This window comes from Lactuca sativa, chromosome 3 (assembly GCF_002870075.4).
Source record: "Lactuca sativa cultivar Salinas chromosome 3, Lsat_Salinas_v11, whole genome shotgun sequence".
Classification (NCBI taxonomy): domain Eukaryota; kingdom Viridiplantae; phylum Streptophyta; class Magnoliopsida; order Asterales; family Asteraceae; genus Lactuca; species Lactuca sativa.
This window is the reverse complement of record NC_056625.2, coordinates 218,919,177-218,991,265: the sequence shown is the minus strand read 5'-3', so window position 1 is coordinate 218,991,265 and position 72,089 is coordinate 218,919,177. Positions and strand designations below refer to the sequence as shown.

The 72,089-nt window shown below is 41.3% G+C and overlaps 1 pseudogene; it reads left to right on the top strand.

Moving 5' to 3' along the window:
• The first annotated feature begins 15,081 nt into the window (after positions 1-15,081).
• LOC111888636 (uncharacterized) lies at positions 15,082-60,755 on the top strand (annotated as a pseudogene).
• Positions 60,756-72,089: the final 11,334 nt, after the last annotated feature.

Here is a 72,089-nt window from a genome sequence, read left to right as displayed (position 1 = left end):
AAGGCATTCCAAACGCTGAAACAGGCCTTGTGCACCGCACCGATACTATCCCTCCCCGAAGGTATAGAAGATTTCGTAGTGTATTGCGATGCATCAAAACAAGGACTTGGTTGCGTTCTTATGTAGAGAGGGAAGGTTATTTCTTATGCCTCCCGACAACTTAAGACACACGAAGTGAACTATACGACCCACGATCTTGAGTTAGGAGCAGTGGTATTTGCTCTGAAGATCTGGAGACACTACTTATACGGAACAAAGAGTACTATTTTCACCGATCACAAGAGCCTTCAACACATTTTTGATCAGAAGGAACTCAACATGCGACAACGATGATGGGCCGAGTTACTCAATGACTACGAATGTGAAATTCGTTATAATCCCGGCAAGGCCAACGTGGTAGCTGACGCCCTCAGCCGAAAAGAATACACTGGACGGAGAGTCAAATCTCTGACTATGACTATCCATTCCCACTTATACACGCAAATTAATGAGGCTCAACTGGAAGCTTTGCAACCTGAAAATGTGGTGAGTGAATCCCTGAGAGGAATGGACAAGAATCTAGAAATCAAGGGTGGCGGGGCATATTATCTCATGGACCGAATCTGGACGCCGAAACATGGTGGTTTCAGAGACGTAGTCATGACCGAAGCACACAACACGAGATATTCCGTTCACCCAGGTTCAGATAAAATGTATCTGGATCTTAAGAAACTGTACTGGTGGCCTAACATGAAAGCAGAAATTGCTACCTTCGTAAGTAAATGCCTTACTTGCGCTAAAGTTAAGGTCGAGTATCAGAAACCGTCAGGATTACTACAACAACCGGAGATACCAGAATGGAAATGGGAGCGGATTACTATGGACTTCATAACCAAGTTGCCCAAGACGACGGGTGGACTCGATACCATATGGGTCATCGTCGACAGATTGACCAAATCCGCGCATTTCCTACCAAAGTTCCCTGGGGACTAGGCTAGACATGAGTACAACCTACCACCCACAAACAGACGGGCAAAGTGAGAGAATGATACAAACTTTGGAAGATATGTTGAGAGCCTGTGTGATTGACTTTGGAAAGGCATGGGATATCCATTTACCCCTTGTCGAATTTTCATACAACAATAGTTATCATACAAGCATAAAGGTTGCTCCGTTTGAAGCCCTCTATGGTCGAAAGTGCAGATCCCCTCTGTGCTGGACTGAAGTTGGCGATACCTAGTTAGCTAAAGGACGAGTTCCTGAAAGCACTCTCACCGGTCCGGAAATCATACGAGAAATGACAGAGAAGATCGTTCAGATTTGAGAACGATTGAAAGCCTCTAGAGACCGACAGAAAAGCTACGCTGACCAAAGGAGGAAACCTTTGGAATTCCAGGTAGGAGACCACGTGTTATTGAAGGTCTCACCGTGGAAGGGTTTAATACGCTTTGGAAAGCGGGGGAAACTAAATCCAAGATACGTAGGGCCTTTCGAGATTCTTGCCAGAATCGGCCTGTGGCTTACAAACTTAACCTACCGCGTGAACTTAGTAACATACATCCAACCTTCCATGTCTCGAACTTGAAAAAGTGTCTGTCTGATGAGACTCTTGTTATTCCACTCGACGAGATCGAGATCAACGAGAGCCTCAACTTTGTGGAAGAACCGGTAGAAATCATGGACCGAGAGGTCAAACAAACAAAACAAAGTCGCATACCCATCGTGAAGGTTCGTTAGAACGCCAAGCGGGGACCTGAATTCACATGGGAACGCGAAGATCAGATGAAACAAAAGTACCCTCACCTTTTTCATATTCACTAGTATCCTTACCACTTTAAATTTCGGGACGAAATTCCCTCTAACGGGGGGATGATGTGACAACCCGAGAATCGAAGGTCTCGACAATGGTAATTTAGCGGTAAAAAGTCTGGCAAAAACCGACGTTAGATAAAGAAGTTATGAATTTCTAAAGAAATTCCTTAAACACGATATTTTAAAAATAAATAATAAAAATAATTTCGAAATTTGCTGATGGAATCTAAACGAAAGTTGTAGAGCGTATTCTCAGCTACGCGTGGGTATAAAGACCATCGAAAATGGAATTCGTATGAAGAAGATATGAATTTTAGAAGTTTATTAATTAAATAAAATATAAATTTAATTATTAATCCTTGGTATTATCCGAAGGGGAGTCATCAGATAGGGCCGAGTTACGCCCCGCGTAAGCTCGTACGCCCCGCGTACTAAAATCCTAGGCTTCGGATCGTCCACGTCTCGCCCTATGCGAAGCTATGCCCCGTCCCATCCGAGTCCGAGGCAGTCGAGGATCCGGTCATGCGTGATGTACGCGTACGCCCAGCGTACCCTCGTACGCCCCGTGTACCGAGGCAGTTCCCAGCCCTTATAAAAGGGATGCGAGGGTTCCGAAGAAAGGGATCCATTTCTCTCATTTCTTTTGCGTTCTTGCCTCGTTTTCCATGCCCGTGCTAACCTGAAGCCCTGGTCATTTTGCTCAAGTCCCGAAGATCGTTTGTACTCCCGAGAATCCCGAGAAAATCCGTTTTCCCGAGACGAAATTCTGCCCGGTTTCTATCTCGCTTTCTTCAAACTTTCAAGTGAGTTCATACCCCTTAATTAACCTTTTAAATGTTCTATAAATGCTTTTATATGCTTTCAAGGGGGGGAATACAAGTAAAACACACGAGTATCATCGTGTGTTATATAAAGAATTATTAAATACTTTTATTTAACCAAATCATATGTGATTTATAAACTTTATAGGGAACTCTCGTATATAAAATATATTACAATAGTATTCTATCTTTTGAAATATAAATTGTTGTAATGCATGTATAAACTAAACATTTTGCTTAGATTATATGTATACGTGTCTACCTTATACACTATAAAAATCTATACTTTCATATCAAGTGATTCATTTTCTAGGGATTTCTAAACAAATGAGACACACTTTTAGAAAGCTATAATAGGTATAGTTTTACGAGAATTTTGCTAACTTTTACATACTAGAAACACAATTTTCAAGAAGTCACTTTCATATACAAGAACAAATGAACATTTTAACACATAAATTTGTTTTTATACTAAGATTTGTGAGACATTAACTTCACGTACGTTCGAATACGCATTTCAGGTCCTGTATTATATACCATAATCCCTTGGAGGGGGAGCATGGTGTTTGTGTATAGATCTATACGGGCTTGACAACCCGCGCCTTGACTGTTAGATACAGTCCACCATTAACATTCCAACGCCTGAAGAACGTTGTGTATAGGCATTCCGAGTCAATAGTATGGTTATAAAACTCACATGGGGTATTAAAAATACATTGATTTACGAGGTTTTCAAACATATTGGTTATTTTACATGTACATACATTTTCTAGAAACAAACATTTGTCTTGTTAGAAGGCTACATTTATGTTAGTAGAAAATATGGGATTTTCTAGAAACAAACAAACAAAAACAAAACATTTCATTTTCATACAAACATTGTCATTTAATACTTATGAAACTCACCAGCTTAAATGCTGATCTACTCTTTCAAAACTACTTGTATGTCCCACGGATTCAGTAATTACAGGTATCAAAACAGCTTTTGAAGAAGGGACGCTGCGTCGTCAGTTTAAATTCATATTTTGGCATCATATTGTAATTGGTTTTGAACATGTACTTTTAACAATGTAAACTTTCAATTATATATATGATGGTTGTATTGCTTTCTTTACTATGTATTCATTTGTTATGCTACCACATGAAGTCATCCGCCCCCGAACGTTTCCGCCGTTTCGGTTTGGGAGTGTGACAGACGTCATGTAGTATCACAACCAATGTACATAGTAAGCGTAGTAAACACAACCATTACAATACATAGAAGTATTTACATTTGTTTGAAAAACAAAGTTATACATGTTTGTAGATATATACATCCAAAATGAACAAAAGTTAAGACGTGACATCTAGACGCTCCGTCTTCTCCAAAAGATCGCGAGGTACCTGTCTAATGTGGACCTGAGAATAAAGCAGTTTGAAAATCAGCATAAAGCTGGTGAGTTCATAAGTGGTTTGTTTTCTGAAAATTAACAAGTTTCCTTTAGTTTTCTGAAAACGAACAAGTTTCCTTTAGTTTTCTGAAAACAGTTGTTATCCAAGAAAATCCCATATTTTCTTATAAGAAAAGTCTAGTTATCCAATGTTACACAGTTTGGTTAAGAACAATTGAGTTATCCCAGGAAAAACACTTAATTTCCTAAAAGTTGGTTATCGAACAATTGATTTATCCCAGGAAAAACACTTATTTTCCTAAAAGTTGGTTATCGATCCGGAATGAAGTGTACAAGTATCTACTATACTTGCAGTGTTAAGAGAAGTTTCCTGAAAACCTGGTTATCCTTGTAAAGTGCATTAGTTTTAACACGTATATAAAACTAATAAGTAGAACGTAAGCCAATTACTAGGCTCATTATTACCAACAAGTAAATCTCTGTTATCTAAATTGCGAGTTCCATAACCATACGATAGACTAGATACGGTAATAAGAAGTCCAATATATTTATATGACTTTTGTCACCCTTGAACCTTTCGGTTCGACTGTAGCTAGCAGCCAGGTGCGGGGTAGTCAGCCCCGTATAGATCTATACACTCAAGTCACGTTCTCCCTCCAGGAGATTCTGGTTACAAGGGCGGTCCTCCACTCGCGTATCTCTGTGGAGTGTTTCCGAGGACGTGTCTCCAATTTTTAAGAATAACAAATTTACAAGTAATAACGCGGAAAAAATCCTGTTTCAAAAGGTGGTCCTCTACTCGCGTATCTCTATGGAGTGTTACTGAGGACGATTCAAAAGTACTAAGCTAATGCTTTTAACAGTAATGACATGGAAAATCATTTGTGAAATATAAAATATTACATTTTATAACAAGTTTCACAAACAGTTTGGAAACTAACTCTACAAGTTAAACAGTTGGTTCATACGGATTCCAGTGTTAAAAGCATACGATATATGAAACATTTCAAATGAAATAATAAGTTTGAGTACAAGATATTCTTATACTTTTGCTTGTATTCCCCCCTGAAAACATTGAAAACACAGAAAAAGGTGTAGGGGTATGAACTCACCAGACGAGAAATGTGTCGGCTAGGAAGCTAAGTGTCAGTTCGGGGCATGATTACACGCGAGGTTCCTATGTAATATGAAGAGAAACATAATTGTATCTAATTAGAGTTTGAACTACTAACTAGATAAGAATATACACTCCGAGGCACGAAAACACTTCATTTCAAGTGTTAGGGGTGATCCGGGTAGCATCTAAGGGGGTGTATGGCCTAAATCTGGAGTTTTCTCTTCAAGAGTAAACTCCTAATGGAGATTATGGCCCATAGAACATATCCCCATGAGTTTACGGCCGTAAACTCATGGGTGGTGGGTTCTTGGTTTCTAAATGGTCTTATAACACTTGTGGGGTGATGCTAGGATTAGTTCTAAGGTTATGAAGGGGATTTGATCAACATATGGACCATTTAAGGAGTTTACGGCTGTAAACTAGGAGTTTACGGCCGTAAACTCTCAAGTACTCATTCCTTATGTGTTTTGGTGTCCCTAGGTTAAGTACAAGCGTTTCTAGTCCAAAGTACAAGCCATGGAAGGAAGTTAGGGCACCATTTGACCACCTTATAAGAGTTTACGGCCTAGGAACCATTTATTGGGGGGTTTACAGCCGTAATCTCCTAAGAAGATGGTTTCTTTCATGTTTAAGGCCCTTAACACATTGGTGGATGGTTCTAGACATTATTCCAAGGCTTAGGAGGTGTTTAAGGGGCATTTTAACACCTTAAAAGGTGTTTACGGCCTAAGAAAGGGTGTTTACGGTCCAAGCATGTTCTTGGGCCGTAAACTCGTGTTTACCCCTCAAATGTTAAGGTTTTGGTGTTCTAAGTCCAATCTTGTAAGCCCCTAAGTCATATCTAAGCTCCAGAAGTGTTTTGGAAGGGTTTTGGGGCTTCAAAACCCCATTTATGTGTGTTTATGGCTTGGGGATGTTCCTGGGCCGTAAACACAAGTTCTTGGTCCTTTTTCATGAATTAAACACGAATTTGAAAGCCGGACATGTTATACTATGAGCTAGGATAGATTACATACCAAATTGGAGCTTGAAAGGGGTGATTTCGGATTAAAGATTGAGTTTGTAGAGAGAGAGAGAGAGAGAGAGAGAGAGAGAGAGTGGAAAAGACTCAAATAAGGCTCACTCAACTTTATATATGGTTTGAGTTTAAGGCTCAGTGGAAATCTACCCGATACTGACGTTAAACAAGGCTTATGGTTGTACCCGATTAATTTGTCGTAACCCGACGTGGTCGAAACTAAAAATTTTCCAAATAATAATTGGGGTGTTTTCATGCGTTACTAATGGGTTTGAACACTCACGAGGTCATAATGAAAGTATCAAATTAAATAATCTAATTCAAGATGTAAACGGAATAAATCGATAAAGACGAGTTTTATTGACAAATACGGGTTATAGCGATGGAATAAACTTCGGGTTGTCACATTATCCCCCCGTTAGAGGGAATTTCGTCCCAAAATTCAAAATTAAGATACAAATCATGGATTTGGAAAGAGATGCGTGTATTTCTGTTTCATCGAGTCTTCGTGCTCCCAAGTGAAATCGGGTCCCCGCTTGGCATTCCAACGAAGCTTCACTATCGGGATGCGGCTTTGTTTCGTACGTTTGATCTCTCGATCCAGGATTCCGATGGGTTCTTCCATGAAGTTTAGGTTTTTGCTGATCTGGATCTCATCAAGTGGGATTACTAGGGTTTCATCAGATAGGCACTTCTTAAGATTCGAGACGTGGAATACAGGATGGATGTTGCTAAGCTCTTGAGGTAGTCGGAGTTTATAGGCTATAGGACCGATCCTAGCGAGGATCTCAAAGGGTCCTATGTATCTCGGGTTAAGTTTTCCGCGCTTTCCAAAGCGTATCATGCCCTTCCAGGGCGAGACCTTCAACAAGACATGATCTCCAACCTGGAATTCCATAGGTTTCCGTCGTTTATCGGCGTAACTCTTCTGTCGGTCTCGTGAAGCTTTCAGTCGATCTCGAATTTGGATGATTTTCTCGGTGGTTTCGCGGATGATTTCAGGACCAGTGAGAGCATTGTCGGGGACTCGACTCTTGGCTAGCTGCGTGTCCACTACCTCGGCCTAACACAGAGGGGATCTGCACTTTCGACCGTAGAGGGCTTCGAACGGGGCAACCTTGATACTGGTGTGGTAGCTGTTGTTATACGAGAACTCAATCAAAGGTAAATGGGTGTCCCACGAATTTCCGAAATCAATGACACATGCTCTCAGCATGTCTTCCAGGGTCTGGATAGTTCTCTCACTCTGTCCGTCAGTCTGAGGATGATAAGCTGTACTCATATCCAGCTTAGTTCCAAAAGCTTTCTGAAGGGACTGCCAGAACCTTGAGGTAAACCTGCTATCTCGGTCGGAGATAATGGACACAGGCACACCGTGCAGTAGGACTATCTCTTGGATGTAGACTCACGTGATTCTTTCCATCTTGAATGATTCTTTGATCGAAATGAAGTGAGCGGATTTTGTCAAACGATCGACAATTACCTAAATGGTATCGTACCCACTCGGAGATTGGGGTAACTTGTTGATGAAATCCATGGTAATCATCTCCCATTTCCATTCAGGTATCTCGGGCCGCTGGAGCAGACCCGAGGGCTTCTAATACTCGACTTTTACCTTGGCGCAAGTCAGGCACTTGCCCACGAATGTAGCGATTTCGGCTTTCATGTTTAGCCACCAGTATTGCTTCTTGAGATCCAGGTACATCTTGTCCGAACCCGGGTGAACAGAGTATCTGTTCTTGTGAGCTTCGTTCATAACTACTTCTCTGAAACCTCCGAACTTTGGGGTCCAGATTCGGTCCATGAAACAATAGACTCCGTCACCTCTGATCTCAAGCTTCTTATCCATTCCTCTCAAGGCTTCATTCGACACGTTCTACGGTTTGAGGGCTTCTAACTGGGCTTCTCGGATTTGCATGGATAAACGGGAATGGATGGTCATCGTTAATATCTTCTCCTTGCAGCTTGAACTCTCCTTTCGGCTCAGGGCATCTTCTACCACATTGGCCTTGCCTGGATGGTAGCGGATTTTGCACTCGTAGTCACTGAGTAGCTCTACCCATCACTGCTGCCTCATGTTTAAGACTTTCTGATTGAAGATGTGTTGCCGGCTTTTATGTTCAGTAAAGATCGTGCACTTAGTTCCATAAAGATAATGTCTCCAAATCTTCAGTGCAAAGACTACAGCTCCTAACTCTAAGTCATGAGTCGTGTAGTTGACTTCGTGTGCCTTCAGCTGTCTCGAGGCATAAGCAATAACTTTTCCTCTCTACATAAGCACACAGCCTAAGCCCTGATTGGACGCATCACAGTAGACGACGGAATCCTCCGTCCCTTTGGGTAGGGAAAGGATAGGTGCGCTGTACAAGGCTTGCTTTAACGTTTGGAACGCAGTTTCTTGCTTTTCACTCCAACAAAAGGGTACACCTTTCTGTGTCAGAGTAGTCAGGGGTTTGGTGATTATGGAAAAATTCTGGATGAATCTCCGATAATAGCCGGCGAGACCCAAGAATTGACGGATTTCTGTGGGTGTCTTCGGTGCTGACCAATTCTCTATCACTTTGATCTTGGAAGGGTCCACGTGTATACCATCCTCGCTTACCACGTGACCAAGGAAAGCTACTTTCCGAATCCAAAATTCGCATTTGGAGAATTTCGCATACGGCTTTTCAGATCTAAGGGTTTCCAACACTAATCTCAAGTGTTTTTGTGATCTTCCTTGCTACTGGAGTATACAAGTATATCGTCAATGGACACGATTACGAACTTGTCCAGAAAGGGGCGACACACCCGGTTCATCAGATCCATGAACACCGCCAGTGCATTGGTTAGACCGAAGGGCATCACTACGAACTCGTAGTGTCCATATCGAGTCCTGAATGCTGTCTTGGAAACATCATTCTCATGAACTCGAAGCTAATGGTACCCTGATCTAAGATCTATCTTCGAGAAGTAGCTGGCTCCTTGAAGTTGATCGAAGAGGTCATCTATTTGAGGAAGAGGATACCGGTTCTTGACGGTCAATTTGTTCAACTCGCGGTAGTCGATGCACATCTGGAAGGATCCATCTTTCTTCTTTACAAACAATACCGGGGCTCCCCAGGGTGAGGAACTCGGTCTGATGAACCCTTTGTTGAGTAGCTCATTAAGCTGGCTGGATAACTCCTGCATTTCTGCTGGCGCTAATCGATACGGAGATTTGGCTACGGGGGTAGCTCCAGGAATTAGGATGATGCGAAACTCAACTTGACGTTCGGGAGGAATTCCCGGGAGCTCTTCAGGAAAGACATCAAGAAAGTTACAGACTTCGGGGATGCTCTCGAGGTCTTTAACTTCCTATTTCTTGTTGATTACATGGGCCAGGAATGCAGAACACTCCTTTCGCAAGAGCTTTTGAGCTTTGATGCAGGAAATGATGCGAAGCATGGAGCTAAGCTTATCGCCATAGATCATGAGAGTCTGGCCAGAGGGGAGATTGAGACGGATGGCTTTTTCGTAACAATGGATATCAGCATGATTGGGACTCAACCAATCCATGACAATGATAACATCAAAGCTCTTTATGGAGACTGGCACAAGATCGATGGGAAAAGAATGGTCGTTCAATATAAGGGTACAACTTATGAATATATCGTTAGCGCTTTCTTTCTCACTGTTAACCATCTCGACGGTAAATATTTCGGTTAATGGTTGGGGATTATGTTTAAGAAGGCGTTTGAATGAATGGCTAACAAAACTATGTTAAGCACCAGAATCTAAAAGGATACTAGCATAAGAGTTGTCAAGAAGGAACGTACCCGAGACAACGGTGGGATCGGTGACTGCCTCCTCTCGTCCCAAAGCTAGGACTCTCCCAGTGTTGCCAGCTGTTGCCGCCTTGGGGCAGCTCCTCTTAAAATCCCTGACTTCACCACATCCGTAGCTGGCCTGACCGACACCCGCTCCGGAAGATTGATTTGTTGATTGGGTTGGCGCTTTGCAGAATCAAATCGTATGCCCCTTTTTACCATAGTTGGAGCATGACAGATCACGACAGGGGCCGGGGTTATGGTGGAAGTTACACTTATCGCATCGGGGAAGGGTACCAACATACCTACTGGTAGGTGCTTGAGTTGTAGAACCAACGACAGAAACAGCAGCAGGGGCAGTAGCAGCGCGGACTGCCACCGTTTGCTGCTTCTTCGAGGACTCCTGAGAAGGTTGACTTTTCTTCTTCTTCTTCCAAAATTTCCTTTTCTCACCACACTTCTTTGTCGGTTCAGGAGTGGTGGCCGCTTCCTCAAGGTCATCACTATGATCAATCAAAGTTTGCGCTAAGCTTTTGGCGCTGTCGTAGGTATCTGGCTTCGCAGCTAAAAGGTTACCCTTGGTTGGCCGGGTCAACCCCCAGATCAACCTCTCTATGTTTTTACTCTCCGGGGTAACCATTCCCGGGCAGAGAAGTGCCAAGTCATCAAATCTTGAAGTGTAAGAGGCGATATCGGAACCTTTCATCTTCAGGTTCCAGAGTTCATGCTCTAGCTTCTACATTTCGCCCGGCGAGCAGTACTCTGCAAGAAGAAGTTCCTTCATGGCCTCCCAACCCATAGCATTGGCTACAGGTAGGGTTAGGGATTTGACTCGGCCGTTCCACCAAGTCAGGGCTTTATCAGTGAAGGTGCAGGCGGCGAACTTCACCTTATCAGATTCGGAGCAGGCACAGATTTCGAAAATAGATTCGATTTTCTCGAACCACCGAGTTAGGGTAATGACACCTCCAGTGCCATCGAAAGATGTGGGTTTCGTGTTCATAAAGTCTTTATAGGAACACTCCTTCCGGTGTCCCTGACTACCTTCTTGGTTTTGGGATTGGGTACCCCCTCCTGAACCACCGGAGCCACCAGAGTTCATTTGAGACATGGCGGCTGCCACAGCAGCAGCAACAGCTGCTTGGAATATCACGAGATCAAATTGAGGAGGAGGTGGTGGTGGAGGAGGATTTTTGTTCTTTGAGCTGGGTCTTTTCCTTGGAGGCATCTTGATCTAAAAATAGCCAGGAAGGAGAGGATTATAAGTCCTCTTAATTGAATCAATGGATATGGAATAAGAGATATCTCATTATGACATATATAGGGCTCTATAAGCGATAAGCAGGAAAGAGTTATCAAAGAAGATAAACTATTGCTAAAGAAGGAACGAGTAACAATACTCGGAATGAATTTCTACAACGTATTCAGTTTTTAGCTAAAATACTCGCATAGTATTTTATGTTTCGCTGCGACAACGACTCGTTGTTTGAGTATTAGGTAAGTTTTAGGCATGCTGCACACCATAGTCACTCCCAAGCACATGTTGGCCGTGTCTCGAATGAATATAGTTGATCATGCTATATTGACCCTAGACACGACTACATAACTGCCCAGGTTTAACCGCAGGGTACAACACCCAATTACTTATGTTTTGTTCTACTCGAGGTTACGGATTCTGGCGGTTAGGCATACTTGTATACTTTTGAAAAGTACTTATATTTTAAAGTATACTTTTAGTTCAGAGCACTTCAGCCCCTTAGTGTTTATAGTCTTATACCATATTAGGTTCGGTATACTAGTTCACTATAAACAAGGGCTCTGATACCAATCTGTCACACCCCAAAACCGATGGCGGAAACATTCCGGGGCGGAGGACGTCATGTAGTATCACAACCAATGTACATAGTAAGCGTAGTAAACACAACCATTACATTACATAGAAGTATTTACATTTGTTTGAAAAACAAAGTTATACATGTTTGTAGATATATACATCCAAAATGAACAAAAGTTAAGACGTGACTTCTAGACGCTCCGTCTTCTCCATAAGATCGCGAGGTACCTGTCTAATGTGGACATGAGAATACAAGCAGTTTGAAAATCAGCATAAAGCTGGTAAGTTCATAAGTGGTTTGTTTTTTGAAAATTAACAAGTTTCCTTTAGTTTTCTGAAAACAAACAAGTTTCCTTTAGTTTTCTGAAAACAGTTGTTATCCAAGAAAATCCCTGATGGAACCTTGACCCTGATAAGACCTTGCTTCTGCTTCACGGATGAACTCTTCTTGGTTTCCTGGTTATCACTGCAAGATCACAGAGAATAAGGGTCGTCAGCCGCTTTCCGGGAGGGGCTCCTGGAAGAACGCTCTGACGGTCAAGTAATGGGATGATTTAGGGTTTGTGTATGCATTCTCTAGAAGGGCTAGAGAACTTACCTCGCTGGTCTGAGAATGCATCCTTTTATTCCTAGCGCTCCTGCCTGGTCTGTACCAGATATGATCGCTTTTGGGGAGACAGGATCAGAGGCGTTGATTGGAGGGTCGTGCGCCCTCAACCGCTAGAGCGCTCTCATTGGCTCCGACGGTAATGCTCTGATCCTATTGTTTGTCTCCTGACCGTACCTTTTGTCTTGGAGCAAGGAGCGTCACTTGGCGGGCGCGAGCCTTCCGCCTAGGCGTTTCGCTCCCGGGGGCGCCAGCGGGCGCTGAGCCTGCTGGGCTGGCCTGGCTGGTGTGCCCGGCTCTAGGGCTTGGACGCGGCTCTACTATGCTTCCCTAGGCACACCATCAAGTCCCCCAGTCCAGTAGCCGTAGTGTTGCAGCGCTAGTTACGACGTTTTGGACATAATTGATTGACGCGTGTTCGTTTTCCTCTATCCGCCACTTCGTTTTTAATGGCGATGTGACTGCGCGTCACTGCTGGCAATTACGTCATTATGTCAGACATTTAAATGTCCCGCCTTTTCCCCTTCTTTAAGAGGGTATTTGCACAGTTTCTTTCGCTTCATCTGTTCCTCCCTTTCTCTTCGTGCTCATCCTTCTTTCCCTTTCATGGCTAACCTTCTCGGAATTGTCCCTTCTGTTGTCGAGTATCGACAATTGGAGACCACGTATGGCTTATCTTCCTTAGAAGGTGTGGAATTTCCCTCTCCTGGCTCTAGCATCTCTTCCCCTCCCCCTGGCAAAATTGGGGTTTTCCTGAAAACCCTGGACACCGGTATACGATTTCCCCTGACCGACTTTCAGGAGGAAGTCCTTCAAAAGGATGGATGTAGTCTTCACATGTTGACCCCCAATGCTGTTAACAAAGTGGTTGCCTTCGAGAAGATATGTAGGGCAAACGGGTACCTTCCTGACTACTTTGTATTCAAGTTCTTCTTTCGATTCTGCATCACCGGAGACAAATGTACCTTCTCCGTCCGGCGAGGGGGACACGCCTTAGTTCCCGATGGGCGTACCCCCAAGAACTGGCAGGATAAGTGGTTATGGGTGAATCAGGAGCTGGTTGGAAGTGGCCGCTACCGTGCCAATGCATTCGCTGATACCATTCCTAAGATTTTCCCCCACAACCAAGGTGTTGCCGATTATCTGAAGAGTGTGCATGTATCCGCCGAGGATTACTCTGAGGCGCTTCTTTCTGGGGTGGGGATGAGTCCTTCTTGGAGGCGGCGTGGCAAGATGGCGGTGTTCTTCTCTGTCGTTGATGGTCAATGTAGTATATTCCCCCTTTTCTTTTCTTGTTTCTCCTTGTTGCTTCCATGTTTTTAATATTTCCATTATGCTTTCCCCCAGGCACTGAGTCTTCTTTGTCTATGGATGAGGTGTTGCGTAAGCGCTATCGGAGCAAACTGGAGTTTCGTGAGGTAGACCTGGTCTGTGGCCTGCCCCCTCCTCGCCGGGCAGACCGGCTTGCTCTGACCACTGCTCCTCCTGTTCCTCCAGTAAGCTCATCAGCGTCTGAGGAGGATCCGCTGCACGCTCGCCCCATCTCCTCTGTCATGCCCCTGGGCGGCGTTCCCTCTTCCTCCTTGGAAGACAGTGAAGATAGCAAAGGAGGTATCATTGCTGATGTTCGGCGGATGCAGGTGAAACGGAAAGCTATGCAAGCCATGGGCGATCCGGTTACTGGTGCTCCCCCTGCCACCAAGAGAGTGCATACTAGGCGCAACTTTTCTCGCCTGCTGAGTTCGATGAGTTCCACACCAGTGAGTTCCACATCCACTGGCGAGGTTGTGATTCCCGATGATGATGCGTAACAGTCTGAGGGAATCAATAGGGCGACTGAACAGCCCGTTATTTCAGATTTTTCTTCCATTCCTTCTCCGACTATTCCGTTTGTTCCCTCCAAGCTTTCTCCGGCGAAGGGCTTTGGCCCCCATGGGCCGGTTACAGTTTCCAAAGATGGTGGCCCTGGTGATGGTGCTTCTGGGTCTACGGTTTTTGTGCCATCTTGGGATCTTCGCAACGATTCTCGTCTTTCTGTGCATGCCAATGCTTTGGAATTCTCGCGCCACGCCTTCCCTCCAGCTGCAGTTGGGGATATGGAGGCGATGGGTAATCCTGCCCTTGCTCACAATATGGCTTACGCTGCTGCACATGCCATGTTTTATCTTGTTGCAGGTTCCCGGCGTATCCATACCCTTGGCAAGGTGGAGGCCACACATGCCACCTGTGGATCGCGTGTGGCTAGTTTGGAGCATCGTCTGAGTGAGCTTGGTGATGATCTTCGTTCTTCTGAGAAGAAATGTGAGTTGCTGGCATCCGAGAAGAACATTCTTGACGAGGCTAGGGCTGCATTGGAAACTAAGGTCGACTCTCTCACACAAATGAATGAAGGTTTAATGATCCAGGTTGAAAGTCTTGAGCGTGATGTTGTCGATCGCGACAAGCTTGTATCGTCACTGCAGTCAGATGTGGACGCTGCTCGGCGAGACTTGGATTGGTTGTTGCACGTCGGTGTTGTTCGTATTGTTGATAAACTGATAGAGCACCCTGACTTTACCAACGCCATCAGTCTTATCCGCCATGCTACGTACATGGCTGGGGTTGAGTCTGTTTAGAAGACTTCAGGTGGCGGTGGGAGTGGGGAGGCGGTTGTTGGTGCGTCTCCTGTTGGTCTCGTGGTTAGTATAAATGATGCTCTTTTGTCATTCGCTAGTATGGATCATGCAAATCTGTTAGGTTTGGGGGAGGTGGGTATTGAAGGTTTGCGGGAGTTATGCTCCTTTGGTGGTTCAGAGGGTACGCCTGAGAGTATTGTAGTTCATGAGATGGTGCTGGTGACGGGTGCTGATATAGAAGGTGATGTTAAGGATCATGGGTCTGGTGGTGGTGAGCGTGATTTTGGGGCGAGTGCGGGTGATGGCAACGTTAGTGAAGTTGTTGTGGATGATGGAGAAGGCGATGGTGGGGTGGTTGGGGAAAATGCTGGAAAGAGTGTTGGGGAGGAGGCTGTGGCAAGTGAGAAGGATGTTCGTGGGGATGGTCTGGAGTCGTAAGGTTTCTCTCTTTCTGTTAGTTTAGTATGTGATGTTTTGCCTTGTAATGTTTGAACTTCTAAATAGTATTTCGCTTTCCTGGATGTATATTTGGCCTGTTTTAGGCATTATCTATTGTCTACCTGTTTTGTTTTGTGTTTGGCTTGCTCGTTTACTGTGCACTATTCAGGATATACAGCGCCTTGATCTACCGGGCACTTTGCTTTGCCCTTGCTACCATTGACACACTAAGTGTCCATATTGGAGGCACTTAACATCCATGATTGGATTTCGCATGTAATTATTCAATCATTACACTAATACGCTAAGTATACAAAAATCAGCAATTGCATTATCATTTCATTAACCGCGGGTTTTTTGAATACACTAAGTGTTGAACTCATGACGCTTAGCATGGTATTTTTAAATACACTAAGTATTGGACTAATGTCTCTTAGCATGGAATTATATATACACTAAGTATTGAACTCATGTCTCTTAGCATGGAATTTTAAATACACTAAGTATCAGGTTCATGTCATTTAGCATGAACAAATATACTCTAAGTATTCTGGGTGCGATACACTCAATGAGACGTCAACCAACTGGGGGCGGAGCATATTATTTCATGAACTGCACTTGGGTCCCTAAACTTGGGGGATTCAGAGAGGTAGTTGTAACAGCCCGGATCTCCAGGTATTTTATTGTTTTAATATTTTGAGTTTTGAGAAGGGACTCGGCGAGTTGGAGCTCAGACTCGCCGAGTAGGGTCGCGATTCTGGACGCGGGATTCGTTCGGACTCGGCGAGTCCAGGATATGGACTCGGCGAGTCCACGCTGTTTAATGAAACCCTAATTTCTCGGGTTTGGGACCTATTTAAATGGCCTTATGGCCGTCATTTGCATCCATCAGTCCATAGAGAGAAACCCCAAAAGTGCTTTAGCGATTTGAGAGTGAAAGGAGGCACTTCTTGACATTTGTGAGTTGTTTAGCAAAGAAGAAGGAGGCTCTAGCCAAGAGGAGGCAAAGGAGACGGCTATTTGGTGGATTTGAAGCTTGACCCTTCAATCTAAAGGTATGATTTCGACTCATCTCCTGTTTTGTGAAGTATAATCGATTTTAGGGTTTCTTGTGGCCTTGTTGAGTTGATTTGATGACCAAATAGTCCCATGCTAGTGATGAGACTTCGGATCTGGATCCATAGAGGTCCAGAGAGCCTCATTCTTCAAGCTTTATAGAGAACAATGGAGGCCATGACCTTGTGTAGTGAGATTTGTTGAAGATTCTTCATAATTGGTCATATAGAGGTTGTTAATGCATCAAGACTAGGACTTTACGTGATGAATCAGTCTAGGAGGGCCAGATCTATGAATTGTTGGAATGGATCTGACCTTAGAAGCGAGTTTGGGTGATTGCATGGAATGGACTCGCCGAGTCCGATGAGCAGACTCGGCGAGTAGCTTGAAGATTGCCTCGGACCGGCCAGTGAGTGGTCCGGACGAGTCAGGAGTTGACCCAATGAGTCAGGGCGAGTTAGAGAGGATTGTCATGTGGTCTGAGTCGAGCTGGGACTCGCCGAGTCGTTCTTGAGACTCGGCGAGTTGGGTCGGGGTGGTCCCGCGATTCTTCCAGGTGGAACTCGTCGAGTCAGGGGGAGTACTCGACGTGTAGAAAGGGAATTCTAGAGAGTTGGTGAGAACGTCTAGACTCGCCGAGTTGCCGCGGGCACTCGCCGAGTCCGGTCAAAGTTGACCGTTGACCGTTGACCGTTGACCTGTGTTGACTTCTTAGGGATAGTCAACCTTAGAGATAAAAGTGTTAATTAGAGTCTTGTGATGTTATAGGAGGATTAGAGCTCGGAGGATCGAGCACGAGGGATTTCCAGGGATCGCGAGATACCGAGACACGCGAGGTGAGTCTTCTCACTATACCTTATCTTGAGTCGGTAATCAGAGTTATGTGTTAGTGCATGTATGTTACGTGTATGTTATGTGTTGTACTGCATTATTTCTATGTGATTTATGCTGTGCATGTTTATAGAGTTGGAACCGGAAGGTTCACGGAGTTAGAACCTGAGGGTTCACAGAGTTGGGTGCACGGACCCATAGAGTTATGGCCTCGAGTGGCTAATATGTGTTTTATGTGTGGTATTTTGGGGAACTCACTAAGCTTTGTGCTTACAGTGTTAGTGTTGTTGTTTCAGGTACGAGCGATGACCGAGGGAAGGCGCCGACTTGATCTGTACACACGTAGAGGAATTTGATATAATTATGTGACCTTGGGATTTGTATGATACATATTGGAATTTGAAATTTGATGTTTTATGAAATTAAGAGAGAAATGTTTTTATAAATTGTGAAAAATAAATTTTAAAATTTTCGGTGTTACAAGTTGGTATCAGAGCCTTGGTTTGAGGGATTCGAGTACACCTTCGGGCGTATTTGAACTCAAACTGAGGATTTGAGATGTATTTTCAAAAAGAGTAAAAGATTTTCGAAAAACGCAGAGCAAGAGATGTGTGTACGATCAGTCAGCGCCCGAACGGTGATTTCCCAAAATACCTTTTTATATTATGTGATATTGATATTGATATGATGTATCCGCATGCTAGAGTAGGCTAGGTATTGCTATTAGGACTAGAGTGGCCTGATGTGTGATACCTTAGCCTAGGGAGAGGTGAGCTGCTATGAGATGCTTGAGAGTGAGTAGGTAGCAGCAAGGGACTTATGAGAGATCTATTAGAGAGTAGTCTATGCATGATAAAGTACTTGAGACCTGGGATCCAAAGAGAAGGACTTGGAGTGTATTCTGGTGCGGTGCGGACAGTAGTATTGGGCCCGTACTACTGGAAGCACCGGAGCAGTGTGCAGCCTAAGTCAGAATCTTTGGAATGCCAAGAATCAAGGAGAAAAGAGTTGTCGAGTGTGAGCATACTCGTGTGGATTCTAATTTATCGTATGTTGTATTTCAGAGGTAGATCATGGTGAGGACACGTTTGATGCCCGAGAGCAGTGGTACCAGTGAGGAGGAGATCCGCCGGATCATTCAGGAGGAGGTGGCTGCGGCCATCAGGGCAGAGATACCGGAGATGTTTGGGTCTATAAAGACCACCTTGATTGAGACGTTTGATGAGCGTTATGCCGCTCTTTCTGAGGCTGCTGCTGCAGCGGCTACCGCAGCGATTGCTGCTGCGAGGCCACAGGGTGGGGATGCGTTGCTGTTCCGTGAGTTCAGCAACACAAAACCACCAGAGTTTGATGGTACTCAGGATCCGGTGGCAGCTATGAGGTGGATATCTGATATTGAGGGGTGTTTCTTCACTTGCTCGTCTCCTGAGCATTTGAAGGTACGGTTCGCGCTGAACCAGCTTCGCTTGGGAGCGAAGGACTGGTGGAAGTTTGTGACAGCGCATTATTCGCCTGCTGAGCTTTCTGCGGTGACCTGGGAGAGGTTCACCACTATGTTTCGGGATGAGTACGTTCCCCAGGTGGAGAGGGAGCGTTTAGCACAGGAGTTTCTGACCCTCAAGCAGGGTACTGAGTCTGTCACAGCGATCACGAGGATGTTCCACGAGAGGGCGATGTTCTGCCCTGAGCACGTGTCCACTGAGCAGGCACGTATGAGCCGCTACTTGAGCATCTTGAGGAGGGATATTCGGGAGTTCGCTGCGAACTCCTCGTACCGGACATTTGCCGAGCTTCAGGCAAATGCCCGGAAGAGGGAGATTGAGCTTGAGACCCAGGCCAGGGAGGAGGCAGAGTCTCAGGGGAGGGATCGGCGACCGGCGTTGTCGCAGCCGGCCGCCAAGCGGGCCAAGCCTGCTGATCCCAGACCAGGGAGCCAGAAGGGCCGCACTTGCGGAAAGTGCGGCAAGGGTCATGACGGAGTCTGCCGAGCAGGATCTTGCTACAAATGTGGTAAGGAGGGGCACATGGCCAAGGACTGCCCCAAGGGGTTTGCAGTGTGCTTTCACTGCAACCAGACCGGACACCGGAAGGCCGAGTGTCCGCAGTTGCGCGGAGCATCTCAGGGGTCTGCTCCTGCCGCCACCAGAGTTACAGAGAGTCGGCCTGTGAAGGCCGAGACGCCGAGAGCTCGAGGGAGAGCCTTCCAGCTGACTGCAGAGGAGGTCCGCGCTGCGCCCGATGTTGTGGCTGGTATGTTTCCTTTCGTGTATTTATTTTGTCATATGATGTTATGCTTATATTATGTTATGTGTAGGTACTTTTCTTGTGAATTCCGTACCTGCTTTAGTGTTATTTGACTCGGGTGCGAGTCGGTCTTTTGTATCTTTGGCTTTTAGCCGGCATATCAGTGCTAGTCGTGAGGCACTGAGTCGGCCTCTGAGAGTCTCCATAGCTGATGATAGAGTGATTTGTGCCACAGAGGTTTTCCGGGGATGTGTGTTAGAGATCTTCGGGATTGAGTTTCCGATTGATCTGATTCCTATTGCGATGGGTGATGTTTGTGTCATTGTGGGCATGGACTGGTTGAGTCGATTCGGCGCGATTATCGACTGTGAGCGTCAGCTGGTGACTATACGAGATCCTAGTGGGGGAGTTCTTTCGGTGTACGGTGAGGGTACACGTTCGGGATCAGCCTTTTGTTCGGCCGCCAGGGCGAGGCAGTGCCTACAGCAGGGCTGTAAGGGTTTTGTGGCGTATGTGATGGATACGCGAGCGACTTCCGAGAGACCGAGTTCAGTTGGGGAGGTACCGGTGGTATGCGAGTTTCCAGATGTCTTTCCCGAGGAGCTGCCGGGAGTACCTCCTGTGAGGCAAGTAGAGTTTGGTATTGATTTGGTTCCGGGGGCTGCGCCTATAGCTAAGGTGCCTTATCGTCTTGCACCTCCAGAGATGCAAGAGTTATCCTCGCAGCTTGAGGAGTTGCTGGGGAAGGGATTTATTCGGCCGAGCAGCTCGCCGTGGGGAGCACCTATTCTGTTTGTCAAGAAGAAGGATGGTTCACACCAGATGTGTATTGATTACCGGGAGTTGAACAAGCTGACGATCAAGAACCGTTACCCGTTGCCGAGGATCGACGATTTATTTGATCAGTTGCAGGGAGCATCTTGGTTTTCCAAGATCGATTTGAGGTCGGGATATCATCAGGTGAGAGTGCGAGATGAGGACGTCCAGAAGACAGCTTTCAGGACGCGTTATAGGCATTATGAGTTTGTGGTGATGCCTTTTGGGCTCACTAATGCCCCGGCGGTGTTCATGGATCTCATGAACAGGGTATGTAGGCCGATGTTGGATCGGTCGGTGATTGTATTTATCGATGATATTCTGGTGTATTCGAGATCTAGGGAGCAGCATGAGGAACATTTGAGGGAGGTCCTTGGGGTACTGAGATCGGAGAAGCTTTATGCAAAGTTCTCCAAGTGTGATTTCTGGTTACGAGAGGTCCAGTTCCTAGGACATCTCGTTAATCAGGAAGGGATTCTGGTCGATCCGGCCAAGGTCGAGGCGGTGATGGGTTGGGAGGTGCCAAAGTCACCCTCTGAGATCAGGAGCTTCCTTGGATTAGCAGGGTATTATCGGAGATTTATCAAGGATTTCTCCAAGATCGCAGTGCCGCTCACCAGGTTGACCCGGAAGGGTGTTGCATTCTCATGGGGTCCCGAGCAGCAGACCTCCTTTGAGACACTTCGCCAGAGGTTGTGCGAAGCCCCGGTATTAGCCCTTCCGGAAGGGATGGAGGATTTTGTAGTATATTGTGATGCATCGATTTTGGGGTTGGGTGCGGTATTGATGCAGAGGGGTCATGTGATAGCATATGCATCGAGGCAGCTGAAGCCTCATGAGACGAAGTATCCCACGCATGATCTAGAGTTGGGGGCAGTAGTGTTCGCCCTCAAGATTTGGCGCCACTACTTATATGGGGTTCGATGTACGATATACACGGACCATAAGAGCCTGAAGTACTTGATGGATCAGCCCAATCTAAACATGCGTCAGAGGAGGTGGTTAGATGTGGTTAAGGATTATGATTGTGAGATCCTGTACCACCCGGGCAAGGCCAACGTGGTGGCCGATGCGTTGAGCCGCAGGGCGGAGAGCACTCCATTACGAGATGTATGTTTGAGATTGACCCTGATAGCTCCGGTATTGGATGCCATCCGTGGGGCACAGGCCGAGGCTGTGCAGCCGGAGATGCAGAAGAGGGAACGGGTCGTTGGGTTGGTTTCAGAATTCGTTACGGATGGGCGAGGGCTTATGACTTTTCAGGGTCGGATTTGGGTACCGTTTGTGGGTGGTTCGCGCACTTCCTTGATGGAGGAGGCACATCGTTCGAAATTTTCGATCCATCCGGGGGCTACGAAGATGTATTTGGATTTGAGGAGAGAGTATTGGTGGCCCTGTATGAAGAGGGACGTCGCATGGTTTGTTGAGAGGTGCTTGACCTGCCGTAGGGTTAAGGCCGAGCACCAGAGACCGCATGGCAAGTTGCAGCCATTGGAGGTTCCCGAATGGAAATGGGAACAGATCACTATGGATTTCATCACCAAATTGCCGAGAACTGCTAGGGGAGTTGATGCAATTTGGGTGATTGTGGATAGGCTGACGAAGAGCGCTCACTTCCTTGCCATCAGTGAGAGTTCTTCAGCAGAGAAGTTGGCAGAATTATATGTGAGAGAAGTGGTATCTCGGCATGGGGTGCCGATCTCGATTGTTTCAGACCGTGATGTGCGCTTTACTTCCAGATTCTGGAAGAAATTTCATGAGGAGTTGGGTACTAGACTGCATTTTAGTACAGCATATCATCCCCAGACAGACGGTCAGAGTGAGCGGACGATTCAGACGCTTGAGGACATGCTTCGAGCATGTGTGTTGGATTTCGGGGGTAGCTGGGATGCGTATCTACCCTTGGCAGAGTTTTCCTACAACAACAGCCATCATTCGAGCATTGGTATGCCACCCTTTGAGCTGTTGTATGGTAGGAGGTGTCGGACCCCCATTTGCTGGGGAGAAGTTGGGCAGAGAGTGATGGGCAGTACCGAGATCGTGCTTCGGACGACAGAGCAGATTCAGCAGGTCAGACAGAGGTTATTGACCGCCCAGAGTCGACAGAAGAGTTATGCAGACAGACGCCGGTCCGAGCTTGAGTTTCAGGTCGGCGACTTCGTTCTCCTGAAGGTCTCTCCTTGGAAAGGAGTGATTCGATTCAGGAAGAGGGGCAAGTTGGGGCCCCGGTATATTGGGCCATTTCGTGTGATTGCGAGGGTAGGTCGGGTAGCCTATCGTTTGGAGTTGCCAGCAGAGTTGGGGCAAATCCACGATACTTTTCATGTGTCGCAATTGAGGAAATGTATTGCCGATGAGTCGGCAGTAGTTCCATTAGAGGATATTCAGGTGGATGCGAGCCTGAATTATGCCGAGAGACCAGTAGCCATCAGAGATCGGAAGATCAGGGTTCTGAGGAACAAGGAGGTACCTTTGGTGTTGGTTCAGTGGCAACACCGGAAGGGATCAGAGATGACCTGGGAGCCGGAGCGCGAGATGCGGGCTCAGCATCCGGAGTTATTTTAGAGCGAGACTTCGAGGGCGAAGTCTAATCCTAGTGGGGGAGAATTGTAACAGCCCGGATCTCCAGGTATTTTATTGTTTTAATATTTTGAGTTTTGAGAAGGGACTCGGCGAGTTGGAGCTCAGACTCGCCGAGTAGGGTCGCGATTCTGGACGCGGGATTCGTTCGGACTCGGCGAGTCCAGGATATGGACTCGGCGAGTCCACGCTGTTTAATGAAACCCTAATTTCTCGGGTTTGGGACCTATTTAAATGGCCTTATGGCCGTCATTTGCATCCATCAGTCCATAGAGAGAAACCCCAAAAGTGCTTTAGCGATTTGAGAGTGAAAGGAGGCACTTCTTGACATTTGTGAGTTGTTTAGCAAAGAAGAAGGAGGCTCTAGCCAAGAGGAGGCAAAGGAGACGGCTATTTGGTGGATTTGAAGCTTGACCCTTCAATCTAAAGGTATGATTTCGACTCATCTCCTGTTTTGTGAAGTATAATCGATTTTAGGGTTTCTTGTGGCCTTGTTGAGTTGATTTGATGACCAAATAGTCCCATGCTAGTGATGAGACTTCGGATCTGGATCCATAGAGGTCCAGAGAGCCTCATTCTTCAAGCTTTATAGAGAACAATGGAGGCCATGACCTTGTGTAGTGAGATTTGTTGAAGATTCTTCATAATTGGTCATATAGAGGTTGTTAATGCATCAAGACTAGGACTTTACGTGATGAATCAGTCTAGGAGGGCCAGATCTATGAATTGTTGGAATGGATCTGACCTTAGAAGCGAGTTTGGGTGATTGCATGGAATGGACTCGCCGAGTCCGATGAGCAGACTCGGCGAGTAGCTTGAAGATTGCCTCGGACCGGCCAGTGAGTGGTCCGGACGAGTCAGGAGTTGACCCAGTGAGTCAGGGCGAGTTAGAGAGGATTGTCATGTGGTCTGAGTCGAGCTGGGACTCGCCGAGTCGTTCTTGAGACTCGGCGAGTTGGGTCGGGGTGGTCCCGCGATTCTTCCAGGTGGAACTCGTCGAGTCAGGGGGAGTACTCGACGTGTAGAAAGGGAATTCTAGAGAGTTGGTGAGAACGTCTAGACTCGCCGAGTTGCCGCGGGCACTCGCCGAGTCCGGTCAAAGTTGACCGTTGACCGTTGACCGTTGACCTGTGTTGACTTCTTAGGGATAGTCAACCTTAGAGATAAAAGTGTTAATTAGAGTCTTGTGATGTTATAGGAGGATTAGAGCTCGGAGGATCGAGCACGAGGGATTTCCAGGGATCGCGAGATACCGAGACACGCGAGGTGAGTCTTCTCACTATACCTTATCTTGAGTCGGTAATCAGAGTTATGTGTTAGTGCATGTATGTTACGTGTATGTTATGTGTTGTACTGCATTATTTCTATGTGATTTATGCTGTGCATGTTTATAGAGTTGGAACCGGAAGGTTCACGGAGTTAGAACCTGAGGGTTCACAGAGTTGGGTGCACGGACCCATAGAGTTATGGCCTCGAGTGGCTAATATGTGTTTTATGTGTGGTATTTTGGGGAACTCACTAAGCTTTGTGCTTACAGTGTTAGTGTTGTTGTTTCAGGTACGAGCGATGACCGAGGGAAGGCGCCGACTTGATCTGTACACACGTAGAGGAATTTGATATAATTATGTGACCTTGGGATTTGTATGATACATATTGGAATTTGAAATTTGATGTTTTATGAAATTAAGAGAGAAATGTTTTTATAAATTGTGAAAAATAAATTTTAAAATTTTCGGTGTTACAGTAGTCATGAATGAAGCCCACAAGACGCGATACTCCATCCATCCAGGTTCAGACAAAATGTACTTGGATATTAAGTAACATTATTGGTGGCCTAACATGAAGGCAGGGATTGCCACCTATGTTAGCAAATGCCTTACTTGCGCTAAAGTAAAGGTGGAATATCAGAAGCCCTCAAGACTATTACAACAACCAGTAATTCCCGAGTGGAAATTGGAGAGGACTACTATGGACTTTGTGACCAAGCTACCCAAGTCATCAGATGGATTGGACACGATATGAGTAATAGTCGACAGATTGACGAAATCCGCTCATTTCCTGCCAATAAAAGAATCCTACAAGATGGAGAGGTTGACGAGGATATACATCAAGGAAATTGTGAGACTCCACGGAGTGCCAGTGTCTATCATCTCAGATAGAGATAGTAGATTCACTTCGCGTTTTTGGCAATCACTTCAAAAAGCTCTAGGAACACATCTCGACATGAGCACTGCTTATCATCCACAAACGGATGGTCAAAGCGAACGAACCATTTAGACACTTGAATACATGCTTCGCGCATGTGTGATAGACTTTGGGAAGTCATGGGATACCCACTTACCCTTAGTTGAATTCTCATACAACAACAGTTACCGTACGAGCATCAAAGTTGCTCCTTTCGAGGCGATGTATGGACGTAAATATAGCTCACCGTTGTGTTGGGCTGAGGTAGGTGACACCCAGCTAGCGAAAGAACTGACATCAGAGAAGACATTAACGGGACCGAAGATCATACGTGAAACAACAGAAAAGATAGTTCAAATCAGAGCTCGACTACAAGCATCACGCGACCGACAGAAGAGCTACACCAACAAACGGCAAAAGCCCTTGGAGTTTCAAGTCGGAGATCGGGTGTTGTTAAAAGTCTCTCCCTGGAAAGGGGTTATTCATTTTGGAAAATGGGGAAAATTGAATCCACGATACATTGGACCTTTCGAGATTCTTGCCCGAATTGGTCCAATGACGTATAGACTGCAGCTACCCGCTGAGCTCAGCAGTCTACACCCCGTGTTCCATGTTTCCAATCTAAAGAAGTGCTTATCCGATGAAACCCTCGTCATTCCCCTTGATGAAATAGAAATCAATGAGAATCTCCTGTTCATCGAACAACCAGTCAAAATCATGGACAGGGAGGTGAAGCGTACTAAGCAAAGTCGCATTCCAATTGTGAAGGTACGGTGGAAGGCGAAGCGTGGGCCAGAATTCACTTGGGAATGCGAAGACCAGATGAAGCAGAAGTACCCTCACCTATTCTCGCATTCTCAAATCTAGCTTACAAAAGAATTTCGGGACGACATTCCCTCTAACGGGGGGTGACGTCACAACTAGGAATTTTGATGCCTTGTAAACATCGAACAATGATAACAAATGTGAACCAACAATGTGAAAACATGTATGATACTTATTCAATAACAACAAAACTTCAATCAAACACTACAAATAGTCAACAAAGAATTAGAAACCCTAGAAATCCCGGTTTAAGTCCATTTTGGACTAGGATTTCCTTATTGGGCCCAATGGGCCAATAAGCTTCCAATTTGACTATCTTGGGCTTAGAACTCTTAAATGGGCTCTAACTAGACCCACTTCCATTTATTTTATTATTTTGGGCCATATTGGGCCTAGAATGAAATAAAACACCTTAATGGACCTTATTCGGCCATAACTAACCTAATTATCCCTAATAAGCCATAAAAATCATTTTTAGATTTATTTTGGGCCAAGAATCATTTAATTGGGCCATAATATGGATTAAACACCAAAGGCCCAAAATTTCATACTCTTTCTCTAATTCTCGGCCCAACCTCAAGCATTAAGAAAGAAGAGTTGACTTTCCATGCCACCTTATTTTTACATATTGGTCTTCCATGCAATTCATCCCATGTTCCCATGCACACATCACTTCAACACTCTCTCTTCCTCTCTCTTTTCTACCTTCGGCCAAAAACCACAATGAAACACACACACACATCTCACTTAAACGCTATCAAAGAAACTCTCTCCATTCTTCATCAAGTTTTTGAGATTTAGGAAGCTTTTCAAGGAGATTATCCCACAAATTCATCATCTAAGGTAAGATCATGCTTGGATCTATGATCTAGATTCTTTGTTTTATTCAAAATCTCTTCCTAATCTATTCAAACTCATGATCACTCTCTTACAAGCCTCTAAGTTCGAGATCCTCCAAGAAGACTTGCTAGGATCGAAACTTTCTTCATTTCTTCCTTCAAAACCGAAACCACAACTCAAGGTGAGTTTTATACGTCTCTCTCTTCGATTTTCTTATGTTTTATGGGGGAGAATACAAGAAAATGTGTAGATCTATGTGTATGTGTATGCTATGTGTGATTTTATGCATGTATGTATGATTTTATGTGTTTTTGTGACGAACATGTAACTAAAAAGGGGTGTTAATTCGAGATCTATGACATGAGAAAGTAAACAAACATGATCTAAGTTATTTTACACCAAACAAGTCAAGATTAATAACTTATAAGATTGTGTTAAACATACTTCAATATTAAAACCCATTTTTGGCCTTAAATTGTCAAATATACAAAAATTTGGGTTAAAAGTTGCCAAATCACGGTTTCTTAAGGGTCAAAAGAGTCAAAACAATTTCAATAATTGTTTTTCTAAATATTGAAATTTTCAAAGGACTTGAAATGTAAATTTTTAGCTTAATGGGCTAATTTTGGGCTTTTCGGCCCAATAAGCCCAAAAATTGCAAAAAATGACATTTAAAGGGGCTGAAATTACAATTTCTTCAAAACGGGGGATAAAAAGTGTAACAAAACTATTTAAAGGATTGAAAATGCTTTTTATTCCTAAAAAGGATAAAAAAATGTAAAGTTTTTGGATTTTGGGCTAAAAGTGTAAAAATTGCAAAAAGTTGGGCTGTAACCGGAAAATATCATTCTGGAAGGGCTGAAACTGTTAACAAAATAAGTTTCGAGCTAAAAATGTCATTTCAACAAATCTATGATGCAAAAGTGTCAAGGAAATGTTTTAAGGACCTAAAATGACTTTTCTTTTATATTAAGGACTAGATTTGTTATCTTACAAAAGAAATGGGCTGAAAAGGTCAAACCACTATTTTTTTTAAACCAATTATTTTATTTATAGAATATTGAGTCAAAATTACTAATCTACGGCTTACCAATCGAAAGACAAATACACGTATAATTTCAAATCATCGTTATTTACAAATCGATCTGTCTCGGGTCGATACAAAACAACAATTGTTAAGTCGAACTCTCTAATAGATATGCGATACCTAAGACAAGTAAACATTCGACACTTGGGCTTGAAAGTCTCAAATCATTCTTGTTGGACCTTGCAAGTCCATTAACATGATCTTTGGGCCCAAGGGATAATGCTTACATGTTATTGGGCCTTCTATGACCCAATTCCATGTAAAGGGACCTTAAATGGCTTCTTAAGTGCTATTGGGTCCTAGTGATCCAGTAGTATTGTCATAAGGTCAAAGTAATCAAATGCGACATGGGCCAACGTGTCTTTCGCATCCTCGATAGCCTAAAATAACTCACGGAAGTAGCAGGACTTCGTACTCCTCTTCCCCTCGTTTGTTAAGCTTATGAGTAATCAAAGTAAATAGTTTCAGGTTGTTAATCATTAGTAATCAAGGTCGTTTGGATTAAGTGAGTGAAAACGGGCGACGCCTCTAAGGATCGTTCGCAGACTGTAGTTATAACTAGTCATTATCATGCACGGTTATAACAACTCACAAACCTTAATTAATCCAACACCACCCGAGTAATCAAGGAAGAGTAATCAAAATCATTCATTGTGGTGGTATAACAATTCGAGAAACCATTGTATTTTATGTTTTGGGATACATCGGGTTTTTTGGGGAAGTTCAACATTTTCACTTGTACGATAATACTAAGTTCTTCAATTATACATGTCTTTTTTAAATTATCATGCATATATGTACGGATCTTCACACTTTTTTTACAATGGTCTTTTCAGAAAATATCGGATTTTCTAGGTTTTACAAACTACACAAACCATTTTACCACAACATACTTATGAACTCACCAACATTCCATATGTTGACCGTTTTTCAAAATAACTTGTATTCTCAGGTAACATGTAAGCCAGGGAAATAAGTACCAAGTATGTTAGGGTGTTTTGCTTATGAAATCTATCAAACAATTTATGTATGGATTTGTAAAATAATGTACTTGATGTGAACAATTCCAGTTGTAATATATTGATGCATGATGATGTTTATATTATGATTCATGTATATTCATTGTCATGATATTCAATTTAAGTCACGCGAGCCCTCGGACGTTTCCGCCGTCTGGTTCGGGGGTGTGACATAAAAGGTCCTTAAACAAGCTCTCTCAAAGCATGGGGCCTTCTTTGAGTGCAAGAGCCACTCCTTTCTGCCTTGTAACCCCTCTAAGGACCTAGATCCGAAACATCAACTCCAAACCATGCTTGCAATCATGGTTGGTGACCAAAATGGCTTCGAGAAGCCCTAAAACTTCACAAAACGGGATCTAGCAAATGGAAGAGCAAGGTACAAACTTTTTACCTTCAATGAGCTGAAAATGGTGCACAAACTCGGATCCCTTTAGCCTCCTCTTGTTCCTTCAATGTTTTCCTTCCCTCCTTGGATCATAAAAGCACCAAAGTTACTCCAAATGCCTTAGATAGATTCAATAACGGCTAGGGTTTGCTATGGGGGTCTTCTGGGAGCAAATGGGACGAAGGAGGCCGAGTTAAAGTGTTTAAATATGGTGCAAACCCTCGGATTAGGGTTTTTGTCCAAACAGTGTCTACTCGTCGAGTCCGGGACCCGAATCGCCGAGTCCATCGCTTAAGTCCCGTGTCCCTTCTCGCTTTTACTCGACGAGTTTGACCTTCAACTCGCCGAGTCCAAGGCCAAAATGCAAAGTATTTAACAAAAGAATACGTACCAAGAACCAGGTGCTACAAATATCCCCCACTTATTTTAGACTTCATCCTCGAAATTTGCTGCTCGATCCTGAAACAGCTCGGGGTAATGTTCCATCATCTCGTCCACCGGCTCCCAAGTTCACTCCGACCCCTTCCGGTGCTGCCATTGCACCTTTAGGAGTTCCACTATTTTGTTCCCTAGATCCTTCGACTTCCGGTCAAGGATCGCTACAGGCCGCTCGATGTAATTCATGCTGTCATCAACCTGAATGTCCTCCAAGGGTACCACTGCTGAGTCGTCCACCAGGCACTTTCGCAGCTGAGAAACATGGAAAGTGCTGTGTATCTGACTGAGTTCGGCTGGCAAATCCAGCCTATATGCCACCTTGCCCACCCCGGCTATAACCCTGAATGGTCCAATGTACCCGAGTCCCAACTTGCCCCGCTTCCTGAATTGAATAACGCCTTTCCATGGCGATACCTTCAGGAGAACCATATCCCCGACCTGGAATTCCAGGTCTGATCGGCGCTTATCGGCATAGCTTTTCTGCCGACTCAGAGCAGTCTGAAGCCTGCTCCGGACCTGCTGGATCTTCTCTGTCTTCTTGAGCACTACCTCAGTGCTCCCCATTACGCTCTGGCCCACCTCGCCCCAACATATCGGGGTCTTGCACTTCCTCCCATATAGCATCTCAAAGGGAGGACGATCAATGCTCGCATGATAACTATTCTTATAGGAGAACTCTGCCAATGGAAGGTAGGTATCCCAACTACCCCGAAGTCTAACACGCATGCTCGCAGCATTCCTCCAGGGTCTGGATGGTCCCCTCGCTCTGACCATCCGTCTGCAGGTGAAAGGCGGTGCTAAAATGCAGACGAGTACCCAGCTCGTCATGTAACTTCTTCTAAAACCTGGAAGTGAACCGCACATCCTTGTCCGAAATCACAGAAACTGGCACACCGTGTCGCGCCACCACCTCCCGGATATAGATGTCGGTCAAATTTTCGGCTGAGACGCCCTCCTGAATCGGGATAAAATGGTCACTCTTGATTAATCGGTCGACGATGACCCAGATCGAATCCACTCCCCGCGCGGTCCTGGGAAGTTTGATGATAAAATCCATCGTGATGTCCTCCCATTTCCACAGCCGAATATCCAACGGTTGCATCTTGCCGTGAGGTCTCTGATGCTCAACCTTGACCTTCCTGCAGGTCAAGCACCGCTCCACAAACCATGCCACATCCCGCTTCATGCAGGGCTACCAATAATCCAGACGAAGAAATATATACATATTCATCGCCCTAGGATGAATGGAGAACCGATATTTGTGCGCCGTCTCCATCAGAACTTGGCGTACACCCCCGTGGTATGGCACCCACACCCTATGGTGTAGTGTCAGTAATCCTCGGCTGTCATAGTCGAAGGAGGAAACCTGCCCCACGATCCGCTCGCTCTTCCGATGTTCCTCCTTCACGGCCTCCTTTCGGACCTTTCGAGATTCTTGCCCGAATTGGTCCAATGACGTATAGACTGCAGCTACCCGCTGAGCTCAGCAGTCTACACCCCGTGTTCCATTTTTCCAATCTAAAGAAGTGTTTATCCGATGTAACCCTCGTCATTCCCCTTGATGAAATAGAAATCAATGAGAATCTCCTGTTCATCGAAGAACCAGTCAAAATCATGGACAGGGAGGTGAAGCGTACTAAGCAAAGTCGCATTCCAATTGTGAAGGTACGGTGGAACGCGAAGCGTGGGCCAGAATTCACTTGGGAATGCGAAGACCAGATGAAGCAGAAGTAGCCTCACCTATTCTCGCATTCTCAAATCTAGCTTACAAAAGAATTTTGGGACGACATTCCCTCTAACGGGGGGTGACGTCACAACTAGGAATTTTGATGCCTTGTAAACATCGAACAATGATAACAAATGTGAACCAACAATGTGAAAGCATGTATGATGCTTATTCAATAACAACAAAACTTCAATCAAACACTGCAAATAGTCAACAAAGAATTAGAAACCCTAGAAATCCCGGTTTAAGTCCATTTTGGACTAGGATTTCCTTATTGGGCCCAATGGGCCAATAAGCTTCCAATTTGACTATCTTGGGCTTAGAACTCTTAAATGGGCTCTAACTAGACCCACTTCCATTTATTTTATTATTTTGGGCCATATTGGGCCTAGAATGAAATAAAACACCTCAATGGACCTTATTCGGCCATAACTAAACTAATTAGCCCTAATAAGCCATAAAAATCATTTTTAGATTTATTTTGGGCCAAGAATCATTTAATTGGGCCATAATATGGATTAAACACCAAAGGCCCAAAATTTCATACTCTTTCTCTAATTCTCGACCCAACCTCAAGCATTAAGAAAGAAGAGTTGACTTTCCATGCCACCTTATTTTTACATATTGGTCTTCCATGCAATTCATCCCATGCTCCCATGCACACATCACTTCAACACTCTCTCTTCCTCTCTCTTTTCTACCTTCGGCCAAAAACCACAAAGAAACACACACACATCTCACTTAAACGCTATCAAAGAAACTCTCTCCATTCTTCATCAAGTTTTTGAGATTTAGGAAGCTTTTCAAGGAGATTATCCCACAAATTCATCATCTAAGGTAAGATCATGCTTGGATCTATGATCTAGATTCTTTGTTTTATTCAAAATCTCTTCCTAATCTATTCAAACTCATGATCACTCTCTTAGAAGCCTCTAAGTTCGAGATCCTCCAAGAAGACTTGCTAGGATCGAAACTTTCTTCATTTCTTCCTTCAAAACCGAAACCACAACTCAAGGTGAGTTTTATACCTCTCTCTCTTCGATTTTCTTATGTTTTATGGGGGAGAATACAAGAAAATGTGTAGATCTATGTGTATGTGTATGCTATGTGTGATTTTATGCATGTATGTATGATTTTATGTGTTTTTGTGACGAACATGTAACTAAAAAGGGGTGTTAATTCGAGATCTATGACATGAGAAAGTAAACAAACATGATCTAAGTTATTTTACACCAAACAAGTCAAGATTAATAACTTATAAGATTGTGTTAAACATACTTCAATATTAAAACCCATTTTTGGCCTTAAATTGTCAAATATACAAAAATTTGGGTTAAAAGTTGCCAAATCATGGTTTCTTAAGGGTCAAAAGAGTCAAAACAATTTCAATAATTGTTTTTCTAAATATTGAAATTTTCAAAGGACTTGAAATGTAAATTTTTAGCTTAATGGGCTAATTTTGGGCTTTTCGTCCCAATAAGCCCAAAAATTGCGAAAAATGACATTTAAAGGGGCTGAAATTACAATTTCTTCAAAACGGGGGATAAAAAGTGTAACAAAACTATTTAAAGGATTGAAAATGCTTTTTATTCCTAAAAAGGATAAAAAAATGTAAAGGTTTTGGATTTTGGGCTAAAAGTGTAAAAATTGCAAAAAGTTGGGCTGTAACCGGAAAATATCATTCTGGAAGGGCTGAAACTGTTAACAAAATAAGTTTCGAGCTAAAAATGTCATTTAAACAAATCTATGATGCAAAAGTGTCAAGGAAATGTTTTAAGGACCTAAAATGACTTTTCTTTTATATTAAGGACTACATTTGTTATCTTACAAAAGAAAGGGGCTGAAAAGGTCAAACCACTATTTTTTTTAAACCAATTATTTTATTTATAGAATATTGAGTCAAAAATACTAATCTACGGCTTACCAATCGAAAGACAAATACACGTATAATTTCAAATCATCGTTATTTACAAATCGATCTGTCTCGGGTCGATACAAAACAACAATTGTTAAGTCGAACTCTCTAATAGATATGCGATACCTAATACAAGTAAACATTCGACACTTGGGCTTGAAAGTCTCAAATCATTCTTGTTGGACCTTGCAAGTCCATTAACATGATCTTTGGGCCCAAGGGATAATGCTTACATGTTATTGGGCCTTCTATGACCCAATTCCATGTTATGGGACCTTAAATGGCTTCTTAAGTGCTATTGGGTCCTAGTGATCCAGTAGTATTGTCATAAGGTCAAAGTAATCAAATGCGACATGGGCCAACGTGTCTTTCGCATCCTCGATAGCCTAAAATAACTCACGGAAGTAGCAGGACTTCGTACTCCTCTTCCCCTCGTTTGTTAAGCTTATGAGTAATCAAAGTAAATAGTTTCAGGTTGTTAATCATTAGTATTCAAGGTCGTTTGGATTAAGTGAGTGAAAACGGGCGATGCCTCTAAGGATCGTTCGCAGACTGTAGTTATAACTAGTCATTATCATGCACGGTTATAACAACTCACAAACCTTAATTAATCCAACACCACCCGAGTAATCAAGGAAGAGTAATCAAAATCATTCATTGTGGTGGTATAACAATTCGAGAAACCATTGTATTTTATGTTTTGGGATACATCGGGTTTTTTGGGGAAGTTCAACATTTTCACTTGTACGATAATACTAAGTTCTTCAATTATACATGTCTTTTTGAAATCATCATGCATATATGTACGGATCTTCACACTTTTTTTACAATGGTCTTTTCAGAAAATATCGGATTTTCTAGGTTTTACAAACTACACAAACCATTTTACCACAACATACTTATGAACTCACCAACATTCCATATGTTGACCGTTTTTCAAAATAACTTGTATTCTCAGGTAACATGTAAGCCAGGGAAATAAGTACCAAGTATGTTAGGGTGTTTTGCTTATGAAATCTATCAAACAATTTATGTATGGATTTGTAAAATAATGTACTTGATGTGAACAATTCCAGTTGTAATATATTGATGCATGATGATGTTTATGTTATGATTCATGTATATTCATTGTCATGATATTCAATTTAAGTCACGCGAGCCCTCGGACGTTTCCGCCGTCTGGTTCGGGGGTGTGACATAAAAGGTCCTTAAACAAGCTCTCTCAAAGCATGGGGCCTTCTTTGAGTGCAAGAGCCACTCCTTTCTGCCTTGTAACCCCTCTAAGGACCTAGATCCGAAACATCAACTCCAAACCATGCTTGCAATCATGGTTGGTGACCAAAATGGCTTCGAGAAGCCCTAAAACTTCACAAAACGGGATCTAGCAAATGGAAGAGCAAGGTACAAACTTTTTACCTTCAATGAGCTGAAAATGGTGCACAAACTCGGATCCCTTTAGCCTCCTCTTGTTCCTTCAATGTTTTCCTTCCCTCCTTGGATCATAAAAGCACCAAAGTTACTCCAAATGCCTTAGATAAATTCAATAACGGCTAGGGTTTGCTATGGGGGTCTTCTGGGAGCAAATGGGATGAAGGAGGCCGAGTTAAAGTGTTTAAATATGGTGCAAACCCTCGGATTAGGGTTTTTGTCCAAACAGTGTCTAGTCGTCGAGTCCGGGACCCGAATCGCCGAGTCCATCGCTTAAGTCCCGTGTCCCTTCTCGCTTTTACTCGACGAGTTTGACCTTCAACTCGCCGAGTCCAAGTCCAAAATGCAAAGTATTTAATAAAAGAATACGTACCAAGAACCAGGTGCTACAAATATCCCCCACTTATTTTAGACTTCATCCTCGAAGTTTGCTGCTCTATCCTGAAACAGCTCGGGGTAATGTTCCATCATCTCGTCCACCGGCTCCCAAGTTCACTCGGACCCCTTCCGGTGCTGCCATTGCACCTTTAGGAGTTCCACTATTTTGTTCCCTAGATCCTTCGACTTCCGATCAAGGATCGCTACAGGCCGCTCGATGTAATTCATGCTGTCATCAACCTGAATGTCCTCCAAGGGTACCACTGCTGAGTCGTCCACCAGGCACTTTCGCAGCTGAGAAACATGGAAAGTGCTGTGTATCTGACTGAGTTCGGCTGGCAAATCCAGCCTATATGCCACCTTGCCCACCCCGGCTATAACCCTGAATGGTCCAATGTACCCGAGTCCCAACTTGCCCCGCTTCCTGAATCGAATAACGCCTTTCCATGGCGATACCTTCAGGAGAACCATATCCCCGACCTGGAATTCCAGGTCTGATCGGCGCTTATCGGCATAGCTTTTCTGCCGACTCAGAGCAGTCTGAAGCCTGCTCCGGACCTGCTGGATCTTCTCTGTCTTCTTGAGCACTACCTCAGTGCTCCCCATTACGCTCTGGCCCACCTCGCCCCAACATATCGGGGTCTTGCACTTCCTCCCATATAGCATCTCAAAGGGAGGACGATCAATGCTCGCATGATAACTATTCTTATAGGAGAACTCTGCCAATGGAAGGTAGGTATCCCAACTACCCCGAAGTCTAACACGCATGCTCGCAACATTCCTCCAGGGTCTGGATGGTCCCCTCGCTCTGACCATCCGTCTGCAGGTGAAAGGCGGTGCTAAAATGCAGACGAGTACCCAGCTCGTCATGTAACTTCTTCTAAAACCTGGAAGTGAACCGCACATCCTTGTCCGAAATCACAGAAACTGGCACACCGTGTCGCGCCACCACCTCCCGGATATAGATGTCGGTCAAATTTTCGGCTGAGACGCCCTCCTGAATCGGGATAAAATGGTCACTCTTGATTAATCGGTCGACGATGACCCAGATCGAATCCACTCCCCGCGCGGTCCTGGGAAGTTTGATGATAAAATCCATCGTGATGTCCTCCCATTTCCACAGCCGAATATCCAACGGTTGCATCTTGCCGTGAGGTCTCTGATGCTCAACCTTGACCTTCCTGCAGGTCAAGCACCGCTCCACAAACCATGCCACATCCCGCTTCATGCAGGGCTACCAATAATCCAGACGAAGAAATATATACATATTCATCGCCCTAGGATGAATGGAGAACCGATATTTGTGCGCCGTCTCCATCAGAACTTGGCGTACACCCCCGTGGTATGGCACCCACACCCTATGGTGTAGTGTCAGTAATCCTCGGCTGTCATAGTCGAAGGAGGAAACCTGCCCCACGATCCGCTCGCTCTTCCGATGTTCCTCCTTCACGGCCTCCTTTCGGACCTTTCGAGATTCTTGCCCGAATTGGTCCAATGACGTATAGACTGCAGCTACCCGCTGAGCTCAGCAGTCTACACCCCGTGTTCCATTTTTCCAATCTAAAGAAGTGCTTGTCCGATGTAACCCTCGTCATTCCCCTTGATGAAATAGAAATCAATGAGAATCTCCTGTTCATCGAAGAACCAGTCAAAATCATGGACAGGGAGGTGAAGCGTACTAAGCAAAGTCGCATTCCAATTGTGAAGGTACGGTGGAACGCGAAGCGTGGGCCAGAATTCACTTGGGAATGCGAAGACCAGATGAAGCAGAAGTAGCCTCACCTATTCTCGCATTCTCAAATCTAGCTTACAAAAGAATTTTGGGACGACATTCCCTCTAACGGGGGGTGACGTCACAACTAGGAATTTTGATGCCTTGTAAACATCGAACAATGATAACAAATGTGAACCAACAATGTGAAAGCATGTATGATGCTTATTCAATAACAACAAAACTTCAATCAAACACTGCAAATAGTCAACAAAGAATTAGAAACCCTAGAAATCCCGGTTTAAGTCCATTTTGGACTAGGATTTCCTTATTGGGCCCAATGGGCCAATAAGCTTCCAATTTGACTATCTTGGGCTTAGAACTCTTAAATGGGCTCTAACTAGACCCACTTCCATTTATTTTATTATTTTGGGCCATATTGGGCCTAGAATGAAATAAAACACCTCAATGGACCTTATTCGGCCATAACTAAACTAATTAGCCCTAATAAGCCATAAAAATCATTTTTAGATTTATTTTGGGCCAAGAATCATTTAATTGGGCCATAATATGGATTAAACACCAAAGGCCCAAAATTTCATACTCTTTCTCTAATTCTCGGCCCAACCTCAAGCATTAAGAAAGAAGAGTTGACTTTCCATGCCACCTTATTTTTACATATTGGTCTTCCATGCAATTCATCCCATGCTCCCATGCACACATCACTTCAACACTCTCTCTTCCTCTCTCTTTTCTACCTTCGGCCAAAAACCACAAAGAAACACACACACATCTCACTTAAACGCTATCAAAGAAACTCTCTCCATTCTTCATCAAGTTTTTGAGATTTAGGAAGCTTTTCAAGGAGATTATCCCACAAATTCATCATCTAAGGTAAGATCATGCTTGGATCTATGATCTAGATTCTTTGTTTTATTCAAAATCTCTTCCTAATCTATTCAAACTCATGATCACTCTCTTAGAAGCCTCTAAGTTCGAGATCCTCCAAGAAGACTTGCTAGGATCGAAACTTTCTTCATTTCTTCCTTCAAAACCGAAACCACAACTCAAGGTGAGTTTTATACCTCTCTCTCTTCGATTTTCTTATATTTTATGGGGGAGAATACAAGAAAATGTGTAGATCCGTGTGTATGTGTATGCTATGTGTGATTTTATGCATGTATGTATGATTTTATGTGTTTTTGTGACGAACATGTAACTAAAAAGGGGTGTTAATTCGAGATCTATGACATGAGAAAGTAAACAAACATGATCTAAGTTATTTTACACCAAACAAGTCAAGATTAATAACTTATAAGATTGTGTTAAACATACTTCAATATTAAAACCCATTTTTGGCCTTAAATTGTCAAATATACAAAAATTTGGGTTAAAAGTTGCCAAATCATGGTTTCTTAAGGGTCAAAAGAGTCAAAACAATTTCAATAATTGTTTTTCTAAATATTGAAATTTTCAAAGGACTTGAAATGTAAATTTTAGCTTAATGGGCTAATTTTGGGCTTTTCGTCCCAATAAGCCCAAAAATTGCGAAAAATGACATTTAAAGGGGCTGAAATTACAATTTCTTCAAAACGGGGGATAAAAAGTGTAACAAAACTATTTAAAGGATTGAAAATGCTTTTTATTCCTAAAAAGGATAAAAAAAATGTAAAGGTTTTGGATTTTGGGCTAAAAGTGTAAAAATTGCAAAAAGTTGGGCTGTAACCGGAAAATATCATTCTGGAAGGGCTGAAACTGTTAACAAAATAAGTTTCGAGCTAAAAATGTCATTTAAACAAATCTATGATGCAAAAGTGTCAAGGAAATGTTTTAAGGACCTAAAATGACTTTTCTTTTATATTAAGGACTACATTTGTTATCTTACAAAAGAAAGGGGCTGAAAAGGTCAAACCACTATTTTTTTTAAACCAATTATTTTATTTATAGAATATTGAGTCAAAAATACTAATCTACGGCTTACCAATCGAAAGACAAATACACGTATAATTTCAAATCATCGTTATTTACAAATCGATCTGTCTCGGGTCGATACAAAACAACAATTGTTAAGTCGAACTCTCTAATAGATATGCGATACCTAAGACAAGTAAACATTCGACACTTGGGCTTGAAAGTCTCAAATCATTCTTGTTGGACCTTGCAAGTCCATTAACATGATCTTTGGGCCCAAGGGATAATGCTTACATGTTATTGGGCCTTCTATGACCCAATTCCATGTTATGGGACCTTAAATGGCTTCTTAAGTGCTATTGGGTCCTAGTGATCCAGTAGTATTGTCATAAGGTCAAAGTAATCAAATGCGACATGGGCCAACGTGTCTTTCGCATCCTCGATAGCCTAAAATAACTCACGGAAGTAGCAGGACTTCGTACTCCTCTTCCCCTCGTTTGTTAAGCTTATGAGTAATCAAAGTAAATAGTTTCAGGTTGTTAATCATTAGTATTCAAGGTCGTTTGGATTAAGTGAGTGAAAACGGGCGATGCCTCTAAGGATCGTTCGCAGACTGTAGTTATAACTAGTCATTATCATGCACGGTTATAACAACTCACAAACCTTAATTAATCCAACACCACCCGAGTAATCAAGGAAGAGTAATCAAAATCATTCATTGTGGTGGTATAACAATTCGATAAACCATTGTATTTTATGTTTTGGGATACATCGGGTTTTTTGGGGAAGTTCAACATTTTCACTTGTACGATAATACTAAGTTCTTCAATTATACATGTCTTTTTGAAATCATCATGCATATATGTACGGATCTTCACACTTTTTTTACAATGGTCTTTTCAGAAAATATCGGATTTTCTAGGTTTTACAAACTACACAAACCATTTTACCACAACATACTTATGAACTCACCAACATTCCATATGTTGACCGTTTTTCAAAATAACTTGTATTCTCAGGTAACATGTAAGCCAGGGAAATAAGTACCAAGTATGTTAGGGTGTTTTGCTTATGAAATCTATCAAACAATTTATGTATGGATTTGTAAAATAATGTACTTGATGTGAACAATTCCAGTTGTAATATATTGATGCATGATGATGTTTATGTTATGATTCATGTATATTCATTGTCATGATATTCAATTTAAGTCACGCGAGCCCTCGGACGTTTCCGCCGTCTGGTTCGGGGGTGTGACATAAAAGGTCCTTAAACAAGCTCTCTCAAAGCATGGGGCCTTCTTTGAGTGCAAGAGCCACTCCTTTCTGCCTTGTAACCCCTCTAAGGACCTAGATCCGAAACATCAACTCCAAACCATGCTTGCAATCATGGTTGGTGACCAAAATGGCTTCGAGAAGCCCTAAAACTTCACAAAACGGGATCTAGCAAATGGAAGAGCAAGGTACAAACTTTTTACCTTCAATGAGCTGAAAATGGTGCACAAACTCGGATCCCTTTAGCCTCCTCTTGTTCCTTCAATGTTTTCCTTCCCTCCTTGGATCATAAAAGCACCAAAGTTACTCCTAATGCCTTAGATTGATTCAATAACGGCTAGGGTTTGCTATGGGGGTCTTTTGGGAGCAAATGGGACAAAGGAGGCCGAGTTAAAGTGTTTAAATATGGTGCAAACCCTCGGATTAGGGTTTTTGTCCAAACAACGTCTACTCGTCGAGTCCGGGACCCGAATCGCCGAGTCCATCGCTTAAGTCCCGTGTCCCTTCTCGCTTTTACTCGACGAGTTTGACCTTCAACTCGCCGAGTCCAAGTCCAAAATGCAAAGTATTTAACAAAAGAATACGTACCAAGAACCAGGTGCTACAAATATCCCCCACTTATTTTAGACTTCATCCTCGAAGTTTGCTGCTCTATCCTGAAACAGCTCGGGGTAATGTTCCATCATCTCGTCCACCGGCTCCCAAGTTCACTCGGACCCCTTCCGGTGCTGCCATTGCACCTTTAGGAGTTCCACTATTTTGTTCCCTAGATCCTTCGACTTTCGATCAAGGATCGCTACAGGCCGCTCGATGTAATTCATGCTGTCATCAACCTGAATGTCCTCCAAGGGTACCACTGCTGAGTCGTCCACCAGGCACTTTCGCAGCTGAGAAACATGGAAAGTGCTGTGTATCTGACTGAGTTCGGCTGGCAAATCCAGCCTATATGCCACCTTGCCCACCCCGGCTATAACCCTGAATGGTCCAATGTACCCGAGTCCCAACTTGCCCCGCTTCCTGAATCGAATAACGCCTTTCCATGGCGATACCTTCAGGAGAACCATATCCCCGACCTGGAATTCCAGGTCTGATCGGCGCTTATCGGCATAGCTTTTCTGCCGACTCAGAGCAGTCTGAAGCCTGCTCCGGACCTGCTGGATCTTCTCTGTCTTCTTGAGCACTACCTCAGTGCTCCCCATTACGCTCTGGCCCACCTCGCCCCAACATATCGGGGTCTTGCACTTCCTCCCATATAGCATCTCAAAGGGAGGACGATCAATGCTCGCATGATAACTATTCTTATAGGAGAACTCTGCCAATGGAAGGTAGGTATCCCAACTACCCCGAAGTCTAACACGCATGCTCGCAACATTCCTCCAGGGTCTGGATGGTCCCCTCGCTCTGACCATCCGTCTGCAGGTGAAAGGCGGTGCTAAAATGCAGACGAGTACCCAGCTCGTCATGTAACTTCTTCTAAAACCTGGAAGTGAACCGCACATCCTTGTCCGAAATCACAGAAACTGGCACACCGTGTCGCGCCACCACCTCCCGGATATAGATGTCGGTCAAATTTTCGGCTGAGACGCCCTCCTGAATCGGGATAAACCATAGAGGTAATGTCGCCATATCTTGAGGGCGAATACAACAGCCCCCAACTCCAACTCATGCGTCGGGTAGTTCGCCTTGTGAGGCTTCAGTTGCCTCGACGCGTAGGCGATGACATGCCCTCTCTGCATCAATACTGCGCCTAATCCTGAGATGGACGCATCGCAGTACACAACAAAATCCTCCATGCCCTCTGGCAGGGCTAAGATTGGCGCCTTGCACAATCTCTGTCTCAGTGTCTCGAACACGGCCTGGTACTCAGGCCCCAACGAAAGACCACGACCTTCCTTGTTAACCTGGTTAAGGGTACGGCTATCTTGGAGAAATCCTGGATGAATCTTCGATAGTAGTTGGCTAATCCTAGGAAACTCCAAATCTCAGATGGAGAATTCGGAACCCCCCATCTCATCACGACCTCCACTTTGGCCGGGTCCACTGAAATCCCGTTCTGGTTGACGAGATGCCCAAGGAACTGCACCTCGCGCAACCAGAACTCACACTTGGAGAACTTAGCATACAAGTTCTCCCTCCTCAAAGTCTTTAGAACCTCTCACAGATGCTCCTCGTGCTCCTTGTGCGTCTTGGAGTAAACCAAGATATCATCGATAAACACTATCACAGACCGGTCTAACATCGGTCTACACACGCGGTTCATGAGGTCCATGAACACGGCAAGAGCATTGGTGAGCCCGAAGGGCATCACCACAAGCTCGTAGTGGCCATAGCGCGTCCGAAACGCAGTCTTCTATACATCCTCCTCTCTGACCCTCATCTGATGATATCTTGAACGTAAATCAATCTTGGAGAACCAAGATGCTCCCTGTAGCTGGTCAAAGAGGTCATCAATCCTCGGGAGTGGGTAACGGTTCTTCACCGTTACGTTGTTCAGCTCCCGATAATCTATACACATCCGATGCGACCCGTCCTTCTTCCTCACAAACAGAATCGGGGCTCCCCAGGGAGAACTACTCGATCTAATGAATCCCTTGTCTAACAGCTCATGGAGCTGTGTAGACAACTCTTGCATCTCAAGAGGAGCCAACCGATACGGTGCCTTGGCTATCGGAGCCACACCAGGGACTAGGTCGATCCTGAACTCCACCTGCCTCTCCGGAGGTATCCCTGGAAAATCCTCGGGGAATACATCCGTAAACTCTCGCACTACGGGCACATCGCCCACTGTCGCCTTATCCGCCTCCCTGGTATCCATAAGATAGACGACATATCCTGCACAACCCTATTGAAGGTAACGCCTAGCTCTTGCTGCTGAACATACTGCTGGTCCTTGCTGTGGCCTCTCGCACTGAACTACAAACTCTCCCCCACTTGGGGTCCTGATCCGAACCAGCTGCTGTGCGCAATCTATCACTACCCCATTGGGGCTCAACCAATCCATGCCTATAATCACCTTGTTCCCTCTCAACGGAATAGGAACCGGGTTCACCAGATAACACTCCTCGAATAATCTCAGCACATTGTGTCGGAATACCGTCGATGCTCGCACCGATCGGTCATCGGCAATCTCTACCTCTAAAGGGCAATCCAACATGCCCGAAGACTCAGGAAACTTCTTGCTAAGCGCAAGAGAGAAAAATGATCGGGAAGCACCTGAATCAAATAGTACCTGAGTTAGGATACCGTTCACATGGAACGATCCTAAATAGAGCACACACATAGCATATCAAAATCACAGCAGCACATCATAAACCATAATGATAAGAAATCATACCCGTCACCACATCGGGTACAGCGCGTGCCTCCAGGATACCGTTCACATGGAACGATCCTAAATAGAGCACACACATAGCATATCAAAATCACAGCAGCACATCATAAACCATAATGATAAGAAATCATACCCGTCACCACATCGGGTACAGCGCGTGCCTCCTCGGTAGTCAACTGGAATGCCCGGCTCCTCACCACTACAGCCTCTACCTTGCCCTGCCGGCCATTAGTGATCCGCAGGGTAGCTGGAGCTGGCGCCTTCACTGGCGCTGATTCTGCTGTCAACTAGGGGCAGCTGGCCTTCTTGTGGCCCCTCTGGTTGCAGTGGAAACACAGCAACTCAGACGTCTGAATAACCGGTGCAGGGGCAGTACAATCCTGCTGAAATGCCCCATCTTGCCGCACTTGTAGCAGCCCGACGATCCCAGTCTACAAGCCCCCTCACGTGGCCTGCCGCATTTCCTGCAGCGGCCCGGTCCTGACTGGCCTTTCGGCCTACCATCTGATCCCTTGGGCTTCTTCCCCGAAGCCCCAGTCGTTTGACCCTCCTCAACCTTCCTCTTCCGGACATGCTACAGCTCGATCTCCCTTTCCCTTGCCCTGGAAATCATGGAATCCAGGGTAGGGCATGCTGAAAAACTAACATGCTCCCGAATGTCGGCCCATAGCATGTCGTGGTAGCAGGTCCTCCTCATATCCTCATCTCCCACATACTGGGGCACCAACAATGCCCTCTCCCGGAACTTGGCGGTGATCTCCGACACAGTCTCTGTAGTCTGTCTCATGTCCAAAAACTCCCTGGGCAGATGCTGAAGCTGTACAGCTGGTGCAAACTCTGCTCAAAACCGGGTCACGAAATATGACCATGTCATAGCCTCAACAGCCGAGGCTCCCATAGAGTCACCAACCGACTCCCACCAATCCCTAGCCCGATCCCTCAAATACCCGGCTGCAAATCGTACCTTCGACCCCTTGGGGCAGAAGCTGGTCAGCTGTGCGGACTCAATGTCTGCAATCCATCGTCAGGCAGCAATGGAGTCCTTCACCCCATGGAAATCTGGTGCACCACTGCCCCTGAAGTCCTTAAAGGACAGTATGCGGGATCCTGACTGGCCAGATGTCATATCACTCCTGAACGCCCTGAGGCGGTCCTGCATCAGCTCAACTATCCCTTCCTTGATCGACCCGAAAATGATAGGGGTCGACTCAAGGATGCCTCTGGTGATCTCTGACATGATGAACTCGCGTAGCCTCTTATCTACTGGCTCGGAACCTGATCCCGAACCCGATCCCTCTCATGAACTGCCAACTGCTGGCCTCGGACGTAGTACCACCATTCTGCAATACATACAGACAACCATTAGTGATACTAATATCTCTAAAGGGATCACATCTACTACAAGTTCCCTGGTCTTGCCTCAGCCCACCTTAATTCGGGTACGAATCCTCTTCTTTCAGTAGTACGGGCCCATACTACCTTCCACATCTATCCGTACCTTCCTCAAGGACAACTTTGACTCCACCAGATCCCCTTCACCACTGTTGATCCTCTGTTATTCCCATCCTAGGCTTACCCTAGGGAAAATCTCCAACTCCACCCAAACCGGTCCTCAGCTGCTGAAGGCCTCCTTGTAATGCCAATTAGCCATTACCTGAATACAATCACATGTGATGAGGCTCAGATAATCCTTCAAGTAACAGACTCGTCCCTACAACGGTTAGACTCAAACAGGAGCTACGCAATAGGGCCAAATCCAACACTCTGAGATTATTGAACCCTGATCACATGTGACGTGACGTATTCACCTAATGACTAACTCCCATCACTCAGAGTCCCACAAAGCACAAAGCAAGCGGCATTCAAACGCAGGAAAACTACTCAAGCAAATCTGTCCACATAATGAGAAGCTGAACTAGCATATAATGCTAAGCTCATACTACCAGGCATAACCTAAACATGCTATCCTACTACTGTCTACTCAATACTATCATGCAATTCTCATAAGCTAAAGCACATAAAGCAGGCACATAAGGCACCATTCCTAGATCCTTAGTCCTATTCTAGCATGCTGTTCTACTGAAACTGATAAAACATAAGATAACTGGTATGGGTACTGTGGGGAATACTTACTTGAGCTCGGCCGGTTGCGCACATCACACACTTGTTCCTTCTCAAAACTCTTTTATCTTAGCTTTTAGAAAGTCATTTCCCTTGTAAAAATATTTTAATCCCTCGGTTTGAGTCCAGACACCCCCCCCCCCCCCCCCGAAGGTGTGTTCGAATCCCTCAAACCAGGGCTCTGATACCAACTTGTAACGACCCAATTTTCACGTCCAAAAATTTCATTTTTGATTAAGTGATTTGCAAAACATTTATAGCAAAATATCATCCGATCATATCATTTAATAAAAACATGTCTTGTATCTGAAAACCGAATCATAAAAACGTAATAATGTCAGAGTACAAATCCCAAAACAACTCATAGTGCGGAAAGCATAGAGTGTGTGTGTATGATGTGTAGCTACCGCGCCAACTCCTCCCCCTTCGCTGAGGAGGTACCTGAAACCAAAACTGTAAAATGTAAGCACGAAGCTTAGTGAGTTCCCCCATCATACCACATACCATACAATCACATAGCATACATACTGCCAGACAATTCTGGGGTGCCCGACCTACCCAGTACGACCATTCTGGGGTGCCGACCTACCCATGCGACCATTCTGGGGTGCCGTCCTACCCGTGTCAAGCCATTCTGGGGTGCTGACCTGCCCGTCGGTCCTAACAACCGACCCTTAGGGACTCTTCCACCCCTTACTGTCACTATCACATATATCATAACATAAACATATTATCTGTGACAACCTGAAATTCCATTTGTACGAACATCATCTATTCAATAGAAGCTAGTTCAGTTTCAGTGATTTTCAAGCTTTTCCGAACAAGTTTGTGTACATTAGGGTTTATGTCTTAGATGATATCAGGAGAGTGGATACTCTTGGTTTTGTGAAACTTGGGCATTTCAAGTTTCATACTATTGCAGTCCAATATCAGGAATGAAAATATTTTCTGCCAAAATATTCCAGGACTATAAATAGTTTTCTGAATTAAATTAATTCATTATTCACAATTCCAAATAGAGAAAAGCCATATTCTCTCTGACGGATCTTCGGGTTTTCATCCCAGATTGTGAGTCTACTTTTCTATATGTGTTTCAATACTTGCTTAATGCTTATTAGCATCAATTTCATGTCTAGATATCAAGATCCGGGAGTTTACAGCCCAAGAACGTTCTTGGGGAGTAAACTCCAAAATGGAACATTATGGCTCCCTAGTCCCGATTCCTTGTTAGACAACTTGTTTAGGAGTTAGGATATGATCTTTATAGGCCAAAATGCATCCAAGAAACACAAGTTCTAGGAGTTTACGGCCAAGGAACTCCCGTGGGCCGTAAACCCCTTTTCAAGGGCTTAAATGCCCTAAAATCTTCCCCAAATGCTTAAGGACTTTAACTACTAGTACTTGTGCTTGTTTAGAACACCAAAAGCTCATCAAAATCACAAGTTAGTAGGAGTTTACGGCCAAGAACCCCTCTTGGGCCGTAAACCCCTTTTTGTGGGACAAAAATCATTCCAAGCACACCTAAGGCCTTTAGACAATTTACCTTGCACCTATGTGACTAGAATGGAGAGTAGAACACATCTAAACCACTCCTTGAAAGGAGTTTACGGCCAAGGAACATGACTTGGGCCGTAAACTCCAAGTGAAGGCACCAAAGTGTGCCTCTTGCCCCCATTAGCCTTAGATAAATTCATGGAAGCCATCCTTGATGTTTAAGGGCCTCAAAACAATTAAATTCCAAGAGTTTACGGCCGTAAACTCTAGGATGAAGGACCTTAGGCCGTAAACTCCCATATGGAGTGTTCTAAAGCCTTAAACTACTTCATGTGTTATTCTAATAAAGCTAGGAGTGTTCTAGGATCAAGATAGCACCACAAAACACCCAAAAACACCATTTGAGGAGTTCACGGCCATAAACCCATGAGTTTACAGCCGTAAACTCCAAGGTGTGTGGTTTGTTGGGTGGTGAACTCCTATACAAGGCCCTTTGATGTTTCAAACCCTTTTGCCTTGTCCCGTAGCAACTTAGATGCAACCATTTGAACCTTAAACACTCATAAAAGTGTTTAAATGTTTTTCTAAGTGTCTTAACTTATTTATTAAGTTATTATTTGTCTAATTAGTTATATATATGCTTATTATATGATAACTAGGCTCGTGCGTGTAAACCAATCTCCGTTTGCCATCTAGCACGGTGTACGACACTGCAATTCAGACGACTCACCACAAGTGAGTTCATACCCCTTGAATCAACCTTTGAAATGATTTTAAATGTTTTATAACACTTTATGGGGGGGGGGGGAATACAAGTCAAATACTTATAAGTTATTACTTCAATCACATGTGATTAATAACTAGGAAAACAACGATTTTCACACTGTTCAAACTGTTTATCAAAATGCCTTACTTTGAAATATTTTACAACTGTTTTACTATCCAAACTTACTTATAGACTGTGATTCAATCAAATGCTTCTTATACTTAAATTGTTTTATCAACTTATGCTTTCAAAATGATTTATAGATCGACATCAAATCAATCTTCTCTTGAAATTATATTTATGCTTCAAAATGTTTTATGAAAACTTATTTATGCTTTATATATACAATTGCATGCCCATATATGTATAGATATATAAATAATGTTCAAAAGGCTTAGGAATGCCATCCGCCCTATTTCCTTTTCCTCGATTTGGATGTGGTCTGGTGGGATTTCGGGTGACCATCCGAAGGTCATTTCCATATTACTTATATATCATATATACATGTATAGACATAAAAGTACTTCCATATTCATATTCTTCAGTACATCATTAGCTGGTTACCATCGGGGTAACGCAGGACAATACATATACAGATATACTAAAAACAATACATATACAGATATACTAGAAACAATACATATACAGATATACTAGAAACAATACATATACAGATATACTAGAAACAATACATATACAAATATACGAGAAACAATACATATACAGATATACGGGAAACAATACATATACAGATATACGAGAAACAATACATATACATAAATACGTAATAATTGTGATCCACTGTATCGGGCATGCCTTAAATGTCATGGCCCGAGTTGTAGCTAGAATTCTCTTGGAGGGAGAGCGTGAGTTTGCGTATAGATCTATACTGGATTGACTACCCTACACCTTGCTGCTAGCTACAGCCGGACCTGCAGGTCTGCGGGTGCCAAACGTCATTTCTTTTATTACGACCATTCATTATGTCGTTGTTACCAGTCGATAGCATGGTGCAATTTATCACATTATGCCTTAATATAAATCCGGTTTAAGGTAGTAGTATTTAGTACAGCAGTAGTCTTAATATACAAAGCTACAGTACTACAATGATTTACCCATTACATATATTAGTGATAATCTCACTTAAGCATTAATGTACAAACTATATTTTAACAAATGATAGTTATATTTGGGTAATCACACACTTTACAACAGAAAAGTTTACAAAATAGTTTAGCCTTGGTAGAAGGTTACTTTTTATAGAAAATATAGGATTTTCTGAGAGATTCAGACTTTTACAAACACTTTCAAACATTTGCTTACATTTTTACAAATTATACATTGAGACAGATTCAAACGTTTTTACAAGAAACATTGACACTAAAATACTTATGAACTCACCAGCTTAATGCTGATAAACTCTTTCAAAATAACTTGTATTCTCAGGTCATCCGTAGACAGGTACCGAGGCCAGCTTTTGAGAAGATGGAGTGCTTTCAAGACTCATCTCATATTATTTTGTGTTTCATTATTTTTGGTGTCTATAACTGAACAGAACACTTGTATTAAAATTATATATTTAATGCAATGGATGATGTTGTTTGCTTATTTATATTTACTGTGTTGTGATACTATACATGACGTCCTCCGCCCCAGAACGTTTCCGCCGTTCTTGGTTTTGGGGTGTGACATTATCAGACATATCTAGAGTGTCCGAATTACCCTTCGGTCCTAACAACCGAACTTGGGGACTATTCCCCTCCTACTACCACTATCACATATAACATAACATGCCAGCATATAAACATAACATCACATACTGTCAGACATATATGGGGTGTCTGACTTACCCTTCAGTCCTAACAACCAAACTCTACTACTATCACATATAACATATCATGCCAGCATATAACATATCAGGTAGTTGAAAACCTAGATGATATCACAAAGATAATCATCTAACATACGACCCTTACTGGTGGGCCGGCATTATAGCCGTAGACCCACTGCTACCGGAAGGTAACTCATCTCGTAGTAGCTACTGATCTGCACGGGAATCCTCTGACTGCTACCGCTGCGGCTCCGGAAATCCTCTGACTATCATTCCCACAAAACACTTAGTCATACACTGCTCACTTCTCTTAGGGTAAAATCACCATTTTACCCCTAACCAAGTCAAAGTCAAAGTCAACTTCCAGTTGACCTGACTCGCCAAGTTGGCTCGCCAACTTGCCGAGTCCCTATCCTTCCATTTGTCCTCATACCTGTCTCTACTTGTCTACTCGTCGAGTTAGGCGATGACTCGACGAGTTTTCCTTTTAAATGAACATCGACTGAATCCTCATCCGACTCGCTGAGTTGTGTGAACAACTCGTCGAGTTCATCTTCAACTGATACATAGGTCATGTCCTTGACTCACCGAGTTGTATGAACAACTCGTCGAGTTTATCTTCATCCTTAAGAAGATTACCTTGGACTCGCCGAGTCTGTTCATGCACTCGCCGAGTCCCATGAATTTCCAAAACAATGGCTTAGTCTAGAACGTTGGGTCACTCCCTGGGACCCCCTAAAACCTTTCCACACTCAACTGGGTCCTTATGACCCTCAACTGATATGGGTCAGAAACCTTGAACTCGCTGAGTCCAAGAACGAACTCGTCGAGTTGGTCACATCCACTCACTAAATCTTCGATTTCTGGTCTACAACCCTTGACCAAAAGATAGATTTATGCTTCTACAATCGATCTAGCACATAAAGTTACAACCTTTACGTGCTTGCATGGGACTTTGAGCTTAAAAGGTCCTTAAACAAGCTCTCTCAAAGCATGGGGCCTTCTTTGAGTGCAAGAGCCACTCCTTTCTGCCTTGTAACCCCTCTAAGGACCTAGATCCGAAACATCAACTCCAAACCATGCTTGCAATCATGGTTGGTGACCAAAATGGCTTAGAAAAGCCCTAAAACTTCACAAAATGGGATCTAGCAAATGGAAGAGCAAGGTACAAACTTTTTACCTTCAATGAGCTGGAAATGGTGCACAAAATCTGATCCCTTTAGCCTCCTCTTGTTCCTTCAAGCTTTTCCTTCCCTCCTTGGATCACAAAAGCACCAAAGTTACTCCAAATGCCTTAGATTGCTTCAATAACGGCTAGGGTTTGCTATGGGGGTCTTTTGGGAGCAAATAGGACGAAGGAGACCGAGTTAAAGTGTTTAAATAGGGTGAAAACCCTTGGATTAGGGTTTTTGTCCAAATAAGGTCTACTCGTCGAGTCCAGGACCTGACTCGCCGAGTCCATCGCTTAAGTCCCGTGTCCCTTCTCACTTCTACTCAGCGAGTTGGACCTTCAACTCGCCGAGTCCAAGGCTAAAATGCAAAGTATTTAACAAAAGAGTACGCACCAAGAACCAGGTGCTACACAAGAATTAGAAACTAATCCATTAATGCGATCTAATCTACCTCAACTTCAGGTACTCTTGCTATTTTTTGACTTTTTTAGGGAAATATGGAGGCAAACCTTGTCCTGGTGGTCCAAGATCTACCTTATGCATATCCTCACAGGTAAACCATTACCCTATCCATTCCTTCCAAACCGAAATTCTTTCCTGATTTGAGTTCTTCAGTTGATAGATTCAATTGACATTTTGCTCTATATCACAACACATGTATGTGAATCATTCTCTTCAATAGGTTGGATGCAAAATGGGCTGCACATTTTGTGCAACTGGAAGTATGGGATTCAAGAGCAACCTCTCAATAGGAGAGATTGTAGAACAATTAGTACATGCTTCTCGATTATCACCCATTCGCAATGTTGTTTTCATGGTAAATACCTAAAAGTTTTCCTTGAAATTTATGTCACTACAACTGATACCATCATCTTGTATTCAGGGAATTAGAGAGCCATTAAACAACTACAATGCTTTAGTTGAAGCTATTCGAGTAATGACAGCATTCCCTTTTCAGCTTTCACCCAAGAAAATTACTGTCTCAACGGTTTGTTTTGTTTGCTCCATTTTACATCCTCAATATTAGTCTTTTTAAGAACATTTCTGGATTCATATCTATCATTCTCATAATTTATTGTAGGTTGGAATAATTCATGCAATAAACAAGCTTCATGGTGACTTACAAAATATAAACCTAACAGTGTCTCTTCATGCACCGGTTCAAGATATTAGGTGTCAAATAATGCTGCAGCTCGCGCTTTTCCTTTAGAAAAACTTATGAATGCTTTAGTAAAATATCAAAAGAAAAGGTAGCTATTTTTTTGCTTCTTCTTTTTTTTTTTTTCTAATTTCCTCAGTGTAAAATTACTAAAATACCCTTCTGGTATTGACTTTACAGTCAACAAAAGATTTTCATTGAGTACATAATGCTGGATGGTATGAATGATGAGGAGCAGCATGCCAACCAACTTCGTAGATTGCTTGACACATCTGAAGTGGTGAGAATGAGATTCAAAATTTTTTTAGCGTAAATTACAATTTTGGTCCCTGAGTGTTGCTGTTTTTTTCAATTTTGTTCCCAAAACTTTTCTCTTGTAATTTTTGTTCTTATTTACATGTGATTCACATATGAATCACATGTTATTCACATGTTATTCACATATGAATCACATATAAATCATATATGAATTAGATGTGATTCACATTTAAATCACATGTTATTTACATTTCAATCACATGTAATTCATATATGAATTACATGTGATTCATATGTAAATCACATATGAATCACATGTGAGTCACATGTAAATCATATATGAATTAGATGTGATTCATATATGAATTACATGTGATTTACATGTGATTCACATCTAATTCATATATGATTTATATGTGAATCACATGTAATTCGTATGTGATTCACATGTAAATCACATGTAATTCATATATTAATCACATGTAATTCACATGTAAATCACAAGTGAATCACATATCAATTACACATGATTCACATGTAAATCACAAGTGAATAACATATGAATTACATGTGATTCACATGTAAATCACTAGTAAATCACATATGAATTATGTCAATATGCACACATGCATTTTGTGTGAGCAGTCTTTGTTATTTTATTTTCTTGTGAATTTCACATTTGAATCTTAAAAGATACAATCACATGTGAATATCACATTATATAATCACATTTGAATCTTACATGATATAATCACATGTGAATCTTACATGATATATACTTGTGTATTTTTCTGAGTGTTCTTGCATTAATGAATTTTTTTAAATTTTCTTGTAGGCTTTGAAGAATTTTTTGAAAATATTGAAGTGATGAAAAGTTATAAATTGAAGAAAAATATTGGAATGCTGATATGATGAAATGATAACATTATGAATCTTTGTAGTTTTTTTATATTTTATTTTGTATTGAATAAAATACTTGTATTATGTTTATGGATTGATTAATGAAAATGAGATTTTTATAATTTACTTACGAATATTATAGTATATAACAAATATGCATATATGCATTTGAAAAAATATGCATGTATGCATCTAAAACGTTGATTTTTTGGTTAAAGAAATGCAGTTTTGAAAAAATTTGCAATTTTTTTTTGAAAAAAAATGCAATTTTACAAAAAAATACAGTTTTTTTGAAAAAAAAAAATACAGTTTTTTCTAGAAAAAATGCACTTTAAAAAAAATGCAATTTAAAAAAAAAAGATGCAGTTTTTTAAAAAATATTTTTTCATTTTTTTTTCTAAAATTCATGTTTTTTGAAAAAAATTAAAAAATCTCCATTTTTTTAAAAAATTGAAAAATATTTTTAAAAAAAAAAAAATCCGAAATTTTGGAGCTATTTTGTTAATTTTTAGTCATTTATATTAATATATTAAATAACACAAAAAAAAGTTAAACATTAAATGAGATTGGTAAGATGACGATCATGTCCTTAACGAATTACTTTTGATCCAACGCTCCACTTTTAGTTCTCGTGTTATCGGAAAACTTTGAGTTCTCAACCGATCTCAACCCTATATATATATATATATATATATATATATATATATATATATATATATATATATATATATATATATATATATATATATTATAAATGATAAAAAAAAAACTTTTATTTTAGGTTTTACTTAATGGCCTAATACTAGAATACATAAATACTTAGGATAAAATGATAAATGATAAAATAGCTCTTATGTTTTAGGTCTATTGTACATAAAATGGCCCAACATATAAGCTTCTTCTATCATATTACTAACATTTCAAACATTTGTTTTTAGACCTATATATATTACATGAGTTTATTTAAAACAAAAGTTATATATAAAGGTCTAAATATCTGATAACTTTGAATTTATGAGGAAAGTGAGAAAAATATTGAATTACTAAAATTAAAGTGTTTTTTTTAATTTAAATAAATAATTTAGGTAAATAAACAAAGGAAACTAATGTGTTTTAATTTAATAATTTTGAAATTAGAAGGTAAGTCCATTAATGAAATTGATATGGATTTATTATTACATTAACTGTAATTATTATATTTAAATATTATGTAAAATTTAATAAAATGAAAAAAAAAATCATAAAATGACGTGTTGAAAAAAATTAATTAAAAATAACCACAAAATGATACGTGACAAAATGAATGTAAATATAACATGTGACAAAAATATCTTTATTTATTAGAATAGGTTAAATGGCTGAAAATTTTTAAGTTATCATAAATGTGTTTCACAAAAAACTTAAAAATTTCAATGGCTTTGACGAAAAACAATTTTTTATAATGAATTCCCTAAACGGATAAAATGTAAGAACTTTTCTATAACTACATATTTTTATTTATTTATACATTAAAACATTTCAGTTTTTTTCCGAAACATTATATATTTGTTTTATTTTCTTATCAAAATATTTTACTTTGAAAAATATACCGATTATACTTTTCTTTGTTTTAATAATACGTTGGATTCTTAATCTCCAAGTGAAAGTATTTTGTATTTGAACATAGTCTAATAAGATAGATTAATATTGTAACACAAAAAACAAAAGGACAAAAGTAAGGTAGCAAGTGTATTTGAAAAGTATTTTGTATTTTGTATTTGGGTTGTGTAGCATGTGATATCTAGCCTAGTTGGGTTGATGCAATGAGTTTTATATCATGTATGGTGTGTGAGGTTGGAGTTTTGTGATGCCAAATGTACGAATTTTTTCCTTGGAAATCACATGGGGTTGGGTTTGCTCCTGTAAAGGAGTTCAAACCCTGGGTGTTCGCTGAAATATTGCGGTAGGTTTCCGTTTAACGCATTTTTTGTTTCCAAAAAAAATTTGGGTTGTGTAACAGGTGATCCGAGAAGGATTCTTTGTCGATGATCGTAGCTCACGAGGTTGGTATCGGTCACATACCACACATGCATCGCTATTATGCACATATTTATACGAACCACTACCATTTGTCACTCCAAAAAATCATTTTGGTTTGGTTAAATAAATATAAAGAGACAAATAAGCAACTTGTTCACTCAACTACCCAACTTAGAAAGCAATTTGCCTTTTTCTTTTCAAATGGAGCTCTCAAAACGCCAAAATTAGCAACAGTCCAAATCATCAAATCATCAATTGCAATTGGCCCCTCCATTGTCTGGTTATAACCAGATAAGATACCCTCACCCGCGCGTATTTAACGGGGTCCTAACAGACTGGAAAGTTTGATTTCCCATGTCCACTCACTCAATGTCCATCCAAAGGGTAAAAGTGTCAATTACTCATGTTCAGTTTAAAAAAAACAAACCAACTTTGTGTATAAAACAGTTACTCAAACAAACATCATCAACCTATTCAGCATTTAAGAAAGTTCAATTTCTGTTTCCACTCACGATTGTGTCCATCCAAAGGGTAAAATTGCCATTTACTAACATTGGGTCCAAAAAAGAAACACTTTGAGTTTGTAACAGGCATCATTTACCCATTCAACACTTAACTAGACAAAAACTCAGGCCCTAACTAGGTAAATCATGAGTGATGCTATATGGCACATTGAGTTGACTCGGTTAAAATGCGTGAATTGTGTACATAATAACAAGGATATATATAGTTGGTGCTAATTCGTTGCCAAATCTAACTTGAATCTGAATTTTTGCTCAGTGAGTCAACTCTGTATTGAAAAAGATATAAAACCGCTAAAGTGAGTCAGTTCATAAAGAAAAAAATATCCAACTATTTTTAAACTGATGATTAACATGGCAAAAATACCATGTGGTCTTGCAAAGGGATCACCTCTTGTAAACCTCAGTGTAATGACAAAGTGAGTTGACTCATTATGAAGATGACAAAATTACCCTTTATGAGGATACACAGGGAGCAGATTCGCGATAAAGGTCAAATTACAGTTGACTTCGCTATATTATTATGGACAAATTGCTAATTAGCGGGTGAGTCAACTCAGCATGAAAAATAATATAAACGTGATTTATGGGAACAAGCTCAAGATTGACAATGAAAAAGCAAAGTAAGTGCGGTTTGACAAAACATCCAACATTTTTTAGAGTAAATTACACTTTTGATTCCTGTTCTACATGAAACTTTTTCTGATATAGTCCAAAAAGTAGTCTTGTTTACAATTTACATCTCCTATTCACCATTTTATCACACTTTTAGTCCTTAAGATAGATGCCCATGTAAATGATTATTTATAAATGGTCAATTTACAAGCTGATGTGTAAATGCCGTGTAATTCAGAGACTAAAAGTGTGATTAAACATAAATTAGGGGCGAAAAGCGCAAAAAGGATTTCTTTTGGACCATATGAAAAAAAATCAAAATAGTACAGGGGCAAAAAATGTAATTTACTCCTTTCTTTAACTAGAATATCCAATGCAAGACTCGAACTCAACGGCTCAGTGAGTCGACACCAAGAAAAGTGACATAAAACATGCTTAATGGGGACAGACAACCACAAGATTGATGATAAAAAAAGGAGTAAAAATCCAGCTAGTTTAACTCGATGATTAAAAATGGGAAAACAACTCAGTGAGTCAACTCGATAAGAAAAATGACATAAACATGCTTTTTGAGGACAGACAAGGGGAAGAATTGATTGAAAAAAAAAGCCAAATACAGTTGGGTTGAGTGCATTATAAAAAGGTGAGTGTGAGTCCTCTTTATTCATGTGAAGACAGAAGTACAAGGTGTCCATTAGAAACTGAGTGAGTAATTGAGAAATGCATCAGCAGCAGGGGTATTAATGACCATTTGTATCAACTCTTCAATGGGCTCCATTGCATTTCCCACTTCTAAAGCTGAGCTTTCATTTAACTGGCAAATTAGAGAAATAAATAAATAAATAAATAAACCGCAGGTGTTAAATTACCCAAATATCTGTTTTATCTGTAACATGTTTGTTTTAACAATTCCTACATCTTAACTCTAAGCTGGCCACATTGCCCAGTAAAATTATAAAGTACATAGTGGCATGATAAGAGTGGTGCCAATCCAATACACATTAGAATTGAAACTCACATAGCATTTGGTATCATGAAATAAGCAGTGGCCATGTTACATAGGTTGAAGGTGGGTCACTTGACCTATCTTTTTATTTATTTATTTAATTTTTTTTTTATAGTAGCTTATATATCATTAAATAAATGTGAGCTATCTAAAAACAATTAACTGAACTACCTAATATTATTGGAAAAAGATATACAACTCAGATTTTTAAAGCTTGTATTCTATACTTTAATAGCCCAAAAAAGTTTAGATATCTATCCTAATAAATAAAAATGATTTTGCCACATGTCATTCTTTCATTCAATTGGCCACATGTCATTTTGTCATAATTTTGAGATATATTTATTTTCCACTTGTCATTTACTTCATTTTTCATTTACAATATATCATTAATTTAGTTTCCATAAATTAAACCTATCAAAATGACTATTAATTTCAAAGTTCAAATTCTAAATTCTAATTTCAATTTCAAATAAATTTACAGTTTAAACTTTTGTGTTTAGCATTTTGTTATAATTTACCCATTTAGTACACAAATTTGATAACTAAACAAATAATATTAATTAATTTATTTTTTGCATGTTTTTTTCTCATAATTTTCAGTTATTTTAAATTTTAAATTCAAATAAATTTTCCATTTAACCATTTATATTAACATTTTGTTTTAATTAACCCGTATAATATACGGGTCTCACACCTAATAAGTCAATATATATAGTCCAATATAAAGTTAAATAGCCCAATGTAAAATTATATTAAAAATAAAATAAATGTGAGTGACTACTAAAAAAAACTTAGAGGGGCAACCTTTCAATAGGAACTCCTAGGGCAAGGCTCCAATTCCATAGGTTTATTAGTCATCAAAGATCTATAATTTATAATCCACAAATCATAATTCCATTGAATGTAATTTTTTTTAATTTATTGCTTCACTTGATCATTGTTCATTTATTCTAATATAATTGATATTAAATGTTTGTTAATAATGAATTTTTAATATAGGAATATCGATTCCAGAATCGGGCTTTTTTTCTTGTTAACAGTGAATATTGAAGGGTGATTTGTTAATTGTTCAATGATTCAACAACATAAATTTTGATTATTCCATGATTGTATACTATGTTTTTTTATTTGTTTCAATATGAATTGATTATTTGATTGTAGTCATTTGTTTGATTATTTGATATTTTGAATGTTGTTTGTAAATTAAAAATTGTGAAATAAGAAATCTCATAACTAACGAAATAAGAAATATCATACCAAAATCAAAATCATTTTTTCATTGATAATTCCTTATTTCCTTGCTTTAATTGTTGATTTGTGACTTGGTGCTTCTTTTTTTTTTTTTTTTTTTTTTTAAATTAAAACAGAATGATAAAAAAATAGTAGAAAAAAATAATGAGGAACATAAGCATATAAAAGTTGATTTAAGTTCACTATGTGGAATTATGAAAAAATCTATATCAAGATATAAGACCACATCCCGGTACAATTATAAGAACTTCAAATCTTTTTTTTCCTTATATGATTCGATCCGATTGAGACGCACAACTATTTTTTTTTCTATCCGTTTCATTTAAAAAGTGAATTATGTGGTTTTATGTTCTAGACTTGCCATTGAGAATAAGGAAAAAAATGAAATAAAAAAATTGCACTATAATTTGTAAATAGAGTTTGGTTGATAATAATTAAAATAATGCATAGCATAGAGTGATAATAATATAAGTATATATACATATACCAATAAATTTTACATGAAAAGTTATTCTATTCCTAGAGACCAACAAAACATAGATCCATAAAATGTAATGTGACATTCTAATGCCTTGTTTATTCCATTATTTTGTTTATTACATTTTTTCTTCGGTCGATTCAATTCCAACCAACCAAATAGACTCTAATTGTTAATCAAAAAATTCAAGAATTAAATAGAAATCAAGTGGAACAGAGTTGGCAGGTAACAAGCTTTACCCTATTAACTGCATAAATAATCGAAATTAAGCCGCTAATTTAGAAAAATCATTTAATCCTATTTGGGAAAAAAATTCATCCCATTTTGTAATCCACTCGTATCATGTGTAGCCTAAATAGATTGAACAAACAAAAGAACAATGGTATGCCTAAAAGCAAATCAGGTGAGTTTGTGACAATTGCCTTAAAAGAAAATTATAAAAGTGGGGTATATATTGGAAATCAATTTTCCACCTTTCTTCACGAATCAACTTATTTATGGAACATGGAAGAAATATTCTTTAATCTACTTTTCCTCCCACTTAACTTAATGTCCAACAACTTTCACATTCCCTTTTAGTAATTATATCAAAATCATATGTTTCATATGTATAAATAATCTAAAAAGATTTATATTAATTGGCTCTTAAATAGAGTCCAAAAACAGAAAAGTTTGAAAGATATGCCAAAACATGAGTTATAAACAACCATCTGTCCTGAAATTTCACAACCACCAACTATTATCTAACTAATTAAAAAAATTTAAAAAGAAAATGTTTGGCGTGATTTCCTTTATTTTCTCATGTGCATAGTTAATCCTCCTATCCCCCACAAAACCCAAAGACATAAGCCAACTTTATGTGCAAAGAGACAACAGATAGAAAAGAGTGGAAGCAAGTATAAAACGCCAAAAGACAGTTGGATAGCCTGTACAATCTCACATGAAAGGAAGCCCTGTTGATGACATTACAGAAGAAAAATTAAAAATAATGCAGGGATCCTCTTCTTTTTTAGCCATTTATGATCATGTGACTTGGTACTTTTTTCTCTAATCAAACGCAGAGTGGGGTTGGGGTTCCCTCCCCCCACACCCACTTGCTTATTCACTCACTCACCTCAAAAAGCTAAAGAATTTATGATATGCTTCCGTTTATAATGTTTTCTTGTTATTTCACATCTCCAGACTCTAACTTCTTTGAACCTAAATCTTTTCTTGTATACTCAAATGGAATTCTCCAAATACGTTGGAGTTGCTGAAGAGTGTAGCAGCAGTGAATCAGGATGGACCATGTACATTGTTTCTCCCATGCATGAAACCAGTTACAACCATCATCATGATCATGTTGATGATGAGATTTATGAGAGTCATGGTGATTATAGCACATACCATAATGCAGATAGTGATGATTCCATGGTCTCAGATGCCTCTTCTGGTCCAATTCGTCAAGGAATCTTGCGTGGAAGCTCAAAGAGACGTGAGTCCAAGCATGCAGTGAAAAGAAACCTGTTGGGAAAGAATGAAAGGCAAGTTGAGAAGAAGTTATATGAGAGAAGGCAAAGAGCTGAGAAAGAAGAACACAAGACAAGGGGTGAAAATAAGGCAAGGACGATTAATTAGGTTGTGTCCGGTTTAATTTGTTCCTTAATTTTTATCTGTTTTTATGGAATTTCAAGACCCTGATATAAGGGGTGGAATCCATTTTCATGCACATACATTTGTTGTTTCAGTATGTTGAAATCAAGGTGCCAAGAATCGAAGCTAATGCACGTAAAAACATGATATTACACTACAAAACTGTGTTCGTGCTCATTGATGTGATTGATAACATTATGATTTCACATGAACATGAACATGCATTTGGTTAGAAAGTAAATGAACATATATAGATAACTGTAGAACCTACCGAGTATTACGATCATTGCATTGCAGAAACATCTGTAGGACCAAAAATGACCAATATGATGATCCAGCAAGATTCAGGATATGAGATTGCCAACAATGGAGAAAGCATTTGGAATTTATGATATAGAGTTCACTAAAAGAAAAAAAATTGTTTGCAATAATATATTGTCTAAAATGTAGATTCCCTTGTTAAAAGTGAGCTTGCAATGGAATTTAAGGAGGAAAAGTCCACTCAATAACATAAATGAGGGAGTTTGGGAAGATAAATTCCTTCGAAATATGTTGTAACTATTGAATTTAACTTTTAGTCCCCACAAAAGACTTGCCAACTTTGTCAGGTTTTGCCTGCTATTTTCCTTTGTCATAAATTACAGTAGAGAAGGTCTGCAACAAAAATTAATCCACATGATGGAAATGTTTTATTTGCAAACTGGATTCGACCAACAAAAAGTACGAATCACGTTCATACCTAAGTATACATCATGATATCAAACAAGATTGTTTAAATTAAAACAAAAAATTGCAAAATTTGGTTCATGTGGTTTGCCGATTTCTATGGGTAAGGTAAAAAAAAAAAAAGATTTCTAGCAACAAACGTCCTTATTTGATGTTTGAGCTGTGAATTTGGTCCCTACCTCTAACTGCCGTTAGAGGCATTCCGATTTCTTCCCCACGTGCCTTGCACACGAGGGTATTTTTGTCTTCTCATTTATGGGGACCATAATTGCAATCGAATTTCTCTTTTTAACCCAAGACTTGAAACCCATCTTCCCCAACGGCTCTCTCTGGGAAAATGGTGACAATCATATGCTTCTGTGGCAAAGATTCTGTGTTGCGCACGTCGTGGACTTCACTCAGCCGACGCTTCTACTCATGCCCTCTAACGGTAAAGTAGTGTTCAAATTGTTGTAATCAAACACCTTATTCCTGCCCTAATTTAGTGTGCTTCATCTTTGAAATGACTCAAAATGTCGATTCCATGGATGGTTTGATCCACCAATGTGTGATCGTACTAAGGCTATCATTTCTAGTCTACTGAAGAGCATGAACAATTTGAAGCTTTTAGTGAAATAGTTAGAAGATGAAATTCAGAATTTGAGGTTTTACCTGAAGATGGTAGTGAAAGATTTAGAAGATGAAGTTTGGAAATTAAAGTTCTACCTATGTTGTAGTTGGATTTTTTTTCCTTGTGTTCTGGATTTGGAATTAGGGATTCAGGTTACATTCTACCTGTGGTGAAGATGAGGTTTTTTTTGGGATCTTCTTGTTTTTGATGAATTGGCCTATGTATACTGTAAAGTCATTTCATGAACCTTGTACCTCGAATTATAATGTATGAAATATTATCTTATTTATTTTTTGTTGTTGTGAAGAATGTAATGATAATACAATACATAAAATGGTAATAAGAAAAGTACAATACCATAATGGAACTTGCTCAGTCTTATTGAATCAAAACGTATAATCCAAATAAGAACATGGAATTCAGTGCAAATTACAATACCATAGAAGATAACCAAAAGAAATTATCGTTACAATCTCCAAGTGTAACAAAAAAGAAGCAACCACATATGAGTTTTGGAATTACAAAATATATTAACATAACTACTAACCACATTTAAAACAACCAACATATTCCAATATCTTAAACAAATTATACCAAAAGATGATTTCAGAACATAACACTACACTTGACTATACTAACTACTCTTGACCATGACTTTCATTAGCTCCTCCACTCTCCTATTGACCTGTACCTTGACCTTAAAGGTCCTTAAGTTGTGTCACTTTTGTTTGCATTTGCCACAAGTGACAGTCCCAAATTTCCTACTAACCTTCTCTAATTCTTTGGTGTCACAACTAGTATTTTTGGCTAGGAAAATTCCGTCCTCATGTAAACAACGACTATTGTAAGGCTTGTGCTAAAACATTAAGGTTTACATTATGATTCCTAATGAACCATCTAATGTTTTAATGCAAAGCGGATATGTACCTCAAATCTCTCCTGTCACACCCCCAAACCAAGGATGGCGGAAACGTCCGGGGGTGGAGGACTTCATGTATAGTATCACAACAACGAGTATAATAGTGCTCAAAGTAAATACAAACATCATAAATATAATTGAAAAAGTTACATCATAGTAAGTTTACATGTTTCAAAATAAATTACATTATGATGACAAAATGAACTGTTTGACGATTTAACGTCCCATCCTCATAATGCTGTTGTTTTCTTATTTCACTGATTTCTTGAGAATACAAGTAGTTTTGAAAAGTGTCAAGAATTAAGTTGGTGAGTTCATAAGAGTTTTGATTGACGAAGAAACCGTTTTCCTTATAAAACCGTTTTCTTTATAAGTGTAAAATGAATGCTCCTATGTTATGCGATAATGTACCCTAGAAAGACCCGTAAATTCCTTCTATAATTACCCAGTGTATATAAGTTATATTAAACTTAAATTAAATAAACCTTCGAATATAATGGGTATGCCCTAGGTCCACAACCAAACAAGGAACAAGAAGTAAGGCGGGCCTACCAATTCTAAGTCGATTATGACTAGATTCTTATATAACTCTAGCATATACACTTAGCAATTATAGTTGAAGCCTAACAATTCTAGATGAATGTAGTTTTAATAGAAATATGTTTCCAAAGAAAGTAAAATATTTTCCTTATAAAAGTCATGTAGTCTTAAATGTCAAGACCGAAATTTACAAGTATTTTTCCATACTTAAAGCAATTTATGCAAGTTTAAATCGACATAAACTCGTTTAATTTAAAAGTAAGAACTCGTAAATCTTATGTTTTGTTAATACCACATGTGAGTTATTATAACCATACTATGACTTAGACGGCCTCGTAATACGATGTGGTCGTGAGGATCACTGATAGGTTGACCGCGAAGCTCCAGGATCAGACAACGGTTGTTCAGACGACGGATGAGACACAGGTAGCCATAGGTTCGGGCAAGAGGCCCAAGTGGTCGGATTTGAGATCGAGGGACTATCAGAGCCGCAGTCGATGCAGGAAGTGTGGTAGGACGCACAAGAGTGCGTGCAGACATAGAAATGGTGGCGATGATGGATATTTCAAGTGCGGCCGGATTGGCCATTTTAGCAGAGATTGTACTGTTATCAGCGCCTAGGAACTTGACCCGATATGTTTCCATTGCAGTCGGAGGAGCCACAAGAGGGCCCGCTGTCCGAGTTTGTATACAGCAAAGCAGGTGGTAGCTCCTGCCCCTGTGACTTCGAGTACCACTAGCGGTTGCCGGGGCCGGGCAAGGGGCGCCCACGGCTCAGAGCAGAGTATTCCGGATGATTTCAACAAGGATTCGTGTAGCACTGGATGTTGGGGGTACGTATCTTTACCTTCCTGTGAATTATTATTCATGATATCATCGTTATGTTGCTGCATTGATATCAATAAGCATATGTGTTGGGGTATTATATTACCTACTTGTGACGAAGTTTTATGCCATCTGCATACCTTGGAATTAGAATGGTAAATTGGAGGTTGTCCCTTCTAGATCAGGTTACTTTCGAAAGGTGTCATTCGGGATTGATCAGCTAAATCCTTAGTTGTGACAATTTAGAGCTTCTAGTGAGGTAGCCAGCGGACAGTAGGGAAGTAGGTTGGGGATGTGCACCCCAAATGCAGGTTCTCAGGATGCAATCACTAAAGTAAATACAGTTAAGGATTGAAGGGTGCTCAGTTAGATAGCAAGAATGGTTCGGATCTGTTAAAAGTTAGTTGGAGCGCCGACAGAGGTAAACGTTGGCGGATAACAGATCGCCTTTTTAATGGAAGGAAGGTTGGGGAATCCTTTCGATCAGTGAGCAGTAAGGAGTTAGTCGGATCCTAGTAGGGGAGAACCCTCCGAGTATATAAGGGTAAGAGCACGCAGACCTAGAATGAGTACACGACCTCGGAGAAAAAAAGATAGTAGTGTTGTAAGTCTACGGGGGTAGCCGTAGCATTCACTAGCAGTCAGATAGTAGTAGTGTTGTAAGTCTACGGGGGTAGCTGTAGCATTCGCTAGCAGTCAGATAGTAGTAGAGTGTTGTAAGTCTGCGGGGGTAGCCGTAGCATTTACTCGCAGTCAGATAGTAGTAGTGTTGTAAGTGTACGGGGGTAGCCGTAACATTCACTAGCAGTCAGATAGTAGTAGAGTGTTGTAAGTCTATGGGGGTAGCCGTAGCATTCACTAGCGGTCAGATAGTAGTAGAGTGTTGTAGGTCTGCGGGGGTAGCTGTAGCATTCACTAGCAGTCAGATAGTAGTGGAGTGTTGTAAGTCTGTGGGGGTAGCCGTAGCATTCACTAGCAGCCAGATAGTATTAGGGAGTTGTAAGTCTGCGGATGTAGCCGTAGCATTCATCAGGTTAGTAGATAGCATGAGCGTGTTGGTTGGATGCGGGGGAAGCAGTAGTACCCACCAGTTCCGGTGCAGCAGTGAGGATATGGGAATCCACGGGTTAGATTTCGGATCTCCCGAATGGTTCAGTTATGGTTGATCCGATGATTCGACAGTTGGATCATCACCACAGTTATGAGATCAGGGAAGTAGTGGACCGCTTAGGTTCATGCACGTTAAGGGCTACCATTGGTTTTGGAACCACCGTTTCTAGTCTTGGATCTGATGATGTCAGGATTCGACGTATGGACCCGGTCGGTTGGATCGGGAGGTTGTTAGGGTCACAGTGACAGGGTAACTAGTGGAAACTAGTTCCAGAGAAGGAATTCGTTTAGAAGTCGTGGGAGCGACTAAGTGAGGAGTCCTTGGACTCCACAGTTGAGCTGGAATTCGGTGTTGCAGATAACCGACAGATGATTGGAGACCAGGAAGGTCTCGAGATATTTTGGGAAGCAGCCATATAGCCGTTCAGTGTTCCAGACAGTTCAATGTTTCAGGCAGATCAGTATTTCAGGCAGTTCAGTGTTTCAGCAATACTGATTCAGTATGAATGGCAGAGTAGATAGAACAATTATAGATAGTCGAAGTATCTTCAGAAGTCGCTTGGGGCGACTAGGAGATTGCGATGGGGTATAGTGACCGGTTGGAGTCCGGTAACCCAGATATTGGCAGATTAGTTGGACCAGGGTGGTCTCGGTTCATCCGGTAGGCGGATTAGGGGCAACAAAATTTTCAAGCCAGTAATAGTAACGATAAGGGAAATATAGTAGAGGCAACAAGTTGATCGAGGGTGCTACGCCTCTCATAGCAGGTTTGGATAATCTCAGAGGGGAGGGTTTGACCTTGTTGCGCAGCTCTCGTATGAGTCTTAAACGTTGCAGGGGTGAACCTTTTACTCGAAGGATTATCTGATCCATTTGCTGCGACGGGTGCTCAGCACTAAGTTAAAGCAGTAAGAAGCATTCAGTATGTACTGGCAATAGTGACCAGCACTGGGAGTGGCTGGAGTGATGGAAATCGTGAAGGGTACGGTCCTTCGCAGTGATAGGGGAGGTAGTTGGTTATGGAATGTCGACTTGGGGAGTCCAGAGGACGCACAAGGAAAAAGGGGGTGAACCCGAGAATATTATCCGCAAGGATTAATGATAGTCAGAATGATCGGGCGAAAGGCGAACAGAGGTAGTCAGCGGGTGTTAGGTTTCACAGACAGAGTGTTAAAGGCAGATCTCAGGTCAGTTGGCTATAGCGAACTTCGAGGACGAAGTTTAGGTTAAGTGGGGGAGAGTTGTAACACCTGAAATCAGAAAGGTCAAGAAAGGAAAGGAAAACCATAAGTTAAAAAGGGTCGACTCGTCGAGTCCAGGGAGAAACTCGATGAGTCATTTCTAAGTCGATTATGACTAGATTCTCATATAACTCTAGCATATACACTTAGCAATTATAGCTGAAGCCTAACAATTCTAGATGAATGTAGTTTTAATAGAACTATGTTTCCAAAGAAAATCCAATATTTTCCTTATAAAAGTCATGTAGTCTTAAATGTCAAGACCGAAATTTACTATGACTCAGACGGCCTTGTAATACGACGTTCTTTAGGCGTCGCAAGTTAAATGACACTTGTCACCTCAGACCTGCCGGTTTAGCTGTTGCATGCAGCTCAGGTGTGGGTTTGTCAGACCCAATATAGATCTATACACAACTATCACATTCTCCCTACAAGAGACCCTGGTTACAATTTACAGGACTTTTGATTTCGTTAATTGGATGTAAGCGAAGCGAATGTCTCACAAATTTATTCATTAACAGATTTACGTGAACTGAAACCTTAGGTAAAGAGTTTGAAATGTAATGTGTAACAACCGAAATCAGAAAGTTCAAGAAAGGAAAGGAAAACCATAAGTTAAAGAGGGTCGACTCGTCGAGTCCAGGGAGAAACTTGACAAATCGGAGCGGGATCCGGGTGTAAAGTAAGTGACCGACTCGGCGAGTCGGCAAGTGGACTCGGCGAGTCTGGTCTGAAGAGAAAAACCCTAAATCCGGGACTTTGTGCACTATTTAAACATATCATTCTCTCCATTAGGTTTCCTTAGAGTCTCTGTCATCCAGAACATAAAACCCTAAGCCTCCATTGTTGCTCATTCAAGATTTCTTGCCATTTTGGGTGATTTGAAGGAAGAAGGAAGAAGGAAATCATTGGGACTTCAAGGATTGGCTTTAGATCAAGAGTTTGTGGAGCTTTACAGAACATTTGAAGGTAATGAGTCGTTACCTTCCCTCTTTCGCATATAGATCAACCTTGGTTATGAGACGTGAGGCTTTTATGCCATGTTTATGAACCAATTCAAGTTAGAAGCCCAGATCTGAAGTTGCTACTTCAGATCTAAGCATATCTTGGCTTAGAGAAGCATAAAGGAACTGTCCTTGGGTTGATTGTAGAGCCTCTTTGTCTTAAACCTTAGTTTATATTAATTTAAGCCTAGATCTCTTTATCTACACGTAAAGTTTGCCACTTTACGTGGGGGTTAGGCTCTAGAGGAATGGATCTATGGATTTGAGCCCCTGTATGGCTCGAAAAGCCACTATACGGATTAAGAACTGAAGAGACTCGGCGAGTCACATGGGTGTACTCGGTGAGTTGTATGAACATGAGCATGAACTCGGCGAGTTGGAAGAACAACTCGGCGAGCCTGTTGAAGATTTCCTTGGACTCGGCGAGTCTGGTCGCAGAACCTCAAACCTTTTCTGGTTAAGCCTCGAATCAGTGAGTCAGGAGGTGACTCGGTGAGTTGAGCAGGATGGGACTCAGAGATCGTTGAACTCGACGAGTCTTGGGGTGACTCGGCGAGTTGAGTCGCATTATGAGAGTTTCAGAATATAAGGACTCGACGAGTCAACGGGCTGGCTCGGTGAGTAGAGTCAGTCTGGAGGATGGACTTTGACCAGGGCTTTGATTTGACTAGAGTTGACTTAGTTTGACTGTTGAAGGGCAGTTTGGGACTAAGTTTCATATTTGGTATTAGTAGATCGGGGAGTTTTTGGAGCAGCAGTTCGAGAGTGTATGATAGCAGTTAGAAGGGTATCAGAAAAAACTCTAGTAGTGCAGGTGAGTTTCCTTCCAGTAGGAACGGGTCTACGACTACAATGCCGGCCCATTTAGTTATGCAGTAGTTATATTGCTTGATGTCTTTGTGTTTCAAGCATGTTTTGTGTTATGTGTTATGAGTTCCGGATCCTAGTCCGATGCAGTATGCAGCATATGTGTTCATGCTAGTTGATATGTTTATGCTATGTTATGTTTAATCAGTTCCGGACTTCGGTCCGATGGAGTTTCCTGACTTCAGTCCGATGTAGAGGGCAAGGCCCTGGTTAGTTCTGGACTTCGGTCCGATGCAGTTCCGAACTTCGGTCCGATACAGAGGGCAAGGCCTTGGTTAGTTCCGGACTTCGGTCCGATGCAGAGGGCAAGGCCCTGGTTATTTTCCGGACATCGGTCTGATCCAGTTTCCAGATTACGGTCCGATGCAGTGGGCAAGGCCCTGGTAATTTTCCGGACTTCGGTCCGATCCAGTTTCCAGATTACGGTCCGATGCAGTGGGCAAGGCCCAATATGTGTTTTATATGTTATTTTATGGTATGTGGTAGTTTGGGGGAGCTTACTAAGCTTTGTGCTTACGGTTTCAGTTTTGGTTTCAGGCACTCAATTTTCAAAAGAGGAGCTCGGGAAGATTGCAGTGCATACACCATTTGTTCAGCCTGGGATGTTTATACTCTGATATATTTGACAGTTGTTAAGATACTTTGAGATACATTGTTTATGATTCTTATATGACATTTGATGAATATGGTTTTACTACTAACTTAAAACGAAATTTTCAGATTATGTTTTTGGGATGTTACATAATGAAACATAAACTATACCTATTATAGTTTATTATAATCGTTTATAATGTAAAAGCAACATAAACTATACTTCCTTACTTTATCAAATGTTTATATACAACGGATGTAAACTTTGTTTATAACAACAAATTAATTACCATACTTATGAAGGTAAAAATCCATTTGTTTTCTGATGTATGTCAATACACCAAGATGAAATGACATGTAATGTAAAAACATATATTCACATAATGATACACACCTTGCTCAACAAATTACAAGGTGCAAATGAAATTGATTACATTTTTCTAATGTTAACATTTCTATTACTGTTCTTAGAAAATTTATAGAAAAATCATCAAACGTCCAAATCAGAATCCGTAAATTCTGAGAGTTTGAAAAATGAGTCTAGTTTGTTAATAAATTTTATTATGATTTTTAGTGACCTCCAACTTGTGTGAAAAATTCCATAATCACAGATTGGTCCGGATTTGTTCTTGAAATGAAAGGCAGTTGTGTAAAAATCATCATAAATTGTAGAAAAATCTTATGGAGATGTGCAAGTAGTCATTTTAAAGGTATAAGCCTAAAATGTTTAGTGGATGGATGTTGAAGAAGAGAAGTTTTCTACTCAAGAACACTAAGAAGATGACTTGAAGATTCGAAGATCTAACATGAATGTGATGATGTTTGTGTAAGATATCCATGATTTGAGTAGAAAGAAGTGGAATAATCATGTGGAGGGTGATAGTACTTACCAAAAGTAGAAGAAAAGCTTGGAGAATGGCCTTGAATCTCGAAATTTAGAGAGAAAATTGAGAGAGAAAAGGTGTTTGTCTTTTGGAGGAAAAATGTCACACCCCCAAACCAGAACGGCGGAAACGTTCGGGGGCGGAGGACGTCATATTCAGTATCATAACAGTTTATAGAAAGGAAAGTACACACCACCTTATATAAAGGTTTTAAAAATGTGTACATCGTTGTATTCATTACATGTTCAAAAGATAAATGCATAAACATCTTTCAAAAGAAGTAAATAATGCCAGTGCGTTATTCACCAAAAGTTGATTTCCAAACCTGCTTAACGATTCCCTGAGAATACAAGTTATTTCAAAGAAAAAGTGTCAACAATTAAGTTGGTGAGTTCATAAGTGATTTAGAAACATTGAATGCCATTCCAAAAACGAGTGTATATTTTCCAAGAAAATCCCATATTTCCTTATAAAAGTGTGAAATGCATGAGAATATTGGTATTGAAAAACGTAGATAGTTGAAACAAGAAAATCCCTTATTTTCCTAATAGTTGTTTGTTTAATGTTCAAGGCTAACATTTTGAAGCAATCCACATGCTTTAGAAAAGTTTTAAACAAAGATTTATATATAAACCTATTAGAAGTTTTCAATTTGTTAGATAATGAATAACCGTAGTAACTATTTATTCATTATTCAAAAGTACTATTGTAGTTGTATATCCGATGAGTTTTATAACCATACTGAACATAATATGCATGTAGCGACGTTCTTCAGGCGTCGTAGCGATATGACAAACTGTCACCCCAAAAGACGGACTGTAGCTAACAGCCAGGGTGCGGGATCATGACTTCCCGTATAGATCTATACACATTTGACACGTTCTCCGAACGGGAGACTCTGGTTATAGATAGGACTTGTAGCGATACCTTTTATCTAAAAGGCAGTGTTTGAAGATATACACGTCTCATGGATTCTCAACTAAGTCTGTATTAAAGTGATAGTTTTGTATCCAAAGTTTATCCTTTTTCACAATGTTTGACCAACATAAATCACAAGTTTTTAGAATATATGAAACGGTTTAACAACGAAAGATGCTTTGGTGTTACTAAATACTTTGTATAAATCTATTGCATGCAAAGTATAACAAGAGTTTTCGCATAATAGAACTAAATCACAAGTGATTCATTTGATAGAAACGAGTAAATGAGATTTTTACGAAATACACGATAATAACGGTATGTTTACTTGTATTCCTCCCCTAAAAGAGTATAAAAGCATTTAAAATGTATTTAAAGAGTGTTCGAAGGGGGATATGAACTCACTTGATAGTTTGAAGATAGCGAGATGGAAAACCGGACAGAGTTTCGCCTCGGGAAACGGACTTTTCTCGGGATTCTCGGGATTCTCGGGAGTAAAATCGACCCTCGGGACTTGAGCAAAAATGACCAGGGCTTCGGGTTTGAACGGGCACGGAAATCGAGGCAAGATCGTGAGAGAAAGGAGAGAATTGAGCATTTTTTTCGGAAAGCCTCACATTCTATTTATAGGGGGGTCTGAGAAGTCTTGTACGTGGGGCGTACACTCGTACGCAGCGCATACGCGTACGTCATGCATTACCGAAGCCTCGACTGCCTCGGCTTCGGATGGGACGACGGGTCGGACGGGTCGGTCGGACGGGCGGGTCGGACGGGTCGGTAGCCTCGCATAGGGCGACGTGGACGATCCGAGGCCAAGGCCCTCGGGTACGCAGGGCGTACAGGGGTATGCGGCGCGTACCTCGGATGAGGACGCTGACTCCTCTTCGGATAATACTCGATTTTTGAATTAAATAAATATATAATTTATTTAATAAACTTCAAAAATTCGTATCTTCTTCAAACGAACTCCGTTTTCGATGGGCTTTATATCCACGCGTAGGTGAGACTATGCTCTACAACTTTCGTTTAGACTCCGTTGGCAAATTCCGAAATTATTTTTATTATTTATTTTATAACTCATTGTGTTTAAGGAATTTCTTTAAAAATTCATAACTTCTTTATCTGACGTCGGTTTTTGCTAGACTTTTTACCGCTGAAATACCATTGTCGAGACCTTTGATTCTCGTTTAGGTCATTCCGGCCAAAAGTTGTTCGATCTCCGATTCGAG